General features: G+C 40.0%; 1 protein-coding gene across 1 annotated transcript; it reads right to left on the bottom strand.

Moving 5' to 3' along the window:
* Nucleotides 1-47,283: 47,283 nt before the first annotated feature.
* Nucleotides 47,284-48,610, bottom strand: LOC122813915 (gastrula zinc finger protein XlCGF17.1-like). The gene has a single exon (XM_044086459.1). The coding sequence runs from the start codon at nt 48,558-48,560 to the stop codon at nt 47,559-47,561; it is 1,002 nt and encodes a 333-aa protein (XP_043942394.1). The 5' UTR covers nt 48,561-48,610; the 3' UTR covers nt 47,284-47,558.
* Nucleotides 48,611-72,089: the final 23,479 nt, after the last annotated feature.

Here is a 72,089-nt window from a genome sequence, read left to right as displayed (position 1 = left end):
AGTTAGACAAATTAGTATCTGTGCTTTATATTGCACTTCTTCCTTAATTTGCCTACATATACAAGGGAGCATTAGAGATGTATGGATGAGAAACTGGCAAAAATGCAAGCTGCTGTTTTGAAAAGTGAAAGTGAGGCTATGGCAGCCAGGCAGTCACATTATCCTTTGTTCCTGTGGTTTCATTTAGGATCCTTTTAACTGGGAATTGTGGCAGTCCATGCCATCCATGTTTATTGACTAAACATATTCATTTTCTGATATTTGCTTTATCATGTTAAGGATCAAGAAGGCATTTGATCTTATCCTGACAAGTGGCAAGCATACGGCAGAATCCCATTTCTGAATACATAGGATGCCAGTCTAGTCTATTATAGGACATACACATACTTGAGCTGTTTGGTGATTCACCAATTCAGTATGTATAAATCCATCCAAACAGTAGTATACCATTGGTAGAATTGTACATTTATAGGTTTCTCTGTTGAAACTGCACTGGTATCAATTTCTTGATCCTGCAGTAAAATTTCTGCTGCAGGAAGAAATATAATGCTGCCAAGTATACTTCTATGTACTTGGATAAATTGCCATGTGCCATTTTCTGAGCAGTCATTTGTGTTATTTGCAGTAACTTTATGTCCCTGATATAGGAGTTACTTTTAGCAGTATGCTAGTCTGAATTTACTGTGTCTGCTACTGTTCTGCATGAATGAGATCATGGTAAGGCACTTCTTCAGCTGGATATGCATGCATTAGCAGAGTCTTTGTAGGCAAGATGTAGCAGCTTTTGTTTTCTTTTCTGTTTCTCAAGCTCTTTTTCTCTAGCTAGACAACATGCGCACACAGTGACTGCAATTACCTGTGGCACCATTAGTACTTTAAATTGATAAGAATACAATAGTTACCACCTTTTTTCTCCTTGCTCAGATCTTAACCAAGGCTGCTTATATGACATGCAGTATCTTAGGCCACAGAAAAAACTCTGTTGGCTTACGGCCAGGCAGTAATAGCATACTTATACGTTGACACTGGTGACTCTTCAGTAATAACAGTGTGTGTGTGTGTGTGTGTGTGTGGGGGGGGTGTTAAGGGACATGATGGCCATTGGTTAGTAATGAGATGGATACGTTTTCTAGCATAAAATTGCTTTAATAGTAGGACAGAATCTTGCTGTACTGTAATGTATTAACTTGAAACATTGTTAGAACTGAGTTGCAATACAAGGGTTTGACAAATGCTGCAAAGAAAGTCCAGTTCTCTATGATAAAGAATTGTGAACGTTGGCTACTATTGTTGATAAAACCATGAAGATAAAACTGTTTGGTCAGCATAGTTCAGTGATTAACATTTCTGTCTCCCAGCACTTAATTTTTCTTGTTTGGTTCTTAGGCTGAGGTGACTTCTGTGCAGAGTTTGCAAATACTCACTGCGTCCATGTGGTTTTTCAGTGGGTGCTCTGGTTTGTTTTATAACTCAATGACATGTCATGCATGAATTGGTATTTCTCTGAATAGCCCATAGATGCATGGGCTCTGTAGTAGGTTGGGTCTCCATTCAGGATTAGTTCCGTTGCCTTGTGCCCAGTAAGTGCTAGGATAGATTCTGGCTTGTCATCTCCCCTGCCTTGGGTTAAGTAGGTAATTTGTGAATAAATGAATGAATAAGTAAAACTGACTGTGACTTGCAGATACAGTAATAGATGGCTTTTTCTTGGGCAGAAAGTAATGTATTCCAACAGAATAGCATAGGTTCAGAGGAGATTACTAGGCTAACAGCTTAGAGACCCTTATAAGCCTAGCCAATATAACCTGATTTTACCCAATATATGGCCTCTAGGGGCAAGAAGATGGCATGGATTTGTGCCTATGCCTTGAATATCTTACAGATTACCCCTGTCCATAACGAATATAGGCAGCTTTGCTCTGTGGTCAGCTTTGGGATTATGCTGAGATGTTAGGAGGTTGATAAAGGTTGTAAGAATGTTGCACAATGCCTAGATGTTTGGTAGTTTTGGTCTGTTCATCATAAATGTGGGGGTCACACAATGCATGCTACAACATAATCTTATTCTAGCATCATTATTAGTTCACAGGCCCAATATTTTAAATAGAAACACCAGACAGTGGTACTGATGGTCAATAAAGACTGGAAAGCAAGTAGCTTAGCATATAAAAACTTTATTCCATGCTTTCGTCTCAACAGGACTTCTTCAGAGCAAACAATAAAAACCAAGTCAAAGCAACCAAAATAATATACCTAGTTTAAAATGGTATGAACCAAATTAATCAATTAAAAACACACTTACATTTTTAAAGCAACCTGCACTGGGAAGTAGAACTGTCAGGGAACCACAGAACACGAGTTAAAACTTCCTAATGATAAGTTTCCTATATTTAAGAAAACATTTGATGTTAATTGCATCATTTGCCAATATTTTAAATCCCTAATGCAATTCCTTTGTCTTGTGGTGTTTTTGCTTCATTCAGATTTATTATAACAATGTTTAAAACTATGCCTCAGTAGCAGTAATCCCCATGGCTTTCTCATGTATGTCTTGTGTGTCTGTAACCTTTTCTAGGTCTGTCCCAAGGCTGTCTTGTGTACCTCTGCAATGTGATTGTTCTGCATGTCAGTAACTGCCCGTCTCTTGTGTGATGGGTCAGTTTATCAAAAGCTTGTGCATTTCAGTCTTGCTATAGTGCTACCTTCATCTTGTGGGGGTCTGTGTGGGTGTCTCAGTTCTGTCCTGCAGTAGTGCTGCCTTCATCTTGTGGGGGTCTGTGTGGGTGTCTCAGTTCTGTCCTGCAGTAGTACTGCCTTCATCTTGTGGGGGTCTGTGTGGGTGTCTCAGTTCTGTCCTGCAGTAGTGCTGCCTTCATCTTGTAGGGGTCTGTGTGGGTGTCTCAGTTCTGTCCTGCAGTAGTGCTGCCTTCATCTTGTGGGGGTCTGTGTGGGTGTCTCAGTTCTGTCCTGCAGTAGTGCTGCCTTCATCTTGTGGGGGTCTGTGTGGGTGTCTCAGTTCTGTCCTGCAGTAGTGCTGCCTTCATCTTGTGGGGGGTCTGTGTGGGTGTCTCAGTTCTGTCCTGCAGTAGTGCTGCCTTCATCTTGTGGGGGTCTGTGTGGGTGTCTCAGTTCTGTCCTGCAGTAGTGCTGCCTTCATCTTGTGGGAGTCTGTGTGGGTGTCTCAGTTCTGTCCTGCAGTAGTGCTGCCTTCATCTTGTGGGGGTCTGTGTGGGTGTCTCAGTTCTGTCCTGCAGTAGTGCTGCCTTTATCTTGTGGGGGTCTGTGTGGGTGTCTCAGTTCTGTCCTGCAGTAGTGCTGCCTTCATCTTGTGGGGGTCTGTGTGGGTGTCTCAATTCTGTCCTGCAGTAGTGCTGCCTTCATCTTGTGGGGGGTCTGGGTGGGTGTCTCAGTTCTGTCCTGCAGTAGTGCTGCCTTCATCTTGTGGGGGTCTGTGTGGGTGTCTCAGTTCTGTCCTGCAGTAGTGCTGCCTTCATCGTGTGGGGGTCTGTGTGGGTGTCTCAGTTCTGTCCTGCAGTAGTGCTGCCTTCATCTTGTTTGGGAGTCTGTGTGGGTGTCTCAGTTCTGTCCTGCAGTAGTGCTGCCTTCATCTTGTGGGGGTCTGTGTGGGTGTCTCAGTTCTGTCCTGCAGTAGTGCTGCCTTCATCTTGTTTGAGAGTCTGTGTGGGTGTCTCAGTTCTGTCCTGCAGTAGTGCTGCCTTCATCTTGTTTGGGAGTCTGTGTGGGTGTCTCAGTTCTGTCCTGCAGTAGTGCTGCCTTCATCTTGTGGGGGTCACTGTTCAGTCTCACTGTAGTACTGTGCTGGTCTTGTGTGTCTCTATGTAAGGGAGTCTGTTCAGTCTTGCTATAATGCTGTCTTTATCTTGTGTAGGTATCTGTCCTGTATGTGGGAGTCTGTGTGGGTGTTAATGTTTGGTCTTCCTGTAGTGCTGTCTACATGTCCTTTCAACTGTCCAGATTTTCACAGAATGTCCAGATTTTTGCCTCAAACATTTTTTTCCTCATAAGATTTTTGGTTTTCTGGCAAATCACTGGGATGATCTGAGAAATTAAATTAGTAAATAATGTCATATATTTGAGTTGCAGACTTCATATCCTTTACAAAGCTGCAATTTAATACAGACCCTGTTATTCTAGCAACTTTCTAAGTTTGTAAGAGCAATATTTAAAATCTGTCCCTAGTTTTGGGCCTTTGTACATGCATTATGTTGTCTTTGTCCTGATTTCTTGAGCTAAGAGGTTGAGAGGTATGTGTGTGGGTGTCTATGTCCTATGTGCGAGCATCAGTGTTTCTTTGACAACTTAGCTTACTTTTATGCCAAAAGTGGTATCTAAATTTACTTAAAGCCAAACTATCCTTTTCCCTGTTTTCTTTTCCTGAACCCCAAAATGAGGTTGAAAGCTGTCTGTCTTGTTTGTCTCTGTACTGTGTGAGGGAGTCTGTGTGGATGTCTGTTCAGTCTTGCTATAATGCTATCTTTATCTTGTGTGGGTGTCTGTCCTGTATGTGGGAGTCTGTGTGAGAGTTGATGTTCAGTCTTGCTATAATGCTGTCTTCATCATGTGTGAGTGTCTATGCCTTGTGTGTGAGAATCCGTGTAGCTGTCTGTCTTGTGTGTCTCTGTCCTGTGTGAGGGACTTTGTGTGGGTGTCTCTATTCACTCTTGCTGTAGTGCTGTCTTTGTCTTGTGTGTCTATGTTCTGTGTGTGGAAGTCAGTGTGGGTGTCTTTGTGTACCTCTGTGGGACTGGTTACCTTAATGCAGTACAGAGGTTTGTTGTAATGTAACAACATTGCTACTAAATCCCAGTCAGTGTGTGCGTGTACCTCTGTGAGTGGTTACCTTACTGTGGTACAGGGGCTTCTTATAATGTAACACTGGTACTAAATGCCAGTTAGTGTGTACACCTTGGTATTTCCCAGTCTTTTTAATGATCTGAATGTGGTTAAATTGTGCTGGATGAGCTTGACAGTGAAGGGAGCATGACAGTAATGTGACCACACTTTATATTCTCCTGGGTAAGACCCCCAACTTGAAACATGCTGGGGGGCCCCCAGAACTATAGCACCTGTCCTGACTGATGTGAAGGGGCTTGCTACCCTGGAATCAAGGTGCACTAAGTAATTTTAAAAATGGCACCTTGTACGCCTTACTACTATATGTAAGCTTTGCTATAGGGGAGGAGATAACATGCTAATCTTTCTCCTTTGATTGGTTGAGCTGGGAACAATGTGAAATAGGGGTTTTGTGAGCAGAGAAAAAATATGTTTTGTTTTCATTCATATAAATGTATGACTGCTTATGTCAAAAGGGATAATTTAATAAAGATGTTTCTTGTTTAAAAAAAAAAAAAAAAAAAAAAAAAACAAAGAGCAGGGACATTTTATACATCCCAACCCCTAAACAACTTTAACTGACTACCTGTATATTGGGGTCTTCATACCTTTTAGCACCTGTTTACTGAGGATGTGCAGGAGGTACTAATGGGGTCAAGAAAGCCTTCTACTAGAAAATCATATATTAGCAAATGGAAAATGTTTTCTACTTGATGTCAAAAACATAACCAGAACCCATTCAGAGTAGTGTTTCTCTTGTTTTATTTACAATAGTTGTGAGTTATTTCCCTATTGTCTGTCTTACCCCTTATCAAGGTTCAGTTGTTTGCCATTTCAACATGTCTGCTCATGGATCCCCCTCTTTCAAGGCATTCCAATGTCAAAATGTTTTTGAAAGGAGTTTTATGTAAGACACCTCCAAGAAAAACAGTGGTTCCTCCTTGGGATATTAATTTCACTGGTTCCATTTGAGCTAGATCATCTGGCTGACGAGGTTATTAACATGCAAAACTGATTTGCTGCTCATTCTGACCTTTGCAAGAAGAGCATTTGAATTGTAAGCTCTTATAGTGAATCAACCTTATTGTATTTTTCACAGGACAGTGTTTTCTTGAGAGCATAGCCTTCTTTATGCTTAAAGTGGTATCAAAATTTACTTAATGATGCCAAACTATCCTTCATCCTGTATTTCTTCCCTGAACCCCAAAATGAGGTAGAAAGGATACTTCATACCTTGGATGTCTGCAGACAATCGAGATACAATCTTGACATTACAAAATCTTTCAGAACTTTCAATCAATTGTTTATTTCTTGTGAAGGTAAGGAGGAGGGACAACCTGTGTCAAAACAGACTATTTCCAAATGGATATCTCAGGTTATTACCATGCAACAAAACTATTCCAGGTAGGGTCACACCATATTGTAGCAGGGCCTTGGTTTCATCAATGGCTTTTGCAAAGGGTTGAATTCTAGCAGTATTCTAAAGGCAGCAACTTGGTCCTCTGTACATATGTTTACAAGGCACTGCAAACAGATTCCTTCCAAGATCTAGGTAAAGTTTTGCTAGGACCATTCTTCAGGGGCTCTTGGTCCCTTATTCTTCCACTTCCCAGTTGTTCTAAGCTATGGTGATCTACCCATATAGCTCAGGTTAAAGAACATAGTACAGTTGTGTAAATAAATTTACCATAGCAATAGATGTTAAAATTATCACTGCTGCAGTAGCAGCTACCTCCCTCCACCTGCTTGGTTTTTGGTGTGCTTTTCATGCCATTGTGTAGGCATTTTTTTGTTATTCCTAGTAATGTCTTCTCATGGATCAGCCTCCCTCTCTCAGTTGGCATGAAAGTTCTGAAGGTTTTGGCTCCTAAACCTGTCTTTTTATTTAGTTCAGCTCAATGTAATACTTGGGAGCATGGAAGATGCCCTGAAGCTTTGCAGGATATATAGCTTAGACTACTCCACCGGGATATAAACATCTACTGTAGATAGTAAGTTTATCTACACAACTGTACTTTTCTAAAACCTGACTGAGTGGAAGGTGTTGTAACCCAGTATAGCCAGGGTGCTTTCTGCAGCCTTAAAGCAGGTTTCTGTGACAACACAGACATCAGCATCCTCCAAATTGAGGGCAGCTTCCTACAAGTGAAGTTTTAGGTTTATGCTTATTGTGTTTAGCAGCATGACCCTGATGTTGGTGTTTGAGGAACAATTTATGTTGGGAATTTTGTACTTGTGACATTGCTTAAAAAAGGCACTATGGGGGGGGGGGGCAAAAAAACTTTGCCAGAGGCCAAAATCCTAGGGGTGACAGGTGAAGACAGTCTCTGTCAAAGCATCAAGGTCTATCAACCATTTCATCCCAGGCTGACAGAAATGGATCCCCATAGAAAAACACCAGAAACTAAGCCAATTGTTAAAGGTAATCATCCTTTGCTTGTACTACATCATCATCCTAGGTTAGGGTAGTATGCTGCTTAAGGCTAGGGACATACCTGCCTGGGACATATAGTCAGAGAGCTCAATCATATCTCTCTTCACATAGTCCAGGGAGCTATTTCTCAAGTCATTCATACCATCATATACTATGACAGAGTCATAACAGTACTTGCTGTTGAGAAACTTGAGTGTATGTGTGTGATGTTCCATATCCTGGTACCAGACAGAGAAGTAGCTGTGACCTTCTCCTTATCCAATCTGGTGAGTAGCACATCAGTGCTTCTCATGACAGAATCACCTTTGAGTAGTATATTTGGTTTTGTGTTACACTTTAATGGCTTACTTGGTGAGACACTGCCATGTGAGTTTTTATATGTCTTGTGCTTATCTGCAAGTGAGCTATGTGTGGTGTGCTTGTGTTTGGGAGATCTCTGTGCTTTGGGCAGGTTTTTAGAGAGGACCTCCGCATATTTGGGGTTATGTGTTGATTGCTTGAAAGGTAAGGGTGGTGAGATGTGAGTGCTGACAATCTTCTTAGTGGCATGAATACTGGATGGTGAGTGAGGGAGCTTTGATTCTATGTCTTTTAAGTAGATGCACCTCTCGCATGTTGAGTTTGATTATCATAAGAGAATTGGGTGATCAGTGTACATGAAACAATTGCTATATTACCTCAGGATGCCTAATTCAGTCAGGTAGGCAGGAGAAATGGTGGGGTATTGCCTTCCCATACTGCTATGCAAAAAGGTGTGGTTGGTGCAGGGATTAACTATTAATAACCTATTGAGGATCCTGTGAGGGGGAAGACTAGGATAGATGAGAAGAACTAGAGAGGGTAGCTCAAAGGCTGTACTGATCCATAGACTGATAGGGAAGCACAGTGGTAAAAATGTCCCACTAGAGAACAGACCACAGCTAAGGAAAATGTAATGCACTGAAGTTCTCCTATAGCCTCCAACAATAAGCTCAGCTACACAGTAGGGCAGTTAGGTAGGGGTTGCCTAACTCAGTGGAGCTTGGTTTAAACAAGCACAAACCCATACAAACATGGAGCTTTTACAATAAATGTGAAAAACCTTACTGGTGGGCAAAATAGCCAATCTAAAGCTCAAAACACAGCCCAAGACCTACGAGCTTCAATGGATGGGTCTCTAGCCACATACCTCCTGCCACAAAGGTGCAGAGAGCCCTCTCTAGAAAAAAAGTTTGCTGGGGTTTAGTGTTCAATTCAAATACAAGCAGAACTAGACACAGAAGAATAGGGGGCTAGTCTATGCTACACAGTACAAGTGCCGAGAACACAGAGATTGAAAAAACAGGCAAATTCAGTAAAATATGCAGAAATAATCAGCAAACAGTGATAACAGTCAGCAATCCCCACATGTTGTTCTTTTTAATCTCATGTGTTGCCATGGCTGTGGCAGCAATCATTGGTGTGTGTTGATACTGTCTGTATTATACCAATATCACAGCTGGAGTCAAAGATTATCCATAATCTGTAGTCCTCCAGACAGCTGTTGACACACAGGATTTGTATGTAATTCCTGACATCTATGAGTAAATCATGGACAGGAAAGGCCCTAGCAGACAGCCTTGATATACAGACTTGATTACTGGACCCAAGATATAGGTCACTTTACACATTTCTACATATTTCAGTGCCACGTAGGTGAGCCACTGTTCAACCCACCTGGTGATATAGGTGTTGATGGCCACTTCTGACAGTATGGAATGAATACCTCAGTGTGGTCTCATGTCGACTGGCTTGGCCTGGTCAACTTTTATAGGATGATAGTGTTGCCATCCTGCATGCAGTACATGATCTCTTGGAGGATATCTGACAAATGTAACAGAGAGAGATGTAGCACTTACAGCACACAGGTGTCTGTTGCACACAGCCAGGATATTAATAGTGTCCATGCAGAAAAGGTCGATGATGTCATGTTGGTCTACTTCACACACAGAAGAGTCAGGATGTGCCTATATGTGCATGCATCAGGTGCTGTCGCCACCCCACTTGGATATATGTTGATGTACACTCTTCTACGGGAACATAGCAACCCATCTGGAGGGTGTGTTGAAGTGTGCATCAAACTGTGTCAGGTAGATGTATGTTCTGAGTCACACTATAGGTGATCTGTGATGTTGTCACAGTCCACTGATTCTGTATGATAGGAGTGCATGAAGGCAAGACAGTGCATACTGCCTATCTTGATTTGTCCTAGGGTTTTAACACAATCCTCGGTCAGGTATCTTTGACACACTCTACCAGCTAAAGTTTCACAGTTACATTACTAGATGGTTAACCAATGTCTATATTAACAGACCACACACTGTGAAAGATGGTGAATTAACTTGTACCATTAGAGCTGTCACCATTGGTGTACCCTAAGGATCTGTGCTGGGCCATATACTATTCGGAATCTATTTCTTGATGGTCCAGGCTACATAATATGACCTGTGGCCTACTAAGTTTGATGATTCATGCATTATGGTTGCAATCAGCAAGTCCACCAATGATGTTAACATACTACAAGAGGGGCTAACACTCACAAATGATTGGTACCAAAACCACATAGTCTACTAATAAATATAGAATGTGTGAGGATTTGGGCCTTATGTGAAGTGGAATTTCCCGTTAAGTATACCATTGACAACACTCCTCACTATGCTGAAACCAGTGGTGAAAGATCTGGGAACAAATGTAGATAGCAATCTGAACTTCAAACAAAGGTATGTGGTGGTATGGAAAGGCTATGTTGTGCAACTCATAAATCAGGCTATTGTATCCAGATCTGAATATGATATAACAGCACTAAACTCAAATCTTACCAGAACACTAACAACCTCATCTGACACCTTCAGCAGCTGGACAGACCACGGGGTTTCACACCACGAAAATACAGGTTCTACAATCTAAGCCATGATGTACATGGATAGACTGAAAAGTCCTGTTCCTGAAATCTGTATTGGAAAGGATGAGGTGACTTCTGCCTGGACTATAGGCCATCTCTGACCCTGCCCTGATGGGTGTACTGCACATTCGCAAATCAGCAGAGTCTGATGAGAGGAAGATGGTAAGAGCAATGTCTCACATGCTGTTGTAAAATGTTTTCTGTAATGTCAAGCAAGTGCACACACACACACCAGTTCACTGCAGTGAGAATCACACCCCTACTTATCTAATTACACAAACTGCAAAACTCTGGATTTAAGCCGAATGCCACAGCTGAAGTCTGACTTGCAACGTCTCGGACACTTTATAGCAGATGACATCACCAATGTCTGATGAGGAGAATATGGCAATAACAGTGTCTTGCAGGTTTGTGTAAAGGGCTCTCTGTAATGTCAAGCAAGTGCACACGCACACACACACACACACACATGCCAGTTAACTGCAGTGAGAATAGAATCCCTACCTAAGTACACAGACTATAGAACTCAGTACTTTATGTAAGCACCACAGCACAAGTCTGACATTTACAAGGCTGCAGGACAACTTATAGTGGATGACATCACTAGAGCATGTTGGAGAGAAGATACTCTGAGGCCTACATAGGTTCTTAGCTTTATAGGTCCATAGGAGGTTAGTAGGCTAATGGGTTTTTACAAGCTTGATTGAGATCCCTAGAACAAGTTATTCTTATACCATTTGATTTGCCAATGCCTAGCATTTCCTGTTGGCCAGGGTCTGAGACTGCTGTGTAGACCAGGCATAGGTCACCTCTCAGCAGCCTGCATGATACTAAGTACAGTGACAGGTCTTTCAGTCTTGCTATGTATGTCATGTTTTGGAAGCCTTGGATATCCTGGACACAAACCTCTGAGTTTCTCCAGTTGCTTCATGTGTCTGGTGGGATGCAGACAGAAGACAGCATTGTAGTTAATTACTGTCTGACAAGAGTTGAGTACAGTGGGCTTATGACCTCCCTGGTCTTGGATGTGATGCCCTTAGTTATGATTTGTTCAATGAAGAATGTGTATCTCACCACTATAGACACATACCGATTGAAATGTAGATTGCTATCAACATATATTCCCAAGTCTTGCAACACTGTGTTTGAGCTTGCAGGAATGCTATATATATCATAATTAGCAGGAGTACTTCATTACCAAAGGGAATAATGAGGCATTTGTTTTTGCTTTAAGGTTCAGTCCATGAATTTGGCAGCAATCATTTGTCTGTCATCACTTTCTGTAATATGTTAACATCATTCGGGGACTCAATATGAGTGCATCCAGTTGAGAGTCATCTGCAAACTTGGTAAGCCACAGGCCATCTGCCTTTGCTTGGACTTCAGAGAATTCGTTTCTAAACAGTTGAGGACTGGTGGAGGTCTACTGCCCAACTTTGACAGTGTGCAATCTGTTGGTGAGTCAGTTGGCTATTCATCTAGTAAAATGTGGGTTAGTCCCTAGATGGGATAGTTTCTCTGTGATACCTGAATGTGGGATAGTGTCATAGGGCATAATAAATCAACACAGACAGTATATACTGTTATCCCTCATCCAGGTGTTTTGGGTCATTATCAAAGAAGTCCACTAGGTTTAATAAGCAAGATCTACCCTTGACAGAAACAAAATGGGTTGAGTCAAGTGTATGGAAGGTCACCTATGTTACTGTGGTTAAGGTCTGTGATGATTCCTTCCATAGCCTTGCAGATCAGGCTGTTTAGGCTAATGGGTCAATAGCTCTAGTTATGCATGTTACCCGACTGATGAGCATTGCATATCACACAACATATTAATGTATATAGTGTAGGTGATATATATGGGGAAAAAAGTAATGAGCACCAGGTTTGCAGTGCTTGGGGGAGGTAACACCTGGTTGTATTATAAATAAGTGACATATTAGATAGGGCCTTCAAGCAGAGGGGAAAACAAAGGAAAGCAATATACGAATGTGCAGGAGTGAGGTAGAAAAGAACCACAGCTATCCATTTCTTCAACTGTAAAAAGTAATAAGCAGAATATTAGCTGAATTTGGACTGTTATTTCCAGAGAGAGGGGTGACAACAATGCAATCATGTTGCATTGCCAACTGGACCAAATCAAGTGCGTCTAGAAGAAGTGTGTGCAAAATGGAGAGCTATGTATGGGACAAGTTTTTTGGGGGGGGGATAGGTTACCCATTTATTTTTTGAGAGAGAGAGAGGAATGTTGGGGAAGAGACTTAGGTATGTGTGCATCAGCTGTTGGGTAGGTGAGGAAGCAACTGCAGACAGACAAGGTGAACCAGACAAGAGACAGAGACAGTGATGGACAAAAAAAGGTTGGGGGATGCCATGATTGGGGAGAAGGTGGGGACTTCCCGGGCCCACAGATGTCAAGCTTAAAGACAATGAGAATCAAGTCTTCATCCACTGGACTGTCATCAATGTCACCTCTATTCTGAAGGTGGCTGTAGTGCTTGACATGCCTCCTACTCCTACTCTGTAACATGAGGGAGAGCAGCCTCTTTATCAGGCATAGGTGTGCATCACTGGTGTGGTGTACCACTCCTCACACCATCCCTGGCAACTTGCTGCAGTTGATGACCTGCACCTGGAGAGTACCACTGGACCAGCCTCTGGGGCAGGACTACCTGAGGCTGCAGGTAGTGCAGGTGCAGCAGAGAGGCAGTGCTGCCAGATTGGCTCCCGGATGTGCTGGGCATCTGTGCTGGAGCTGATAGAGCTGGGTTAGGCTGATCCACTGGGGCTGGCCTACCTTGCTGTGCTGTGGAGCATTTAATGATGTGGTACACATGGGTGACATGGACACATTTTGATGACAAATAATACAAATAAAAAAGAAGATAAACAAAATAAAAAAAAAATATTAAAAAAATAAAACTAATGAAAATAAAAGAAGAGACATAAGGGCTGGGGAGAAAGAAAAAAAAGAGATAAGATTAGTACCATCATATGTGACATACAATGCATTAATACAATTATACAGCTCTATTTTCTTAAGTTTTATATTTAAGTGTACATATGCACACTATACTTAAGATTGCTGCAAGTAATCCTTGAAATGTCCATATATTGCACATATGGGTGTTCCAAGTATACAGATTACAGTTTACAGTAGGGCATTTTTGTCACTTCTATACAGGTTTTAAATTAATGTAAATATTATAGAAGAAATAACAGTATGATATAGTTGTGAATTGTGGTAGTTGAACCCACAACCTCTGACTACAGTCTAATACTGGACTCTTACAATTGGTTTGTGCTACAGACTAATGCATGCATACTTGTTTTTACAGTTGTGATATGCATGCTGAATATGATATAACTCTAGTGCACTACTCTTTACTCTCTTACACTATATTTCTCTTTTCCTCCCCCATCCTTACACCCACCATTGTTCACTTCTCCATATGCATAATATTTTTATGTACAACAAATTGCTGACAACTGTTGTAATAAATTAGGTGTGACAGAACTGTATTATACATGACTTTGTACTTTGCTTACATTTATATACATGGGCCCCATTATTACTAGCCCATACATACTCTGAAGGTTTTATTTATTATTATGTGCCAAATAGATCAATGTTATGCTGTTAGGCAGTTTGTTATGCTTCTTTTATAAATTGCATTTATTGTCACTTGTTTTATTGTACTTAGAGCTTTTCTCTCTGGGCCACCACTGAAAATGGACTTCTAGTCCAGTTGAACTTCCCCGGTAAACAAATGCCAAATAAAAATAAATAAAAAACAAAATATTTAAAAGCTATATTTGACATTCAAGGCTACAATAACACTTCTTTTCTGCTGCATACACACTACTAGCTTCCCTCTGTCTTTTCAATCTCCCCCTGTGGGCATGGACATTGAACTCTTGATCTCTGGCAGCTGGGGGTAAAAAAAAACAGAACAGTTGACCGTTATGCATACCAGTCTTGTCTATATTCAGCTTTCTAAGTTTTGCAAGTACTCTCTTTAGTTGATACTTACACAGCTGTGGAATGTCCACAGTCCTACACTCCTCCAGCCAACTGTTGAGAGTTTCTCTCTTCCTCATCTGTAGGTCATTAAAATGATGCCTGCATTGTTCTACAGTGCACAGAACAACAGTGGCACTGGATACAGCCTGAGCTAAACTATTCCAAGCTTCACAAGTGTACTGGGAGCAGTATAGTCCCCCTGCAGAAGCCTTTGGCTATGGTGCTTTTCTAGCAGTCCAGTAAATATCCTGGACACTCCACCTATGTGCCCTAAACCTGGCACCTTCCTCACTAACTCCAGCCATGTCTACCAGCAGGCTTAGAACAATGAAGACTGATGCTTTTCCACCAATTCCAGTTATTGCATTTACTGAAGTACAGACACCAGATTTTGCACAACGATAAGTGGACAGCAGCAGTGCCAAGCAGTGAGGAATGCAATAACTGCAATTGAAAGGTTAATCTGACACAATAATAGTGCCTCCTCCATCATATGTATAATTAATATCAGCTCTACTATCTAATAAGTGAGAGTGAATATAATGGGAAGTGAAACAACAGTAAAGTGTATGGAATATCCTGGATTAGAACCCAGGTCCATATGTATGGCATTCCTACTCTTACACCTGTTGCCATAAGAAAGTTGAAATAACAGTTGTCTATTTCCAGTTCATTGCTATTAAGTGTAATGTCACAACAGTAAAAAAAAAAAAAATGTTGCACACCCTGTACTAGAACCCAGGACCATCTGTATGCCAGCTCTACACTTAAAACTGTTGCCACAGGACTAGCTACCTGACTTTCCCTAATTTACTACTTATTAAGGTCTCTCGGTTAACCGCCATGCAAAGCCACTTAGTGGGTTTCTGCAGTGCTCAATAGATTTAATGGAATGTATCCAGTTTCTATTTTTGGCTATCTGGGTCTTTCTGTTCCTGGGTGGTCCATTTGTCCACTGCTGCACTTTGTGCAAATGAGGTAAGCACAGCCAAACCCAACATTCATTTCTCTGTTTACAATGTTTTCTCTAAGCACCACATCATGAAAACAATGGCCCACAAAAAAAAAAAAGAAAAAAATTAAAAAAAGGACAGAACAGGGAAAAAAGACACAGAAAGGGATGAAGAGTTGAAATGAAGAAAATCAGTTTATGACATACACACTAGAGAATGATGGTTCACATGAGATATGTCTACAGAGATCTGGATTTGAACTCTCACGCCAATAAAACTTCAGAACACAGGAAGGGTGCCTTAACTGTCTTTGCAGCAAACACAGCTTTGCAGCAAGGAATTAAAATCATTCTGCACACAACCAATTACAATATCATCTACAGTAATATGAAACCATGCAACTGTTATTTGTACATTTATTATATTTGGATTTAGTGCACTTAGTGCCACACAACCTGGTATGATTATTGCTTGCAAAGATACAGCTGTGTGTTACCTCTCTGTGTTTGTTGGTCATTCTTCAGTTATCTGACCAGCAATTTGAGGCATGCAGTATGTAAACCATTTTATATCATTGGGCTTAAAATGTGTGAGGATATTAACTGGAAATAATATCATATGCAGCTGACAACAAATGAAGGGCAGGTTTGATGATACTGAGCAGAACCTGTGAATTGTGTGCTGCTTACTTACATTTCCAACCTTACATCTAGCACTTTGTAGATCTAACCTGACACACTCACTGGATGTAAGGCAGCCTGCAGTGCTGTTGTGTTTTCCTTCTCCTAACCAGTAATCATTCACAGTTGCAATCCATTAAAAACAAACAGGGAGTGCCTGTGCTATGTTTGCATCTCCTACACAGATCCAAGTATTTGCATCTTCACAGTGCTGATTTCCCCTGAAGCTACACCATATAAAAAAGCAAGTGTGTAGCTAGGCAAACTGAGGGCGAGGAGACTTCTTTAGGAGAAAACTGAACATAAGCTACTTCTTTGGATATTTCTGCACAGCGGATTACTGAACTTCAAAGGTATCTTTGCATTTTTTTCAGTTACATACTACATATGCTGGAATGTAATTAAGATAAATCTGAAGCAACGGCTTTTACACTTTTATCTGTATGTATTAGTCAGAAGTGCACTGACACCATAGGCATGTTTGTCAAGGAATTTCACAGGTATACATGATTGCCAATACATGAAAATGGAATGATGTGAGATAAATATGTACAAATATTTCAGGGACGTTTCCTTTAATAACACTGTTAGCGGCATATATCATTTGCCTGTTCTTTTGGGGAAGGAGCAAAGTTGAGTTACTGTTATGGCACAAACAAGGATATGTTGCTATTGTTACTCTCTTCTTTGCATCCAGCCTGTTGTTCATATTTCACATCTCTAGTCTGTTCTATGTTTCTCCAGTGGGTAATAATGAGAGGCTACCTTTTCTGTTTTATCTGTAAACAGTTATTTTGTAGTTATGTAATACTTATGAGTATTAGCCTTTGTTATCTTTTAGGACACCTAGGAGTAGGCCATCCAGGCATATCAAACCTTGAAGATCACTCTTTACTGATGCTGAAAATCAGGTGATAGTTTATGCCTTTAGGTGACATGGTGCCTTCCTGCTTGAAAGAGCATGAGGAGATGTGGCATGCAGAATGCAAATTTGGCACCAGACTGAGGAGGATGTGAATGCTATGGGTGGCCATGGCAGGATATATGAGCAGGTGCACCATAGGGCCACTGGCATGATTATATCTGCACAGAGGACAGCAGCTGCAGTGGGTTGTGACCAGATGGTTATCAGGGGAGGGCTTGCTATGAAGCCACCACTAACACCGACTGAAGAGTTCCTGGCAACTGTCAGGGATCCAGGCAGTTCCCAGGAGAGTGCAGAACAGCATGTACTGGACATCAGTGTAACAGCATCAGGGACTGCCAGCAAGTCTCAGGAAGCCTTCCAGGTAGGCTTTGTTGTCTCAACAGTTGAATACTGCTGTACAGTAAAACAACCAAAATCAATACGTTACTACTGCGTCACAAGATTTTTTTTGGGGGAGGCAGATTGAAGATTGCTACCGCAGAATCCTTTATAAATGCATTCTATGAACACCTTCAGGAATGCATGGATCATGTAATCCCAAATAAAACCAAGACCCAATCCTCCAAAGGCAGATGTCCTGTCTGGTGGACCTCAGCCATAAACAAACTATACAATAGAAGGAGGAAGCTACTACATGATAGAGCAAAATCCCAAAAAGGGAAGGCATCTCTGATCAGTATTAGCAAACAAACTACGGGCACTCATAAAATCGTCTATGGCCAGCTTCGAGAGAAAAATTGCACAGGACACTAAGGATAATCACAAGGCTTTCTTTAGTTATGTTAGGAACCTGGGTGGGAATTTCCAGATATGCTCAGAATTAGTCCAAAATAACAAAAAATACACCAAACCCACAGACATTGTCAACATCCTAGCTGACAGGTTCAGCGCAAATTTCTCCCCTCCCACCAAAAGGGCAAATATCTATCCCAGCAGAGTGCTGCCCCCCTGACATCTCAGATGCTCAGGTAAGAACCGCCCTCTCCAAAGCAAAAATCACAGCATCAATGGGACCAGACGGTGTCCTGGGCTGCATCCTACATGAACTCCAAGAAGAGCTAAACACAAACATAAAACTACTGTTCAATCTCAGCCTTACTACAGGATATGTACCCAAACAGTGGCGTACAGCAACAATGGTCCCTCTCCACAAAGGTGGTGCCTCAACGGATCCTGGAAACTATCGCCCCATAAGCCTGACTAGCTTGGTCTGCAAAGCTATGGGAAGGATCATCATGGACCTCATAAATAAAGATATTGGGGATCTACAGCCACTGGATCCTACCCAGTTCGGCTTTGTTAAGGGCAGATCCTGCCTCTTAAACCTGGTCGATTTCTTTGAAACAGTCACCAAGGCCATTGACAAGGGGAAAGTGGTCCACACAGCCTATCTGGACCTCGCAAAAGCCTTTGATACAATGCTCCACTCGGGCATTATAGATAAGCTCACCAGCTTAAATATAAACCCCCTATGTCACTAGATGGGTTGCAAACTGACTCAAGGACAGAACCCACATGGTTAGAATTACTGGAGCCATGTCAGACTCCAAACCAGTTACAAGTGGCATCCCACAAGGCTCAGTCCTGGGACCTCTCTTGTTCTGTATATATTTCTCAGAGGTACAGGCCAACATGGAAGGACTGTGGCTGACCAAGTTTGCAGATGACTGCAAACTGGGCGCCATAATCGACTCTCCAGCCGACACAAGCATCCTTCAAAAGGGCCTCATAGAAACAGACAACTGGTGCCAGAGCCATGGCCTCAGGCTAAATGCCAAAAAGTGTATAGTCATCCCCTTTGGCAAAAACAAAGTGCCCACAAATTACCACATAGGTGGTAATCCATTAAGTACAGAAGACGCAATTAGGGACCTGGGGACCCAAGTTGATAGCAATCTCTCATTTGACAACCACGTGGCCAAAGTGGTTAGAAAAACATTTTATATAGCCCACCTAATCAGGAAGGGATTCACATCTAGATCAGGGGAGGTCATCGTGCCTCTTTACTCATCCCTCATCAGGCCCATAATTGAGTACAATGCCCCTTTTGGAATGTACCTTACCAGACACCTGCAGCAACTGGAAAGACCCCAAAAGTACCTCACCAAGAGGATCAAAGGGCTCAAACAGATGCCATATGCTGCCCAGTTAAAGAAACTCCAGCTCTACTCAGTGGCATACCGCCTGCTCAGAGGCGATCTGTGCCTGACGTATAAAGCCATGTCTTACCCAGAATTAGTGGACAGGCTGTACCTCAGAAAATCCAAATCCCATCGAGCTACGCACTTGAGAGACTTGAACCTCAGCACTGAAATAAATAGGACATGCTGGAGGGACAGATTCATAGCCCAGAGGCTCCCTTCACTCTGGAATAAAATCCCAGTCCATGTTAGGCAGAGTCCCTCATTGACACTCTTCAAGAGGAATCTTGATGAGTGGATGGGAGATTGTAGGTTTACCCTGGGTATCACTTCTGTGTCACTGTTAGACAGAGGCACAGTATACTAACCTCGAAAAAGGGCATAGCGAAATTAATTTAAAATGGGTGGTGAATGCCAAACACACTCTGGCTAGGCTTATAAATGCCCTAGGGAAGATAGTCTAGTATGAACCTATGAACAACACATTTTGATTAGCTTAGGATGGAGTTGTCAGCCAAGTTCTTGTTGAAAGTACAGTTAATGGACATATAAAGGGGTAACAGTATTACCCCTTGTGTAACTGTGATGATGTTACCCTTACCTTTTGCTTAACTTCTTCCAGGACCATCTGGCTTGCAGAGGAGAATCTCATCTGCAGATGGCAAGCCAAACATTTTTATATCAGTACTGCTGAGCAATTTAAAGAACTATTATAGTGTGTGATGTTAATGTCAGGCCTGTTGTGTATATTGCTGTACTGTCTGTAATAGCGGAACCACTGTTAGTTTTTTAGCATATATTGGACTATAGTAGTGTAGGTATTAATTTTTTATGTGTTTCTTGCTTTTCCTCACAGGTGATCATGACAGTGGTAGTGAGAGACCTCTGCCACCCAATGTCAGTTAATCAGCAGACTCCAATGATGATGATGGTGGCCAAAAAGAGGCACAGTTGAGGGGTACAGAGGTTAAATCTGACACCGAGGTTGACATACAGCCATCTCCTGCAATTCCATCGGACACAGTCAGTAGGCCTACACTTACCCATTCCAATGATATCACAGATATTGGACAGGTGGAGGACATGACAACTGATCAGGGAAGTGTGACTATTGTGGCTTCAGTGCCTGTTGATTCTGTCCATAGCCAGAGTGGGCAAGGTGCCACACAGGAGGGTTGTTGGTGGTGCTCAGGGGAGGCCTGCTGTACCTCCTCCACTTGATCCAGTTGTCTCTTACAGTGCTACTCAACATATGTTTAGGGCTGCCATGGAGGCATAGGTATGTCCCCATAGGTGCTCCAGACAAATGCTCAGGGTTGTAGATGTGGCACAGGCTGACATGCATGACTACGTACACTGTGTTGCCAATTCAATGATCAGATGAATGACATGTCGAAACATGGCATGTCTGTGATGGAACGAGGAATGTTTGTCATGGAACAAGCATCATCTGTGAGGGAAGGTCTGCTAGAAAGGGAATAGCATCTTTGTGAGTGTAGGTCAGCCATATCATCTGCTGTTAGCCAACATGGCCATGCCCAATCATTCTGACATAGTGGCAGTCCTTCCACTGTTCCATCAGTAGGTAAGCTGTCCACACCCAGATGGTGCAAGCCATGGGGTCATGGATGTGGTCATCCCCACAAAGGGATTTCATCCACCAGACATCAGTTATGTTCAGGTAGCAGCAGTAATTTTGATCATTCACATGGATATGCCAGTGCAATTCCTGGCAGAGATAGTTCTCAGGTTCAGGGAAGACAGTGATGAACTGCCACCTCTACCATACATGGCTCATACCTGTCTGACATACCAAGATATAGAGTTGTCACAGATCTTGGCTATGTTCATGCAGACACTCACACACCAACTTCACCTGAAGGTCCCTTACAGAGACACACACACACACACACACACACACACACACACACACACACACACACACACACACACACACACACACACACAGCAGTTACATGTTCAGCCATGCAGTCTAAAACTCAATTTGTCTCACTGGATATTTGTTGGTTTATCCAAAGGTCTACCTGCTTCTCTTTCTTACTCACACACACTCACTGACCTTTTGTTTCAGCCTAGGCTTCCTGCCCCCCAGACAACACCTTGTGCAAATGCCATATCCATGTTTTCTATCGTTTGGATTCAGGGATACATAAGCTTTGTATATGATGATCAGGGTCCATAGCTGACTTAGTGCTTGGTATATCTGCATTTCTGCTGTTGAACTGGTAATTGTACCTTTGACTTATATTGGCCTTGGAAAATTAAGACAGTTGATAGCATCAAATTTTCCCAACTTTATTGTGAATGATCTTGTGAAGGTTGTGAAGTCAGAAACTGCAATGCATATCATTACTTTCTAACTTCTCTCTTAAATGATCTTCTAGTACAATCATATGGTGCTAAACTCAGGGCAAGCAGTAATCATCATTACTTTTGAGAGGTATGACTGTATAAATCTTTGATGCCTGAGGCCTACTACTTAATAATGGACACATTTAAGAAAAATGAGTCTCTGCTGTCATGTGTTTGGTAATTTCTGTACAAATCTCCCAAATTTTACTTGCTGGCAGTACCAAGTAATGAAATATAAGGATATTCCAGTCATTAATATTACTACACATTACATTCCAGGTTCAAGACTTACTTTGTAAATGCAACAGTTGCCAAAGTTTTAGTTCAGGGCAGACTCTGTCTGATGCAAGCAGTACACAGCCTATGTATGGGTAAGTAAAGGTTGTGACAGTTGCCTGGCATCAATGTTACAATATGTACGTATGTAGGAGGAAGGATTTAGGCTCCTAGGTGGTGAGTGTGCTATGTGTTGTCTCTTAGCCAATGCAAGGGCATATTGAGCAGGCCTATATCTGCCTACACCCACAGCAGCTGCTGGTTCACCCTATGACACCTCATCTGCCTGTGACTGTGGCATTGGTGGTGGAATGTGTGTCCCTTCCCCTTGCTGATCCTGCTGGAGCTGTTTTCTCAGGATTATGTTGTATAGTGTGGCATATACTGTGAATATTTCAGTACATATCTATGTGGATTTTACTGCAGAGTTCCTCCAGATGCATCTAGGTACTGGAACCGTGATTTCAGCAGCCCAAACCCATGCTCTATGATATTTCTGGCTTGAGCGTGTGCCTCATTATGGCATTCTTCAGTGGGTGTCTGTGCATTTCTGCTGGTTGTCCAGTTCATAACCTGCATCCCTCAGTAAATGACCCTGTAGGATATCTCCCCCTAGAGCACATCTGGTATATTTGGGAAGTGTGCCAGAAATGTGAGTCGTGGTAACTGCCAGGGGTTGCCAGCACACGTTTAAAATGAGTCCCTTGGCATTACTCAAGACTTGTCAGTTAATAGAGTGGTAGCCCTTACTATTTATGTAGAGCCTACCCTGTTCCACTGGTGGTGCCCAGGGCCAGCCTTAGCTGAACTGGTGCCCTAGGCAAAGTAGTACTCCAGCACCCCTTAAGCCCCACCCATACCGTTCTCATGAAACACCCCTATAAGCCACACCCACAGGTCGGTCACTCCCCAGGAAAGCCACTCCAGCCATTTCCTTCATTTAAATGCATATGAAGAAAAGATACCTTGTGATGCAGTTAAACTGAAAGTGAAGGATAGTGGAATTTTCCTTTAATAAACCTGCTTTATCAGTTGCCCCTTCACATATATTTTAGTATAAAAGTCACGTCCTCAGAAAATTGAAGCTCACATGCCTTATTTCAAAGAGTTGCTTAAATTAATCTAAACATTTTAATTTACTTTGGGGTAGGCGAGTGAACCTTACAGCTCAGTGAAAGTAGAATAGCAACCTCCCTCCTCCATATGTACAGTAGATTAAGCTTGAATAGCACAAACACAGATAGACATTTGCTGAACAATACAGTCTCACAATGAAAACAGACTTAGCATGAGCAATAAACTTCTCTGCCATTGAAACGGCATGAAAATCTACATTCATAAAAAATGCATCTGGCCAGTGGAGGCTTAAGTTTACCTTTGGGCTATTTTCAAAACGGCCTCTTTGCACACATTTTTAGGGCCATGCATACATGTATGTGTTCTTTGAGTCACCTTCCTGATTGTATTAAATTACATTCCTTGTATAATAAAGCACCACTTGTTAGTGTGTTTTTTAAATTTGTAGTTTTGAACATTTTTCCAGTAAGCAATAAAACAAAATGCATAACCCAGTAATGACAAACCTGCCCATTTCAAAACATTTTAACCATAAAGAGGGGATGGGAGTGTGGCTACATAGTTATGGTGTTTGCCTTACAAACACAAGGTGCAGGGTTTGAGTCTTACAAGGGATAATTGGCTAGGCTTAAAATGGCTCACAAGGGCAGTTAGCTTAGTACTAATCTATGAACCTATAAAAGGCCACTCAAAGTTCTGTCATTACAATCCACAAGTCAATAAGCACAATCTCTGCAGAAGTAAAGTTCATCCGAATAATTCTACATTAAAGAGATTTTTAATAATGAACAGTCTGTTACTGGAAAATAATTTTACATTTCAGTGTTTAATCTACCAATTCACTGCCTGCCGCCCTTGAAGAATTACTTTCCTACGTTACACAAAAAAAAAATGGTAAGCTGGTAAAATTGTAATAGGGAATAACTGAGAAACTGACAAGTTCATAGTTACTAGGCATCTTATACAAAAGAGGACACACTCAGGAATGCAAAACCCCTATCCCCCCTTAAAATGCACCAAATAATCAGCAAGCAGTGCATTACATACATGCCTCCATACCTCTCAATCTCTTAGTACAAGAACTCTGGAAAAAGCCTGAAACAGTGGGGAGGGTGGCAAAACAGGGACAGATTATAAATATTGCTCTTGTAGACTTAGAACGTTGCTAAAATAACATCATTTTCTTAGCAGGTTTTTTCTGAAGGGCATGAAGAAACTCAAATGTATGACATTTAGTTAATTCAATCCTCAATGATTTGCCAGAAAACCACAAATTGTATGAAAAATAGGTCAAAAATATGAGGCAAAAATCTGGACAGTTGAAATGTATGCTCATTACCATATGGGCATTTGCTAAAATTATCATAGATCTCCCAGGAGGCAATGTTGTGAATGGGACCCAACAAAAATACAATCAGAGTAGAAGTCTTTGTGGGATATGTGCCTTCTACAAAAATATTGTAGAATGTTTTGCAGAGTGACCATACCCTAAATACATGCAAGGCATCTGACCCTAACCCACAACTAAAACAGGACAAGTATCACAATAAAGAAAGGAAAAAAAAAACAATTTTCAAAATGGGGCACTTACTTGTCAGCCCTAGGAAAACAAGTCAAACTGCTGGACTGATGATGCTTTACATGCAAGACACAAACTACACTGCGGCAAGAAAAGTACAGTTTTGTACCTACCATAAATGTAGATGTCCGATAGATATGCAACTGCAGTCATAACATATGGGTTGTCCTGCCTCAGGCAGCCCTCGGTCGGCCGGATTCCAAAGTCTGGGTCCGACGTCGGCTGATGTCGCATTTCTCTCTGACGTCAGAGCGGCTGGAGTACATAAGCATCAGCCAACGCCATTTTCTTCAGTGTTTCTTGCCCCAGATGCCAGGTGCCCTCCAAGGAAGGCTGTAATCAATTTGGAAGACAAAAACAGGATTCCAGACAAATAAGTAAGCAATAAACAGATACACCATAACAGATATCCCCAGCTAAGAGAAACAAGGATAGGAGTGGACCCTAGGCATAGAGGGGTATGGAGGGAGGGAAAATCCGACTGCAGTTACATATCTATCGGACATCTACATTTATGGTAGGTACAAAACTGTACTATGTCCTTCAAGAATGCAACTGCAGTCATAACATATGGGTAGAATACCATAGCTTAGCTGGGGGAGGAGGAATGCTCTAGGAAAAAGATGGTGTGGCAATCAAATCCTGCAGGACTGCCGAAGCAAAGCCTGCTCTGGATCTGGAGTATAGAGGGAGATTGTAGTATTTGGAGAATGTATGCACGGAGCTCCATGTAGCAGCTTCTAGAATGTCCTTTGTAGGCACCCCTCTTAAGAATGCTGTAGAGGTGGCTGTAGCTCTGGTGGAATGTGGTCTGACATTGGCTGGAACAGTCTTCCCATGAAAGGAATAACAAAATCTGATGCAATGTCCAATCCATTTTGAAATAGTCTGTTTTGAAATGGCTTTTCCTTGTACTGCAGGGGCGTAAGCTACAAAAAGTTGTTCAGACTTCCTACTGGTCTTGGTTCTGTCCAGGTAGTATCGAAGTTGTCTGTGAATGTCCAAGGTATGTAACAGTCTTTCCCCTTTGTTCTCAGGATTGGGAAAGAAAGCAGGCAGATGAATAGCTTGATTTAAAGAAACCCTAGATACCGCCTTTGGCATAAAAGTAGGGTTGGTCCTTAAGGAGACTCTGTCTCTGTGAAAGATTATGAATGGTGGTATTGCCATTAGGGCCTGTAGTTCCGAAACCCTTCTTGCTGAGGTAATTGTCAACAGGAAAGCTGTCTTCCATGAGAGAAATTGTAAGTCGACTGAAGCTGCTGGCTCAAATGGAGGTAGAGTCAGTTTTTCTAGGACAAAGTTGAGGTCCCAGGCTGGCACTGGAGCCTTTCTTGGTGGCTTAATGTTCTTGATTCCCCTGAGGAATTGCCTTAGCAAAGGATGTGAAAAGACAGGTGGATCAGTGTTATATCTAGCTGAAATAGCTGAAGCATATATCTTTATGGAAGAATATGAGAGTCCATTCTGTAGCATATCTGCCAAATATTCCAGGATGAGTGGGATGTTCAATAATGATGCATCATGTCCCTTTGCTGGTATTCCAAATGCTGAATCTCTTCCATTTTGCCAAGTAAACCTTTCTGGTGGATGGTCTTAGAGCCTCTGTTAATATCCACTGAACTTCCTTGGAGAGAGATAGATTGAGGTTATTCATGGGATCTCCCAGGCTGTTAGCTGCAGTGTCTGAAGGTTTGGATGCACTGTTTTGAAGTTGTGTTGAGTCAAAAGTAGGGGCCATTGTGGAAGGGCCCACTTCTTGGTGTGACATATGCTCCGTAGTAGTGGACACCAGTGTTGTCTTGGCCAGTCTGGAGCTATTAGGATCCCCTTGGGTCTCTCTGCTTTGATCTTTAGTAATACTGTGGTCATCAGTGGCAGAGGTGGGAATGCATATATTTTTAGGAAGTTCCAGTTGAATGAAAGAGCATCTATTTTCCAAGCTTGTGGATGGTATGTCCTTGAGCAGAATTTTTGTAGATGATGGTTGAGGTGAGAGGCAAATAGGTCTACTTCTGGCCTGCCCCATGTCGAAGTGAGTTGTGTGAAGATCTTCGGATGTAACCTCCACTCGTGTGGATCTGTGAAATTCCTGCTTAGTCTGTCCACCAGCACATTGTCTTTGCCTGGAACAAACTGGGATTGTAACTCTATGTTTAGGCTTAGTGATTTTTCCCAAAGATTCATTGTCAGTCTGCAAAGGGGGTAAGAATGGGTGCCCCCTTGCTTGTTTATATACCACATCACAGTGGTGTTGTCTGTCCGTATCAGTAAATGGCCTTGCTGAAGTTGTTGCCAAAAGGCCTCGATGGCATGCATTACTGCCAGCATTTCCTTTTGGTTTATATGCAGATGTGTTTCCTTTGGAGACCATTGTCCTTGTATACATCTGCCTTCCATGTGCACCCCCCATCCAAGGTCTGAGGCGTCTGTGGTCATGGTCTGTGTTATCTGTGTTTTTTTGAATGACATACCTGTGTTTGCCTGGCTTACCGAGGCCCACCATAGGAATTCCTTTTGTAGGCATGGAATGAGCGGTATGGTTGTCTCTAAGTTGTTGCTGTGCTGAGACCATAGGCTTTTTAGGTACCATTGAAGCTTTCTCATGTGTAGTCTTGCTAATGGAACCAGGAGAATGCAGGATGCCATGTAACCCAGGGCCTGTAGGAATCTCCTTGCAGTCATCTGGGTGAGTTTTGCCAAACCTTTGAAATAATGAGTTAACTTCTCTTGCTTGTCTTCTGTCAGGTAAGCCATTTGAGAGGCTGTGTCTAGTTTGGCTCCTAAGAAGGTTATTTGCTGGGATGGTTGAAGTCTTGACTTTTGGAAGTTGACTGTGTATCCCAGAGCCTGAAGTAATCGTATGACATAGTTCAAGTTTTTTGTCAACATCAATTTGTCGTCCGCTTGTATGAGGCAGTCATCCAGGTACGGGTAAATTTGGATCCCCTGGAGCCTGCAATGAGCAATTACTGAAGCCAGGCATTTTGTGAATACTCTGGGCGCAGTAGATAAGCCAAATGGCAATGCTGAGAATTGATAGTGCTCTGGCCCTGCAAGAAATCTGAGGTATCTTCTGCAACTGTGTCTGATAAGGACATGCAGGTATGCCTCCTTGAGGTCCAGAGTAATCAGCCAAGACTCCTTGCCCAGCATGGGAAGGAGTTGCTGTAGAGTCAGCATTTTGAACTTTGGTACTATGAGAAAGGTGTTTAATGCGGACAAATCCAGTATTGGTCTCCATTGAGTTTCTTTTCTTGGAACTAGGAACAGTCTTGAGTAAAACCCCTGGCCTTGTTCTTGTTGTGGAACTCTTTCTATTGCTTTTATCCGAGCCAGCAGAGAAATTTGCTTGATAGCCTCTGCCCTCTGGTTTTGTGGTAGGTTTGGCATGCCTTGTTTTCTTGGTAAGGTATGAAAATGTAACCTGTAACCTTGGTCTATAATGTCCAAAATCCATTTGTCCTTTGTCAATCTGTGCCAATTGTCTGAAAACAGAGATAATTTTCCACCCAAGGGAGCTTCTATTTGTTCCTTGGTAGGTGGAAGTAGAGGAAAGTCATTGAGATTGTGGCTGTGGGGCAGGGGAAACCCCTGTGTCACTTCTTTGGTTTGCTGGCTGCCATTGTCGTCCCCTGTAAGGACCTCTGTATTGTCCTCTTCCTCGGCCACGTCTGTTTTTACCCCTTTGAAATTTTTCAGGATTAGGAAAGGACCAGTTTTCTGAAGGCCAATTCCTACTGAATCTGGGGGGCTGAACCTGGAGGAAATCTTTAACCGTCTGCACTGATTTTGCTTTTTCCTCATTGGACTTTAACACATCTTTAGCATTAGCACCAAAAAGCTTGTTCTTTTCCAAGGGTGCATCCAGAAGTTTTGCCTTAACATGATCTGGTAGAGGTTGTTCTTTTAACCATGCATGTCTACGAATGACTGCCCCTGTCATAGCTGCCCTACATGAAGCTTCCAGTGCATCATATCCACACTGCAGGAAGTGATTGCTGACTTGCTGAGAATTATGTACAGCTTCCTGCAAAGACTTCCTGTCTAAAGGATCAGGAGAGGCCAATGTTTTCTGTAAATCATCTAACAGGAAATCCTGATATTGTAACATATGAAAAAGGCAAATCAAAGCTCTCATAGATAAAGTAGTGGAGGTGTAGACCTTTTTCCATCTCTCTAATGACCTAGCTTCCCTGTTGGAAGGCAAGGGATTTTTAGAGGTGGAAGCTGAAACACCTTTAGGTCCCTGAGAAATAGTTTCTAAATCAACAGTATGGGCCCTGAATAAATGGGAATGTGTTTCTGGGACCCTGTAATACCTGTCTGGCTTGGCTGGAGCAGGAGGAAGAGAATCAGGGGTAACACTGGAGTCAGAATATAAATCATCCAAAACATCAAGCACAGGAGGAATAGCTAAGGGCCTGTGCTGGGGCTTTTTAAGGAAAGTTCGAAGGCGCTTTCTGGAATAAGAATATTCCTGGCCTCGCCACTTGAAATGTTCCCTCATGGTATGCAGAACTTCCCCAAAAGAAATATCCTCAGGAGGGGAGGCCGAGGGGATGGAATCCTCTGCATCCGAGTCCTCATAGGTCTGGAATAGCTCTTCCTGGCCATCGGAGTGGACAGAGTCCTCAGAATCTTCATCTGAAGGGATAGGGTCAGAGGGTTCAACCCGGGGCCTCTTATCAGGAGGAGGCTGGGATCCTCTCTCAGGATGGGCCTGTGAACCTCTAATCATAGAAATTAAGTCTGCGGCCATAGTCATGATTTGTGACTCTGGAGTAGGCTGAGGTAAGGCTTTAGCAGTAAGGTGCTTGGTCTTGCTGGCTGCCTTAGCCCGAGTGTAGGCCTTAATAGACATGGCCATAGGAGGCCTGGCAGCTCCACGTGCAGGAGTGACCTTATCTACAGCAATGGTCTCGGGCATTTCCTCGGTTTCAGTATCCGGAGGAAAATCTATAACTGGCGTCGGAGTGGTATCCGGTATCGGAGTCGTCGGTAATGCGGTGTCTTCGGTTCGGAGCGGTGGAATAACCGTCTCAGGGGGAACCGGAGCACTCGCGGTAGGTTTTGGCATGGAGTCAGTGGTAGACGCGGGCCGAGGATGTCGGTCCCGGTCTTTTCGTTTCTTGGGAGTTTGCGATGTTGGAAGTTCCGACGGCATTGTATAATCAAATTTTTCGCCGAAAATATCTTCAGCGAACTCCGCCCGGCGCCTGAGAGTGTGCTTATTGAAGCGAGCACAGGCGACACAGGCCGAGACGTCGTGGTCTGGGCCAAGGCAAGGAAGACAGTAAGAGTGGAAATCCTTATGAGGTATTTGTTTACCACAAGAAAGACAATTGTTAACTTTTTCAGTAATTTCTGACATCGGCTGAGGCAAGAAAAGGTCCCCAACGGGGTACTTAGCTTTTTTGATGACTTCGGATCGAAGAATACAGGAGCTGACCGACCGGCACTTGCGAACTGCTTCTGCTTCGGGCACCGCGCGGCAAGAAAGACTGAAGAAAATGGCATCGGCTGATGCTTATGTACTCCAGCCGCTCTGACGTCGGAGAGAAATGCGACATCAGCCAACGTCGGACCCAGACTTTGGAATCCGGCTGACCGAGGGCTGCCTGAGGCAGGACAACCCATATGTTATGACTGCAGTTGCATTCTTGAAGGACATCAGTGTTGGCATCTGAAGGTGGAAGGGTGCAAAGCTCTGTAGGTTTATGACTACTAGGTTTATGACTACTGCACAAGTGATCCCTATGATGAACATCACACAGCTACTAGGTTGTGCTCAGATTGCAGTTCTTAATAATGTTCCTGTCTAGAGATGGCAACAATAGTGTGTAATCATGTGCCTGTTACATAAATACTACTATTTCAGTGGGAGTAGAACTAAAGGAATAAGCACACCCTTTAATAGGAACAGATAAATACACCAATAAAGTAGCTGGGACCTACAGGTAGTCTGCAATTACCTTGCAAAGAAAGGCCTCCATAAGACAGAAGGTGGGAGGAGAAAGTAGACTTGATTAAAAAAAAAGAAGGGACATTGCAAGTCTCATCTTAGAGTGTCCTAAATCAGTTGGCTAATAAAAAAACATAAGTCCAAATCAGAATTTTAAGTGCTGCAGAGAGTTCTTTGTTCTAAAACATATTAAGCTGCATTAGAGGTAAACAAAGAAAAGAAGCAACAAATAAATTTAATACACACATGTCCTGAGGGCCACATGTGGAAGAGTTGTAACAGAAGGCTGCTATCTCTTCAGATCTCATATCTAGGTTATAATAAACCCTGACCACTAAAGAGGTGGTCCTACAAAGCTTTGCACCCTTCCACCTTGTGATCCATCTGCTAGGTGGTGTAGATAGCAGGGTATGAACCATACTGTACATCACCTGAACCTGTTGAAGCTTTACATTATTCGATGCACTCTAAGGGGGTTGCTGCTGTTCCATATAAACTTATTTAATCAGCAAACAGAACTGCATAACACAAACCTAGTTTCACAAGCATATTGCTGATTGTAAAGGTATGAAGAAATGTTGCTTCATACTGGTATGAATCTTAATTCTGTCTCATCTCTCATGTTTAAACTCATTCATCTTTGCTAATAATTGCTGTTCATAAACAAAGCATGTGCTTATCAAAGCAGTACTGTCAAGACTTACATTAAAAGCAAAACATAAAGAAGATGGCCTAATATTGTTCAGCTCCAGCAATACAGAATAACTGGGTTCCCTTATACACTTAGCAATTATATATAATCAGAAAAAAGGCAGAGAGCACAGCTACATGTAAAAAAAACACCAGTTTAAAAATTCCACTTTTTGCAGTTACAGGCATTCTAGATGCTGGTCTTGGCAAATTCAGCAGGAAACCATTTTTCTTGGATCCCCAGATTATATTCCATTTTCCAGCATTAAGGATAAAAGAAGATTTAATGAGATCAGCTACTTCTAAACTGAGTAAACTTGGTTCTGGTTCATCTGAGCTTGGTTTCTTGGACCTTGCCAATAGTTTTGTAAATTATCTTTCTGAAATCTGTCAAATGTGAAAACCACAAATGACAAACCAGCAGTCAAAATATTGCATTCTGAGTTGCATGGGAGAATGACCACTATTTTGTGCAGGATTCAATGCATCATTGAACCATATTTTGAAAATGTTGTCTCAAATGGCTGGGTGAAGGGCTTTACTTCACATTTTATCTTGGTATCTTTCACCCAGGACAGGTTTAGATTTTTATAACATTTTTTTGTTGCAGGGTTAAGTCTCTGCAGACTGATCTTAAAAGAAAATGTTTTCATTGCTATGCCCTTAGTCCACTTGTCCCTAGAAAGTACAGTACCTTGCACACAGACAGCACTGATATCCTTATGTATTTTCATTTTGTATGCATATATTTTCTTTACTTTGGCAAGACCTATCAAATCCTTATTGTTAAAGGCCTACAAACAGCCCTGCAGGTCTCCATTAGAATGTGCTTTTATTATACTTTTGTGACCCCCTCAAACCCAGAAATTGCAGTGATGTGCTGCTCTTCCCTCCCATCACAGACAAGTCTGTCATTACAGACAGTTACTTGAATCCAGCTCACCATAACATGCCTGCCCTTTTGTCACAGAATTTATTTCTGAAGGAAAAAAAGTTCTTCTTCACCTGAAGAGTAGGAATACTGTTTTGACTTCTCTAGCTTTGCCTTTAGCCAGTAACATCATCTTAATCCATATGTCAGCCAATTGTAAGACTGTAGTCTTACTCTGTCTGAATTTAAGGGGCACAGTTTATCTTGGTCTGAAAGAACAATACTAGATAGTTTATCAGCTATACTGAGGTAATCAGCTGTGTATAAACCACAGAAACAGTTCCTTTTAACTTTAATGCAAATAAATAAATAAATGCACTTATACAAAGTAACACAATGCTTTTCTGTTTGTTAAACTTGCAAGTGGACTGTTTCAAAGATCTTGTCAATTGATTACCCAACACCACAAATGCAACATAAACAATATATTGCAGTGCTGATGGTTACAAAAAATAAAAGACTTGATAATATGCATAAGCAAAGGGTGGATATCACTTTAAATAGGCGCATGGTGAAATAAAAAAAAAAAAACTTCCTTGTGCATTATACAGTACTGAGGACGTGGTTAACTTAGCAAAACATAAGGAAAAGTGCTAGCTCAATGTTGAGAAAACGAAGAAATAGTTGATGAATTTACTGTAGCAACATCTATATGCAATGCAGATGCATAAAGAAACAGTGCCATTTTTAAAGATGTGAATTCATTACACACACACACGCTTTCTCTCTCATACACAAACAATTTAAATTACACACACACACATTCTCTCTCATACACAAACAAACGATTTAAGTTACATACACACACACACACACACACACACACACACACACTTACTTACTTTCTTTCTAAACCAAACGGCCACATGCAAACACATGGACTTAACTCATCACTTAAAATAACTGCTGGCTTAAATTCCACGCGGAACTTCAGAATGTATTTAAATCCACGTTAGCTTCATGATGCACACATAAAGGAGAAGACTCTTATATCACGCATGCTGTGATGTTAAAGCCTCCTGGCCAATCCGCAACTGTAAGTGGGAGGGCACTCGGCCTCCCCCTCTCCCAATGGTTCAGGCGCCCTTGAACAGGGTGCTGAGAAGAAATCAAAAGTTATGCTAACTAAAATAAATAAATAAATAGATAAATAAAAATTGCGCCCTTTTCAAAGCCGGCCTGTACAGCGCACTAGGCGGTCGCCTAGTTCGCCTATGCCTAAGGCCGGCCGTGGTGGTGCCTTAAGTTCTATATGTGGGCAATCTATGGCACCCAGTACTTTAGGGTAGTGTGTTACACAGTAGAACTCCTGCATATTTCTGGCCCTCCCCTCAGGAGTACAAGGAAAGTATATGTAGTTACTGGCATGTTGGAGCATAGCATTCAGGAATTGTTGGAGAATCCTGGATGCTGATGCCTGTGACACCCCCAGCATGTCCCCCGTTGGTCTCTGAAAGGTACCTGTAAGTAAAATGCTACACATACCTTTATCTCCATGGCCCTGGCTCTAAGCTGAAGATGACAGAGGTCACAGATTTCCTGTAGTATGTCCCTAGCTGCCCTATAGAGCTCTGCAATTTCAACATAATGCAGATTGTGAAAAGTTAAATGGGGCCTAAAATCTCTCCTCATTCTTGACCTAGCCCTATTGGTATAGGCTTCAGCATATTGCACATACAAATGATTCAAAGCAGCAGCAGCCCCTAACTTCTTTCTATGTAGACCCTTATCTGCGGCTGTATTCCAAAAGGTTTTGGAATTCACAGGGAAAACCAGCACCGAGTCTATACATTTGCTTTATAGCTTGTTGAATAGCTGCACTTTGTTGAATAGGTTGATTAGCATGCAGTTTAGCTGCTTATGTTGTAATTAGTTTGCCACAGTGTTTACCTTGTTTGTGCAGCTCTACACAATGTGTATCATTACTTACAGAGTCCAAAACAGTGCGCTACCATGCCTCGCACATGGTGGAAATGAACCATGTAGGCTTTATTGAATCCGGCTGATGATTTTTTCCAGTAGTTCTCTATACTTGTCGCAACAAGTCTGTGCTTTCCAGTTTTCTTTCTTTTTTCTAGCCATCCTCTTTGTAGGGGGAATTCAATAAAGCTTACATGATCTTTTTACCCAAGAGCAGGAGATTTTAAATTCAGTAAGTCACTTGAAGAGGTGTGCACCCTGTAGAAACCATGAGTAACCCTTCAGACACCATGTAAACATCATGGCATGCTAAATGGAAGCAGGGAAAGAGACTGGAGTGATTCAACACGGCAGGAGGCAATCGTGTAGGCTCCATGTTACTGTTCAGCTGTATTCAAAAACTTTTCAAATACAACCACAGAACCAAGCTTCTCAAACCTGTTATAGCTGAAATTCCTAAACACAGCCTGACAAAATGGGGGGGGGGGGGTGAATGGTGCAAAAATAGGGACAAATTTTAAATATTGCTCATATAAACTTTGAAAGCTGCTAGAACAGAGTTTTTGTTAACATGCAGTTTTCGAAGAATTGTGAAGTCTGAAACTCAAACATATGTCATTATTTGGTGACTTCAAGCCTCAGATTATCCCACTGATTTGTCAGAAAAACAAAAAGTTTATGAGGAACATACCAAAAATATGAGGCAAAAATCTGTCTGAACATTTGATAGGTAGGCATGGAACTGCACTACAGGGGCATTCCTCTCAACCTCTTAGACCAATGATGGTGAATGTATGACATGTGTCAAAGGCAACATGCCATGCTGCTTTCGGTGACACACCAGCATTCAGCAATGCCCAAGTTACCAAAGAAACTGAATGAACAAAAATATAAGAAATATGTAACCTTGCACTTATCTATTAAAACTCATCAACAAAAAAAGTCATTAATTGATGTTAATCAAAGCAGATGCAATGTGTTCCATATTTTTTTCATTTCAATTCAAAATTGCTATTAAGAGTAGGGCAATTTTTTTCTGCATTGTTTTAAGCACAATTATCAGTGCACATATTTTCTCTATTGTAAGTCACTGATTTTTCTTTTACTTTTATAATATATAGCAGCACACATGATTGGACTATATTTTTTGAATACATAAATATGTAAAAAATTGTTTCTGTTTTGTTTGGGAGGTGATGACACACCACCAGCAGAGTCAAGACAGGCATTGTCCAAATTTTTGGCACGCCGAGCCCAAAAGGTTCACCATCACTGTCTAAGACCATGAAAACTGGAGGAAAAACATCAATAATGGGGTAGGAAAGGGGCCCAGAACTAGGGATACTTTTTAAATATTGCACCTACAAACTTAGAAATTCGAGAGGACACCTGCTTTACAGAAAGCAGCTTAGCTGCCACACCCCCAAAGCATAGTACACATCATAAGTCTAGCAGATATCTCAACATCTGAGAGCAGGTAATCTGGACAAAGCCATGAATAATGGAGTGAGGAAAGTGGCCAGAACTAGGGACACTTTATAAATATTGCTCTTACAAACATACAAAATTGAGAGGATACTGGCTTTGCAGAAAACAGCTATACTGTCACGCCCCCAAAGGAATGGTAAATATCCTAAGTCTAGCAGACCTCTCAACCTCTTACAGCAGGAAATCTGGACAAAGCCATCTATAATGAGGTGGGGAAAGGGGCCAGAACTAGGGATACTTTTTAAATATTGCACCTACACACTTAGAAAATTGAAAGGACACTGGCTTGCAGAAAGCAGCTTAGCTGACATGCCTACCAAGGAACAGCACACATAGTAAGTGTAGCAGACATCTCAACCTCTTAGGGCAAGAAGGCAAAGGCATAAAAAAATGGGGAAAAGGCCCATAATTAGTGTAACAGTTGAAATCACTACTCTGAGAAACTTAGAAAATTAATAGAACCAGAGGTTTGCAGCAACTACCTTTATCTAATGGCATTATTTATAAAAGGTAAGACATGTTTTCTTAATGTCATTGTACAACAGCAATAATCCACAACTGAACATGGGTAATGCTGGATGTACCCATCTCTATCATAGCTTAATCAGAGAAAGCAGACTGGTTAAAACTCACAGTCTTAATACTCTGCATTAACTGTCAGATGTTAGCAGACATTAAATAATAAGTTGAATCTAAACATCCAATTTAGAGCTCAGACCAAATTTTCCTACATGAATAAAATGATAGTTACTCCGAATACTTATATTTGGTTTATTAGTATGCATAACGTCATGGAGAACATGTTTTACAATTGTTGGTTTAGTCAAAAATTTGAATTTTGAAGAAATACTGTTAGACTTAATACGTCATATCTTCTATAATGCCTGCCAACTCATACTTAAGTGGCACTGTCATTCCAATTATGTGTTTGCATAAAAAACTAAGAAAGAAAAAACTCTCTTCATATTCTTATTCAGATTACCATTAGCTTTTCATAGTCTTACCTTCAGTATTTCACATTTGTACACTTCCTCCTATTATCCTCAAAAAGTATCAATATTAGTAGAAAACAAATTCATAAAAAATTATTAATAATGAGTTTCTTACTGTTGGGATTGTATTCAAGATTAATCTTCTCTTCTGTGGCATTTTTATCCTCCATGTGATCTTTTGTTAGTTCATCACAATCTGTTTTTAAGTACTAGTAATAATTTCTCTGGAGAAATTTTGTATCCTTCATATACATACATATATATATATATATATATATATATATATATATATACATACATATATATATATATATATATATATATATATATATATATGGGTCTACTACTGTAGATCAAAATTACACTATTTTGAAATACGACAGTAGTGTCCCACTAACACGAAAGTGCACTTCTACGAAAGTCACTAAGTCGAATGGGACATTTCCTGCACTGTGGTGCAGTAGTGACGGACCTTAGGGTTAGGGCTTCGGTTAAGGATAGTGGATAGCTAGTAGGGCTATCCACTATCCTTAACCCATGCCCTAACCCTAAGGTCTGTGACTACTGCACCACAGTACAGGAAATAGGTCCATAACTACTGCTCAGTGGAGGAAATACAATTTCCTGCACTGTGGTGCGTTAGTCATGAACCTTAGGGTTAGGGCTTGGGTTAAGGATAGTGGATAGCCCTACTAGGTATCCACTATCCATAACCCAAGCCCTAACCCTTTGTTCATTCTAGTGACTTTTGCGAAAGTGCACTTTTGTTGAAGTGCACTTTTGCATTAGTGGGACACTACTATCGTATTTTGAAATAGTGTAATTTCAATTAGGGTAGTAAACCCATATATACGCACACTAAAATAACTATAAATGTTACTCATAAAAAAAAATACAAAACCATAACAATAAATGTTATTCATTCAAAACCACTGAAAAATAATCTACAATTTTTACATACATCCAATTTAACAAAATTAAAAAATGTCTAAATTACCAAATCAGAAAATAGATTAGATGACATTAGTATTTAATAATTTAACACTGAGATATAAAGTAAATCGTAAAGATTTTGTTGCAAATACTTTACAGTGATTGATTTTTGCTAGTTAATTATTTTAAATATTGTTTGCCAATTAAGTAATACTTAATACTAAGTTAAAACTCTGGTAAAGTCTAAGAGCCCCAAAGTGTTTATTAGCTATACAATTTTTTTTCCAATTGATAGTTTTAATATTTAGCCAAGTGCGATTTATATATATATATATATATATATATATATATATATATATATATATATATATATATATAATATATATATATATGTTTCCTCTCTCTTTAATAGTAATTGAAGAGAAATGCAAAATATATAACTTCCAATTAACCTTTTTTGTTCCTGGGTTTGATGATTCAATTTTATCATAATTTCCATAATCTTTGCACACACTTACATGACAAAATTCTGAATAAGGTCTGCATTAATTTCTCCATAAGCTTCACAATTATTTCACAATTTGGGGTAGTAAGTAGTTTAACCAGTGTAAAATAAGCATTATTAATTATCTTTGAGTACAATATAATTTTTAAGGGGGGAAACTTTTGACTTAGTTTGATGAATATTTTTATGATCAACCACAATTAAGTATAAGTATTTATTATTATAGCAATAACTGACAATGTCAGTGTGGTATATTGAATATTTACCCATGGTTGGAGTGGTTTAATCATGAGGGTGATGCCCAAGTGATAAATAAAAACAGCCATGGTAAATCTTCGATATACCACACCATGGTGTCATTTACTGCTATTATATAATGACATTATTTAAGAATAAAAATACTTACTTTTTTTAAATAATGTCTTTGTATAATGGCACCATGGTGCTCTTCCACATTTTCTCCGGTATCGTGGGGCTTTCCTGACATACTGCACATGCGTATGGGGACAAGCGTTCCCATACTTACCCAGTACACGAGTGCTGTGTAAATGAAACAATGGAGAAATGAAGATCTCCACTGCTTTTTTTTTTAATAATTAAGAAAAAAAGAAACTGGGAGCCTTTTAATGTTTGGGAGAGATGGGGCAGAGAAAATGAAAGGATAATCAGGGATGTTTCTTTAGTTTTGAATAATGTACCTGATTATCCTTTTATTTTTCTCTGTCATTTCCCTCATTCATTTGAGGTATTTGGGTTTTGTAAATTTACTTAAAAAAAAAAGAAAGAAAAGTAAACATTTTATTGGATATATTTATGGAAAAAAGTCCGAGTGACTGGACCTTCTTCCATTGGTGCATTCTTGGATTTACAAGAGGCATGCTCGTTGGACTGACCAATCATTGTGCTCCTTTCTGAATATTAATGGACAGTTATTGTATAATAAATTTGTTATTACATACTAGTTTATTTTCAGTTAAAATTTGCAATAATTTTAATATAAATTTTATGGGTTAATTTGTAATTGAATAGAAATTTAGTATTTATAAGACAAATCTGCTTAATTACAGGAACTGTGAAACATGATGTTTTTAATAGTAAGAGAAATCCACTAGATCTCTGAAGTTGGTCTAGTTTACTAAGTCATTCTGTGCAAAGTTAGTAGTTAGTTATGTATACTTTGCATGGTTGCTGGGGATGAGGAGAAGGGGGTAGGGTTTCTTTTTCTCATTCTTTCTTTGGGTTGTTATGTTAATTATTACATTATAATGTACTGTTGTTTCACAAAATTTGCTATTCAAATATACTATGTTATGAAACTTTCACTACAGATTCTTTAAAAAAAATGGCTAACATGGTTTGCGGCCAGCATTTAATAAGTTAACAGGGCACTACAAAGCCACACTCTTCATCTATAGTTACTCTGATAAATGTGATCAAACAGGTACCATGTACAGGGGTCTATGTAGAGCCTTTGACTGAGAGGATTATGACTTCTTCTACAAGCTTTGAAACCACAGCTGTAACATGGTTTGGAAGCTATGTACCTAACAGACAATAACAATATACTTAATGATGCACATTTGTAACCCAAAGGGCTCCACTTGGGGCACCATTCTGTTGTATTTGCTCATAAACTCTATTTATACTGGTCTACAACAACTTAAGATGATCATGTATGCAAATTATCTTCTTTTACTCACTGAATCAGAAAATATATCTTAATCTCCAAAAGCTTCTACGAATCCAGATTTCTCCTCTGTTCTTGGTTTTATACCTACAAATATACAGTTAACCCTAAAAAAAGACCAATACTATAATATTTGGATCACTGCATTGCCTTTCCAACAGTAAACCATCAAATCTTAGAGAACCACGGAATATTAAAATTAACTCTGTACAAACATATAAAAAGCTAGGCATGCAACTCAATGAAAAACTCTCTTTCACCCATCATATAGAAACAATTATCACAAAAGGTCCTTAAAGTAAATGCTCAACCTCTCCAACAGTTAACTTAACCATTTGGATGTTTTCACCCTACAATATTGTTCCAGTGTTGTTTAGGTATCGGAAACCTACTTCTACTTTATAAAACTTTCATTTCCTTGCCCTGGAATCAAATGGAGGGAGAGCCTACCCACTGTTTTAAGCTTAACTTCTCATATACTCCCACTGTTTTAAGCTTAACTACTCACATACTTTGGCATATGAATTTGTTTCTGCATGGCATAGCAAATCATCATCATCATCACCCCCCCTTTTTCCCATTTTCTACGTGGGGTCTGGGTGTCTTGTCAAAATTCACCATCTATCTCTCTATTCAGTGCCAATCTCCTGCCTTCTTTGACACTCATGCCTGACTGTTGCAGGTCTTCTCTCACACAGTCTATCCACCTCTTTGCTAGATAACCTTGTTTCATCTCGCCTCCTTCCTGTCTGTCCAAAATCTTCTTCACCAGATTGTCTTCTGCTCTTGGTATATATGCCAGAACCACCATAATATGATTTTACCTTTTTTGCAACTGGAGCTTTGACTTCTGCTCTTATGGCCTCATTTCTTTGTCTCCCAGTGTGCATCCTACCACCCTTCTCATGCACTTTATCTCCATCACCTCAACCTTCCTCAACTGCTCTGATGCACAGGTACCATACAGTAGTACTGGTCAAGCCACTGGTTTTGTACACCTTACTTTTTACCTTCTTTGGCATTCTTCTCTCGTATACTACACTTGCCATTCTGCGTCAGTTGGCTGTAAGTCCTCTGATTTCTAGCTTTGACCTTCTCATACAAACTTCCCTTATCTTCCTCCACCCTCCCAGATACTGCAAACTATTAACCTGCTCCACTATCTTTCCTTCTATCTCAATTTTCAACTTCTTCTGATCTGAACTATTTGCCACCAGTACAACTGTCTTATCTATGCTCAGTTTCATCCCACGTGCCTTCAGTTTTACATTCCATTCTCCTTTCCTTTTCTGGAGTTCTTACTCAAGAGTTTGTCTGCAATGATGCATCATCTGCATACAGCAACTTAATCTCTCTCCTCAGACCTGTTTGCTAATGTAGTCCATCATCAGTATGACCAGCAGTGGGCTCGGAGCTGAACCCTGGTGCTCATCCACTCCCACTGGGAACGCCCCCTGTGAGACCAAACACTTTTTGTATTAGAGTCATTGGGTCCTTATACATGGCCTGCACTAATTCTACTAATGTTTCTGAGACTTCAGACCACCGCAATACTGCCTACATTATTTTTCTTTTGACCCTGTCATTGGACTCTTTCCTCATCTCTAGCCTCGTCAACTATCTGTCTCACTAACCAAATCACCAGAGTAGAAACACGGCTGCAAAATAACGGCACTTTAAACTTCTATGTTAAAAAGGGAGAACTTTTTAATAACTGGATAAGCACTTTCACAATGACAATTACTTCATCAGATCACATTGAAATGAAGAATGCACAGCGAATACATACTATGATTGGCCAATGGCTATAAAGGCATTTCATTTTTGCACCAAGTAGTTAATTGCCAGGGACTTCAGATACTCTTGTGGATATATACATTTGCATAAAGTATCCCTGTTGAGCATGGCTGAGAGTTTAATACCTGAGGTGGAGTTGTCTTACAATCCGCAGTCAAATGACAAGGACTACAGAGGTGAATGTTTAGCTAATTTTTTGAAGTAGACTCAAACCCGGTACTTTTGGTCCAAAAGCCACCAGCAGGAGATGTCAGATGAAGAAATAGACATTACATCAATCTCCAATAAGGTACAGTCCACGTTTCTACTCTGGTAATTTGGGTGATGATACTGTCTAAATAAAAGGAGCAAGTGTCTCACGTCTTACTAATCAGGATGAAGAATTTGATCATACTTTACAAAATTTGAAATTGGACTTTGAGAACAGGGGTTACAGTTACCAATAGATAGAAGCAGCTTATGCCCAAGATAAAGCAGAGAGACAAGATAGAGATAAGCCATATTATTCTAACAGAGCAAGGACAAGGGTTAATGAAATAAAGGAAGATAATAGGGTTCCAGTAGTTATCTCCTATACACAGGATGTCAAACAGGTAAAGGATGTGTTCAAAAAAAAATTGGCATATTTTGCTACTGAGTGAGGAGACTAAAAATATAATGGGAGAATATCCCGAGTTTACTCATAAGAAAATGATGAGTCTTAAAACAACAATTATGTTACCCTAAGATATTTAGATGATTAGAGACCATACATAGGGGAACAAAAAAGTGTGGCAATTGTAATTACTGCCAGTATATAGATACGTCTAGATTTTATAGGCACCCAGGAACAGTTTTTTTGTGGGAGATCAGAGCACATGCGAGCAGTAACAGTAAGAACCTGATATACCTGGCTTACTGTACAGTCTGCTTTAGATTTTATGTGGGTAAGATGAATCGTCAACTGAAAGAGCGTATAAGAGACTACCTCTACTGTACTAGGAACGGGGATGACCATAGTGCCCTGGCCAAACACACTTTGCTCATGGGGGAGGACCACATTTTATGTTCCAAGTCCTGTAGGTACAACATATGAGCAGTTACATTAGCAAATGAACAGCAATGCTCCATACAATCCAATAAAACACATCTACTGCACCCAATTCCATCATCATTAAATCAAAACAACCAAGAAACTATGTGGCAGAAAATATTTTAAAAAAGTCCATGGCTGTGTCTGCCTGGGAAAAAAGGTAGTGCATACAAGCAATACTTCATTACATTTCAAAGACTGCTAAAGCTTTCCTGTCAACATGGGTCTGCAGATAAAAGGAGCACACAGAGGAAACGGTTAGCATTTCCTGAAATATTAGCTACCCTTCCCCCAAAGTAATGAAACCTGAACTCATAGACTAAAAGTTGCCCGAATGTAAACAAAAAGATCACACAACATACCATCCTAATCAAAACAGCACACAAGCAGATAATTTTGACACTCTCCCTTTAATGAGCACAAATTTTTATTTGAAGCTTTTGACAATTTTTCTTGTGGAAGCATTTTTCTTTCCTCTGATTTATCTCAATCATTTTATAAATCTTGTGTCTGGAAATTCTAGACTTTTTGCCTAGTAGTAAAAATACATAATTCTTTATTATCCTCAATAGTCCACTTCATTGTCTTTATGACTCTTCTGTGGCCTATCAGGTTTTGCAGTTTTTGTGGACTACTACTACCTTCCACAACGGGGGGGGGGGGGGGGATTCTCTCTAATTTCTCCAAGTTTTCTGGGTTTTGAATACCATGACAGGAATGGACCCCATTCCCAAGTCAAAGTATGATTAAAGTTCATGACATTATTATTGTTTCAATCTTTGATGTCAGCCAAAAGTGCTCTTCACAGCACCTGCAATGTACCCAGTAATGACTCCTCCTGAAATTCATGCAGGGTTACATCATGGATTGGTAACATGTCTAAATATGATTGTAGAATCTTTCTTATGAGACCCCTTGCTTCTACTACTATTGAAACTGTCTGGGTATCTTTCTTCCACATTGCTCTCGTTTCTGCCTGCAAATCCTGATATTTTATGACTTTGTGTCTCCTTGGTACAAAATACACTGTAGTCACTGGGTGTGGCAATTTCAACGAGCAATGCTACTTTTGTCTTTTCATGGACAACTATATCCGGTTTTCCAGCATCTATCTTTTGAACGGTTGGTAATGGGTGATCCCATGTGATGTAGACTATCATTTTCTATGATGCTTTGTGGCTCATGTTTCCAATGTTTTTCCGCCACTTCAGTACTACAATGTTTGCACAATCCCCAGTGCGATAACCTTGTCACGTTATTACGCCTTTCGGTGTACAGTCCCTTCTGCCATTAGTATGTCACAGCCAGCAATGAGGCGTGCAACAGTTTCCAATTCAGTTTTACAAAACCTACATTTGTCTGTTTATCCCACATATTCAATGGACCTTGTAAACCAGCGTGTACGTGGCCCACTATCTTGGGCTGCCAATATTAACCTTTTATCTTTTGGTTTGAATTCACCTCTCCTTAACCATTCTTGATTCCTTCCTGATCAACATAAGGTTCTTCCAGAAGTTTTCTATACTTGCAACTATATTTATCCATTTCCTGCCTTCTTATCTGGTCCTTCACCTTACATTCTTTCTTTTGTTTTTTTGGCAACTCAGTTGCTGCCTGATTTTTGTCTACTTCTGGTTTGATTTCCATTCCTGCTTGATGCCAATATGCTTCTGCTGGATTAAGCACAGAAGTAGTCTTAGATTTACACTCCTCATCTTTCAAAACTTTCACTACATTTGGGTCTTGTGAGGTCAGCAGATATGTGTGCAGTCCCACAGTTGCAGATTTATACATGTAATCAATTACATGGAGGCCCATACCTCCTTTGGAATGAGGAATATATAATTTTGGTATGCAATGATTTTATAAATCATTTGGTGAGCATGAAGCATCCTTCCCGTTTTCCTATCTAATCTGTGCAACACATTTTGGGGCCAGTCAATCACTACAAAACTGAAGTTAGGACAGGGACAGCAAACTGGTTTATAGCTTGGACTTTGTTCCTAGATGTCAATGTTGTTTTCAGGATTAATTTAAATCTTCTAAAGTATTCCTTACTAAGTGTTATTTGCATTTATTCATGTTTTATTGTTGATCCTTCATCAATTTCCAAACATTTATACATCATGTTTATTGCTGTTATATCGCATGGATCTCTAGGGACAGTCCTAATTACTATGTTCATTTGTTTTATCAAACTTCTGACTTTTTGGGTTTTATTGACCTTCTGCAGTCTATTTCTTTCATTGATCTTAATATATCTAAGTCTATTAAAGAAGCTCTTCTATTAGCTCATTTTCTTCCAAACTGAGGGCACATCCCTTGTTTCCCATTTCCTGTAGGCATTCTATAGAATTGATTTCAAGGATCAATGCTACTTTTGTCTTCCTTTCTTGGGAGTACTATATCCAGTTTTCTAGCATCTATATTTTGAATGGTTGGTAATGGATGAACCCATGTGATGTAGACCATTTTCTACGATGCTTTGTGGCTCATGTTTCCAGTGTTTTTCAGCCACTTCAGTACCATAATGTTTGCATAATCCCCAGTGCAGCAGTCTTGCCACATTATTATGCCTTTTAGTATACAATCCTTCTGCCATCAGTAGGTCACAACCAGCATTGAAGTGTGTGACTGTTTCCAGTTCGATTTTACAAAACCTACATTTGTCTGTTTCTCCCACATTATCAGTGGACTTTGTAAACCAGAGTGTACATAGCCCACTGTCTTCAGCCAGCAATATTAACCTTTTATCTCTTGGTTTGAATTCACCTCTCCTTAACCATTCTTGACTTCATTCCTGATCAACAGGAGGTTCTTCAGAAGTTTCTATACTTGCAACTATATTTATGCATTTTCCACATTTCTTGCCTTTTGATCTGGTCCTTCACCTTTTATTCTATCTTTTGTTTTTTTGGCACATTCAGTTTCTACCGGATTTTTATCAACTTCTGGTTTGATTTTCATTCCTGTTTGACTTTGATATGTTTCTGCTAAGTTAAGCAGAAAAGTCATCTTAGATTTATTCTCCTCATGTTTCACAACTTTCACTACATTTGGGTCTTGTGAGGTCAGCAGATATGTGTGGAGTTCCACGGTTACAGATCTTTACATATAATCAGTTTCAAGGAGGCCTATCCCTCCTTTGGAACGGGGGATATATAATCTTGATATACACTGATTTTTATAAATCATTTGGTGAGCATGACGCATCCTTCTTGTTTTAATATCTAATCTAGCCAACACGGTTTGGGGCCAATCACGCCAAAACTGTAAGTTGGGCCAGGAAGAGCAACTTGGTTTACAGCTTGGATTTTGTTCCTAGATGTCAATGCTGTTTTCAGGATTAGTTTATGTCTTCTGAAATATTCATAAGTTTTATTTGCATTTGTTCATGTTTTACTGCTGATCCTTCATCAATTCCCAAGTATTTATACACTCACTCTTGTTCAAGTTCTTTTATATCACATTCTTGTCGCAAACTCAAACTGATGTTTTCCTGGTGCTGCAGTTTTCCTTCTTTAAAGGTTGCTTTTGCACATTTATCAAGACCAAATGACATTCTAATATCATCTGAAAAGGTTTTAACAACCTGCAGCTGTGCTTTCAGTTCCTTATGTGATGAACTATACAGTTTTAAATCATTGTCAAAGAGAAGATGAGAAGTCTTTAGACTTTGTTGTTTTCTAGGAGCCAAATTACAGCCATGGCCTAAGCTGTTAAGTAGACAGCTTAATGGGTTAAGGAGAAGGCAGAATAGCAAAGGTAACAGAGTCACCCTGGAATATCCCCCTTTGAATTTTTATCCCTGGGATAGTAATTTGTCCTTTATCATGATTTTAATTGCAAAGTAGTCTGCCATTGTTTCATGGTCACTGTAACATAGTCGATCAGTGTAGGATGTATCTTATACATTTTTAAGCACTCTTATCCATGAATGTGGGATACTATCGAATGCCTTTTTGCTGTCAATCCATGCCATACGTAAGATTCATCCCCTTTTTACAGTTCTCCACTATGACTTTAACATCAGATGATCCTTTGTTCCATATGACTTTCTTTTATTGCCATTTTGTTCTACTGCCATAATTGAATTTTCTTCTAAATGACTGTAAACTGTGTCGGCATCAATTCCCGTGTATAGTTTATACATCGTCGGTAGGCAAGTAATTAGTCTATAGTTTTTGGGGTAGCTTGCAGGTTCATTCTTAAGTAGGAGCATTGGTTTACCTGTTGTTAACCAGGTTGGTTTTAGTTTGGTATGTGCATATAAATAGTTCTTACTCATGGCTAAGTTTTCATGCAAAGATGTTAATACTTTTAACCAAAAGGTAGGTACTGCATCTAGGCCTGTGGTTTTACAATTAGAGGCTTTTCTAACTTTGTTTCAATCCCTCTGGCTGTTACTTCATCCCATTCCATCTCTTGAATCTTTAAACTTCTTATTCTTTTTTTTTTTTACTTCTTTTTATCCATTTACCACCTTTTTGTGTTCCACAGGATCTTCATAGGTACTTCTCCAAAATGCATCTATTTCTTCTTTTTTTTGGTGGTCTTAAAATTCCTTTTACCTTGTTTCCCAATTCCTTATAAAACTTTTTGGGGTCATCATTAAATTGCTTATTTTGTACTTTTTCTTTATATTTATCTGTGTATCGCCTAGGTTTTTCCGCCTGTGCTGAAATTTTTAGTTTGTTATTTACGATAGATCATGGTCTGTTCTGATACTGTGCATTGCTTTGATTACATCTTTCTTAGTATTTTGTTGAGCTATTCCCTCATTTATAGTCTTCTAATAGTGACACTTCTTGTCTTAATTGCTTTATATTTTTCTCTATTCGACACTTACATGATGTATTCAATTACTTCCCTTCCTTTGCCTCACTACCCTGTGTTCTTGCAGTAGGACATTACCAGTTATTAATTTAGCTGCACAGTAACATATCCTGTTTACTGATGTTATATCGCATGGATCTCTATGGAAAGTCCTAATTACTGTCTTTATTTGTTTTATCAGACTTCTGACTTTTGGGGTTTTATTGACCTTCTGCAGTCTATTTCTTTCATTGATTTTAATATATCTATCTTTGTCCATTAAATCAAGCAACTCTTCCCTTAGTTCATTTTCTTCCAAACTAGGGGCACATGCTTTGTTTTCCACTTCCTGCGAGTATTCCACAGAAAAAGTTCCATACCATCTTCCTGTGGCACCCTATCTTTAATTTCATCCTGTGCATCCATTGCTTTGTCATATGGGAACTCACTGGCCTATCACTCCTCCCTCCCCCATGTGAATCCTTTCATGTGTTATTAGACCCCCCCCTTTGTCTGAAACACTTATTTCATTCAGGGCATTTATATGGTTTCTTTTCTTTGTGAATTAACAGATGAACTCTGAGGTTACTAGTTGTTTTGAAATCCTTGCTGCATTCAGGACATTTATATGGTCTTTCCCCCGTGTGAGTCCTTTTATGATTTGCTAGAACACTGCTTTCTCTGAAACACTTATTGCATTCAGGACATTTATATGGTCTCTCCCCTGTGTGAGTCCTTTCATGTCTTACTTGAGTTCCCCTTCGTCTGAAACACTTATTGCATTCAAGACATTTATATGGTCTTTCTCCTGTGTGAGTCCTTTCATGAATTACGAGAGAACTTTTTTCTCTGAAACACTTATTGCATTCAGGACATTTATATGGTCTCTCCCCTGTGTGAGTCCTTTTATGATTTGCTAGACCACTTCTTTCTGTGAAACACTTATTGCATTCAGGACATTTATACGGTTTCTCCCCAGTGTGAGTCCTTTCATGACCAACTAGAGCACCTCTTTCTCTGAAACACTTATTGCATTCAGGACATTTATATGGTCTCTCCCCCATGTGAGTCCTTTTATGGCATATTAGATGACTCCCTTGTTTGAAACACTTGCTGCATTCAGGACACTTATATGGTCTCACCCCAGTGTGAATCCTTTCATGTGTTACTAGATAGATCCTTTGTTTGAAACACTTATTACATTCAGAACATTTATATGGTTTCTCCCCCATGTGAGTCCTTTCATGACTTACTAGAGCACCTCTTTTTCTGAAACACTTATTACATTCAGGACATTTATATGGTTTCTTTTCTTTGTGAGCTCGCTGATGTACTAATGGACTCTGCTGTACTGTAGAACTTTGCTCACATTCAGAGTTCATATTGCAGGTGTATCCTGGATGAAGCTGTGCTACAGGTTTAACAGGGTGCTTGTTGGAGCCCTTCAGAGTTTGAACAGAGTGCTGCAGGTTGTCTGTAGGATAACATACTAGAGATACTCCAAGTGATGACTGCTGACTCGTGCACATGATCCATTCGCTGCTCCCATTGCCTACAAACAAATTAAATTATTAGTACTGTATCACAATGCTGAAATGCATGTGTTTCATTTTATTCAACAGCACACATGCAGCTTTATTCATTTTAAATATTAGGAATTTATTTTCCATTTTTGAAATTATCATTTTCTGCTGCTATTAACATGATAAAAAGAGCAAAAACAATTCAGACTGTTCATTTATGAGAAGTTAGTCTTCTGCTAACAACCTTGAGATACACAAACAGCACAGAACAAAATAATTTACAAAAATCAACAGTTTTGAATATAAAACTTACCATCAAGCAATCATAACTACAGGCAAACCTCTCCACTTTTCCTTACTATTTGTTAAAGTCATACTGTAGCTGTACTGTAACTTTGCATGAAAACATGAAACAATGTTATGGGAGTCGAACATATTTATAGTATGGCATTTAAATGCACCATTCTGCACTTCCCTGGGTGGCTAAAATTGGTCCCTTTGCATTAGCAATAGTTGCCAAATTTAAATAAATAAAAAAATAAATAAACATACCTGCAAAATGTGAAACACATGATCTAATAACAATAGAAGAGCAGAGCACATTGAAATAGTAACAACTGGTCACAATGAAGTGCAACAATGTATTTAATATATGCAGATTACAGAGCATTACTTAATAAAAGTTTATACTGCTAAACGTTATTCAGCAACACATGAAACTGCCATGTCCTTTTTGGAAAAGGATTTTTGAGTGCGGAAATTAGCAACATATCTTATGGGGTGTGACACTTCAGTGGAATATCCAGAGAAAGTACCATTGCATACATTAACTACCTTAAAGGGACAATCCCAGGGATTTTTTGTTTTGATTCAGCCTTTGTTTACATTTCAGGTTTGCCTTTCTGAGCGTGCTCACCTTTGGCTGAGGGGGGAGGGGGAAAGGTCTCTGCAGGAAGTTTCAAAGGTGACAGCAAAATTCCATCTGAAATTGCAGTTGTACTGACAACAGCTTTCCCTGTGAGCCATTCATTACTTTAATCTGTCCATTTCACACATTCAGAAAAGCAGCCTTTCAGGTTTTTTACGACTTGACTGCTGCTGCTTCTCTACAAAGCACATCAGTAATGCAAGGTTTTTAAAACATTAGCAAACAGAGTTTTTTGCTTCTTTCATTTCATATTTTATTCTGTGGTGACTGTGAAAATTGGCCATCTACAATTTTATGACATGGCTTCTACCGATAGAAAGCATCGGAGTGAGGCAAACAATAGTGGAAACCATGTTACTCTTTCTTTCATTTCATGTTTTACTGTGTTCTGATTTTTGAATACTAGCCTGGTGCAGTAACTTTCTGACCTGCTAATAATTCCATAGAAAGCAAGTGTGTGACAGAAGGTTGGAGCATTAGTAGTCACACTCTTCTGTTCTTTTTTCAGCTTCTTGTTTGATATGTGCTCATTTCTGAATACTAATAGACAAATGGACCGTTTTTGTGAGCGAGCTGCTTCTACATCTCTAGAAGCATGACTGATGCAAAGTTTAAAATTTACTATACATGCATCTTTTCCTTTCACTTCATATTTTATTTTTGCTGATTTCCAGCTACTAGCCAAATGCACTTCCTAGTGTACATGCTACATCTTAGTCAGTTACTGGATTGTATTATGTTTTCAGCACTTGTTTTTCTTTTAAGCTTATATTTGTATGAATCTGTTTCTAATTCCACTGTTATTAAGATATAAACAAATAACTGAAATGACACTGTACAGCTTTTGCCATCATTGTAACAGTTTGCAGTACCTAACGAGTGTCTGATTCCTGGTCTGACAATGATTAGTCCTACATTGTAACTTTTAAACTGTTTCTGTTCCAACTTAATCACATAAGAGCATACTTCTCAATCTCTTAACACAAAAATCTAGACAAAGCCTAAAATAATAAGGAACAAATGCCCCAAAATAAAGACAAATTTTAAATACTGCTCTTATACACTTAGAAAGTTGCTAGAATAACAACACTTCTTACTGTGCATTTTCTGAAGGATATGAAGTCTGAAACTCAAATGTGTGTCATTATTTAGTAACTTCAATCCTCAGTGATTTCCCAGAAAATCAAAATGATATGGGGAATAGACCATAAATATGAGACAAAAATGTGGACATTCAGGTAAAATCTGGACAGTTGAGAGGTATGCAGGGTAGTTATGACAGAGCAAAGAGACAGAAAGTACAGTTGTGTAAAATCTTACCATAATAGTTGATGTCCTTCTCTTCTCTGGTGCAGTATACAGTACAGAAGGGATGTATCTTTGTGGACAGACCGTCGCTTGGCCATGTACAATAAGTTTAAAACAGACCTTGGTTGTGCCGTACGTCACATTTATGTTCTGCACACAGAACATGGTGCAAAAAAGGGACTTACGAATGCTAAATCTCAAAATGCACACGCTCAAAGCACTCCTCAGTATGGAGAACGATGACATCTGTGCAGTAACTGAAACCTGGTTCAAGACTCCAGAGAGCACCCCAGCACTACTGGGCTACAACTCATACCACACATTTCGGCCACAGAACACAGACCTAAACACAAAAGGTGGGGGTGTATCCATATTCATCAAGGATATCTACACCTACAGGTTAGTGGCACAGCATGATACCTCTGAGATCATCCATGTGCAACTAACATTGGGCAAATCTGCAATGCAGGTTGTGGCCTGCTACAGATCACCCTCCATGGCCCAGGACCACCACTCCACCTTTCTGGAGACACTGGAAAACATGAAGGTCCTACCAAACACCCTGATATTGGGCGATTTCAATTACCTACCATTCACTGGGAAAACTACTCGAGTACAAATTCCCAGGCCCAGCACTTCCTGGAATTCATTAACTCAAAAGCCCTGGATCAGCTGGTAAACTCCCCTACCATAGGTGAAAATATAGTGGACCTGGTCATCACCAACATGGGTGACAGGTGTTCCACACTGGAGGTCAACCCGTCACTGGTTAGATCAGACCATAAATCACTTTGGATGTCCACACCCCACCACCAACCCCAACTAAGGAAACCACAGTAAAAAAAATTTCTAAAGCAAACTTCACCTTACTTAAGACAGAGGTGGTAAGTTTCACAGCCCCCACGCTAAAGGATATCGCTGCCCAAGATGCAGTAACCTTCACAAATGTACTCTATGAGCACCTACAAGGATGCATGGATCGTGCCATCCCTAGTAAAACCAAGACTCACTCCTCTAAGAGAAGGAAACCAGTTTGGTGGACCCCTGCAATAAACAGGCTATACAATAGAAGGAGGAAACTAGTTCAGAAAAAAAGCAAATCCCAAAAAGGAAAGACATCCCTGATCAGTATAAGTAAGAAATTAAGGTCCCTCATGAAATCATCCAAGGCTAACTTCGAAAGAAAAAATAGCCAAGGATTCAAAAGGTAACCACAAAGCCTTGTTTAGCTATGTTAAGAATCTATGCGGCAACTCGCAGATATTCACTGGACTAGTACAAAATAGCACAAAATATACTGAACCTATATCACCTCCATATCACCTCCAAAAGGACCCACAACAATACCGGAAAAGTGTAGTGTCCCAAAAATCACAGACGCACAGGTGAAAACAGCCTTTTCAAAAGCCAAAAACACAGTGTCAATGGGACCAGATGGTGTCCCAGGCTGAGTTTTGCATGAACTACAGAACAAAATAACCCCCCACCTAAACACGCTGTTCAACTTCAGCCTCTCCACAGGCTACGTGCCCATAGAATGGTGCACAGCAACAGTTATTCCTCTCCACAAAGGAGGGGCCACAACTGACCCTGGTAACTATCACCCCATAAGCCTGACTAGCCTGGTCTGCAAGGCTATGGAGTGCATCATCATGGAACTCATTAACAAAGACATTGGGAACCTCAAAACACTTGACCCGACCCAGTTCAGCTTTGTTAAGGGCAGATCATGCCTACTAAACTGGGTTGACTTCTTCGAGACAGTCACCAAGGCCATAGATGAGGGAAAGGTGGTTCACACAGCCTACCTTGACCTCGCCAAGGCTTTCGACACCAATCCCCACTCGGGTATTACAGAAAAACTCACCAGCCTGAACATAAACCCCTACGTCACAAGATGGGTTGCCAACTGGCTTACAGACAGAACTCACACGGTAAGAATAGTGGGCTCACTCCAGGTCCGACTCGAAACCAGTCACAAGTGGTGTCCTGCAAGTCTTGGTCCTGGGACCCCTACTGTTCAGCATATATTTCTCAAAAGTACAGGCAAACACAGGAGGACTATGGCTAACCAAGTTTGCAGATGACTGCAAACTGGGAGCCATAATTGACTCTCTGGCTGACACGGACATCCTGCAAAAGGGCCTTACTGAGACGGACACCTGATGTCAAAGTCATGGCCTCAAGCTAAATGCCAAAAAATGCATAGTCATCCCATTTGGGGAAAAAAAAAACACCCATGAATTACCACATAGGTGGCAGCCGCCTTAATACAGAAGAGGTAATAAGAGATCTGGGGACCCAGGTAGATAGTAATCTCTCCTTTGACAATCATATACTGCCAAAGTAGTTAGGAAATCCTTCTATGTGGCCCATCTAATTACTAAAGGGTTCGCATCTAGAAATAAAGAGGTTATAGTGCGCCTTTACTCGTCACTCATTAGACCCATCATTGAGTACAATGCCCCATTTGGGATGTACCTCACAAGACACTTCCTCTTGGTGAGGTACTTTTGTGGTCTTTCCAACTGTTGGATTAATGGCCTCAAACATATGTCCTATGCAGCCCGACTGAAAAACTCCGGCTGTACTTAGTGGCATATCACTTACTCAGAGGTGATCTCTGCCTGACTTACAAAGCCATGTCCAACTCAGAATTGATTGACATGCTCCACCTAAAGAAATCCAAATCACTGCGAGCCATGCACTCTAGTGAGCTAAACCTAGCCACAAGCTGGAGGGATAGATTCCTGTCACAGAGACCACCCCCATGCTTTGGAACAAAATTCCAAATTACATCAGGCAGAGCCCCTCACTAACACTCTTCAAGAGAAACCTTGACGAGTGGATGGGTAACAGAAAATACACCCCTGGGTTCACTTCATTGGCTCTGCTTGACAGAGGATCAGTTAATTAATCAATGGGGTGGCAAAAGCTGACACACTCTGGCTAGGCTTATAAATGCCCTTGGCCAGATAGCCTATTACCTACCTATGAACTACCTAGAACTGAGTTGCTCTAGAAGAGAACAGGCATCATAGGGACAAAGGAGTCCATACGCATCCAGAAGGAAAAAATGCAGAACAAACAACAGGGGTTTGGAGGGAAGGAGCAAACACTGCCACAATGAAAAATAACACATCTACTGTTTTTGTAAGATTTTAGACAACTGTACTATGTCATTCTATATCACTGTTGCAGTATTCTACATAGAAGGGAGAGTAAAAAAGCTCAAGAAACAGAATGGGAAGTGGAAGGCTGAGAAGAACCCTCAACAAACCCACATAAAATGGTTTCAGTAAAACCTGCTCTGGCCCTAGAAACCATATCCGGCTTACAATGCTTATTAAAGGTATGCAATGAAGACCACGTAGCAGCTTCAGTGATGGAATTGGTGTCCAACTCCTTGAAGAAGGCACCACAAAGAGGCAACAGCCTTAGTGAAATGAGCTCTAACAAAAGCAGACAGAGATTTGTCATGAAAAGAATAACAAAAGGAAATGGCCTCCAATATCCTGGAGGAGATGGTTTGTTTAGAAACAGACAAAATCAAAGACCTGGAATGAAAGGAAACAAAAGGCTGATCACACTTATGAATAATCCTACTTTTATACAAATAGTGCCTGAGCTGTCTGTGCAAATCCAAGGTATGCAGGACCCTGTCAGTAGCAGACTGAGGACAAAGGATAAAGGAAGGTAGTTGTACTGATTGATTTAAGGACAACTCATTGACTACATTGGGAGTAAGAGAAGGGTTAGTATGAAGGGACACCCTGTCACTGTGAAAAACCAAAAAAGCAGGGAATGGCCATAAGGGCCTGGAGCTCAGAAACCCTCCAAGCAAAAGCAAGAGCCAGTAACAAAACAGTCTTCCAGGTACAATAATGCAAAGAAACAGAATCTGCAGGTTCAGAAGGAGCCTGAGTCAGTTTTTCCAAAACAAAATGAAGGTCCCAAGGAGGAGGAATAAGCTTTCTTGGAGGCCTAATATGCAGGACGCCTTTAAGAAATTGTTTGATCTCAAACTGAGAGGTCACAGGAGGATTTGAGGGCAGACAAGCAGAAATGGCTGAAAAATGGGTCTTCACAGAAGAATAGGCCAAGTATGACTGCAGCAACTCATAAAAATGATTGGACCCCCACTGAAAGAGGAACCTGGTTATGACCATGGCACTAGACCAAAAATCTCTTCACTTTGGGCATATAACATTTTCTGGTTGAGGGTTTTCTTTCCTCCTGTTAAACAATGAACACGTCCTCAGAAAAGATGTACCTGAAAGGGATCAAAACCCTATTACCCACAATGTCAGTTGCAGAACGGACAAGTTTGGATGACCTCTTATCCTGTGAGAAGATCGAACCAGCGAAGTAACTTGGGATGGCTACCCATGGCCAGATGCATTATTTCTGACAGAGTAGTCCACAATTAATTTTTTAAGTCTGAGAACTCATTCTAGTCCCAAAAAAAATGTTCCCAATTAATTCTTTCTTCCCCATCAAACCTTCAACATTTGCAATCTACTTGAGTAAACATTATTCGTGTCTTTTTGAGGTATTAAAATACCTATGCAAATACTTCCAAGCAAGAATCCTAAATCTTCTACACTTTGTTGTATATTTGAGAGCCTTATCTCCTCCCCCTGTTTCTTTGTGAACTTTCCAACCTCCCATGATTCATATACTTATCATGCAGTACTTTATATGCCCTACTAATTATCCCCCCACACCCCCGGCTAATTATAAATGCTAACTCCCCATGGAAAGGAAATATTTCCCTATTCATGGATTGCTGATCTTGCACACCTGTCAATTACCTGTCTGTCGACCAAACAATGTCGCTCGTCTGCACATTGCAGCACTTACCATTCACTCCAGTGTTTGTCACCCATATATATCAATGTCCTTCACACAAACACACACACACACACACACACACACACACACACACACACACACACACACCAAAACAATTAAGTCCAGCACTAACAAGGAAAATGAAACCCATTTATTCACAAAAAAGTTACAATGGTCAGAAGAGAAAAATTCATCAGCAAACTGCAGTGTCTCCACTTATGGAGCATCTTCAGTGCATGATATAAATAAAACACCAACAAATATGTATTTAAATAGTAAATTCACACAGTGTGACTCAAATTGATTAAACGTTTAAAGATATGGTTGTCTATTAAAAAACAGGCAAAAGACACATCTAACTGTGATACATACTATCAATATTAATAATAAAATATTGCTGTTTTTTTATATTCTTAACCATTCATACTAACAATTTAATAAAGAACTAGATAAATTTTTCCAAAAAATAAGTGAATACACGAGTAAAAAATACATAAAAAATAATAAAGCCATTTTGAAACATATTATATAAATTCATTGAGTCCTGGGCTATATGTTGCTCCTTCTCTAGTAATCCGGCTTGCTTCTTTTTTATTAAGCATTATTTGGCAACAAGAAAGAGAGATATTAAAATAGGAGCGGGCATGACAAGGAACCTTGGGACCCACTACTGCTCACTAGTCTCTTGGTGGAGGTAGTGTCACTGATCCTGATTTCATGGATCCTATCTGTGAGCCAGCATGCTATCTAGTGAGTTATGTTGGGATTTATGCCTAGTTCTGACAGTTTGACAACAATACATGAGTGGGGTATTGTATCGAACACCTTGGTCAAGTCAAAGTAAGTGGTATGCACTATTTTCTCCTCATCTGTAGCCATGGTGACCCTCTCAAAGATGTCAACAAGTTAAGTAGGCAAGACCTTCCCTTAATGAAGCCAAATTGGAATGGGTCCAGTGTCTGTTGTTTGCAATTGTCCTTGTTAATCATTTCCATGATAATTTGGTCCATGCCTTTGTATACAAGACTTGTCAAGACTGATGCGTCTGTAGTTCCTGGGGTCAGCTGATGGTCCACCCTTATGAAGAAGGGTGAGGGTTGTGGCCCTCCATTCACCTGGCATGTAACCTGTTTTGAGGCTGTAGTTGACGAGTGCTTCAAGTGGTGATGTTAGGTCATGTTTTATGCTGGGAATATTGTCAGGGCCACTGAGGCACTGTTTTTCCCTTTAGTGAGCATCTCCAGGACCTGCTCCCTGTTGATATCTGGGGGATATGCAAGAAGGGATTTCACAGGGGATACTGGAGGTCATCTCAACTCTTCCTGGCTTTGTACCTGCTCTATAACCTAACCTCTTCCTTCTCCTCATATTATAATTAAATTCCTATCCTTTTTACTACTAGTGACTGATGATACTGTCTCCATATTTATTATTGTTTATTCTTTCATTACTTGTTGATACTGATACAATAATGCTGATTAATTTATCTCCATTTTTACCACTCTGAATTCATCTGGCAACCAACTAAATTCCTGAGTTATGTGTATATTCTGTATATATTACTGCAACCACTATGTGTAACACTGTTTCTACTTCTGTACCAATTAATGTTTAATTTTTTTCTGCATCTATGTTCTTGTCGGAGCTTTTCTCCCCAGGCCTCCACCGAAAATGTGCTCTTTTAGGTCCAGTGGATTTTCCTGGTAAACAAATGCAGTAAATAAATAAACAAACATTAGAGCTAGATTTATCGGCCAGTAGATTTGCTATGCCACCCAGGTCAGTGACGGTTGTTTAAGTTACCACCACTTCCGAGCACTGCTGAGTATAATCCTTAAGGTTACTGACATAGCTGAAGAAGGCTTTGTGATTGTCCTTAGCCAGGGAGGCTATCTTGACCTTAAAAGATCTGGGGATACCTCTGGCAGCCTCAATGCAGCCATTTACATGTCTGTTGCAAGGTCCTGTCAGAGAGCCTTCTCACTTGCCTGGGCTGTCCTAAATGAAAAGGAATTGTCTTGGGGCCGCATATAAAATATATAACATAGTTAACAGTTTTGCTGTCATTAGTAACCAAAGTCAACCTCCTGGCCCCACTCTAGGTGCATTCAGGCAATAAATGTAATAATGAATACCCAATAGTTACCTTACAATTCTACTTCTAGAACATCTTCGTTACTATTTTTATTTTCAGATAAACAGATATGGAACCCTTAGAGAATAATTTGCATAGCTGTGCACATGCGTATATTAATTTTAAAACAGTCAAGTGTTTTGCAAAAAAATACAATGCTTCCCCACATTTTTAGAACTTCATTAGGCAGCAAACATCAGTGTAGAAATGTAAACTTGGGATGCATGTTTACAGCGCGAGTATGAATTCTCAAGACAAACCTTGGGCAGCCTACGTACTATCTCTGCATTTCAAAGGGACTTACTGTGTGTTCCAAAGTGAAGATAAAAATGAAATTTTTTTTTGCCACTTTTTGTTGTAATACCGTTGTTCAGCTTCAGATTTTAGCTATTCTCAGTCCTCTCCCCACCCAGAGAGAGGATTGCCCTCCAAAGTATACAGAAGCCCTTAAATAAATGACTCCTACAGTAGTCTGGCCATGTATGCACAAGCAGTTATGATGACACCAAAATGAAACATTTCCCCCAAAGGCCCCACCAGTAGATTGCCCATCTATGCAAAGGGACGTTGACATCAAAATGAAACCTTTCCCACAGAATCCCTCTAGCATTATGACTACACAGGCAGAATCACTGAAAGTACACCAAAATGAAACATTAACACGCAGATGCTTCTACTATTATCTGCTCTGGTAACTCTGAAAATGAACTTCTGACAATCACCCAGAATGCTTTCTCCATTACCAAAACCTGGATGAAAAATAATCACCTTGCCCTCAACCCAAATAAAACCAAACTCCTGCCCTTTACACCCACAAAAATTACCACTGTTAATAAATCTGAATTCATCATTTTCTCCTCCAACAAGACTGCCTTAGAGGTAGTTTCCCATACCAAGTTACTTGGCGTAACCTTAGATGACAACTTAGCCTTTGACCAACACATCCACAACACCATCAAAAAACACACCAAAAACTTTGTACCCTCTACCAACATAAACACTGTTTAAACTACTCTACTAGCAAAACACTCGCCCAAACTTTTTTCATACCTTCCCTCCTCTATGGTGCCCTCATTCTAACAAACATCCAATCCTCATTAAAACTAAAATGGATAGCTGCTATAACAAAATTGTTAAATTTGTGAAAAGGGCAAAACATTCTTCCCATCACTGTCACTCATTACAATCCCTGAACTGGCTACAACACCTCACATACATACAACTATCTACAGCACACAGATTCTTCTATAATTCCTCCAAATGCCCAGCCCTTGCTTCACTTCTGACTCTTTATAAACCAGACTGACCTCTAAGATCTGAAAATCAATCACTTATCCAAGTTAAGAGACCTAAACTCCCTGCAGGCCAATACCTTTACTCTTTCACTGTAGCTAAACTCTGGAATGCCCTTCCACCTTCTCTTGGGACTATAAATAATGCCCCCTCATTCAAAAAAATCACTTTACCAACATCTTTCCTCTCAGTGGCTATCCCCATTTCCTCACTAACCTGATTCCTGACGACTCATCTCTCAGATACCCATACTCTTCTCCACTCACCCTTAATTACAACACAGTGTGCCTCATCCTGCCTCACATTGTGTGTAAAAATTGTGTCTGTGTAGATTATCATAATCTGTCTGTTATACTGAATACCTTGCCAAGCATCCAAGTCTTCCATAAAATATAGCCATACATTGCCTATGTTACTGTGTTACTTCTGACTCTTATATTGTTACTCTTGTATATTGTTAAATGCTGTTATTAGCTTTCTAAACAAATACTTTATTATGTACATTGTTTTTGGAGCTTTTCTCCCCGGGCCTCCACTGAAAATGGGCTCACACCAGCCCAGTAGACTTTCCTGGTTAACAAAAGCAAATAAATAAATAAGTACATAAATTAGCCCAAGCAACCAATCCAGTAGTTTTCCCTTGTATGCACAAGCAGTTCAATGCCATCAAAATAAAACATTTCCCCCAAAGGCCCCACCAGTAGACTGCCCATGTATGCACAAGGACTTTAACATCAAAATGAAACCTTTCCCATAGGATCTCTCTAGCAGTGTGACTACGCATGCAGAAGCACTGAAATTACACCAGAATGAAACATTAGCCCAAACAACCACTCCAGTAGTTTTCCCTTGTATGCACAAGCAGTTACATGACATCAAAATAAAACTTTCCCCCCAACGTCCCCTCCCATACTTTGCCCATGTATACACAAGCACTGAAATGACACCAAAATTAAACCTTTTCTCCAGTGAACTCCTCCAGTAGTTTGACCATGTAGGTACAAGCATTTAAATAATATGAAAATGAAATATTTCACTCACAACACAACCAAGTTTTCATAATGCCGATCTGAAAAATATTCAAATCCACAGTAGCGAATGGTACTGTGCATTTGCTAATGTGGAATCAAAGTTCTCATAACTGATCATACTACAGTGGGGATCGGGACATGTACCCTTTTTTCACTGTAGTGTCATCTCGAAGTTGAATATAAAATATGTAGGGTGTGTGGGGGGGTGCAGGAGGGCTTGGCTCCCTGCAAAAACTTTACCAGTAACACAGACTTTCAACATTGAAACTTCTGGATGTTCAAATCACAATTCCATGTTAACATCCCGTTAACTTCAGATACTGAAATTTAATTACATTACATTATATTGAAACATAAATATGCACACATTGGATATAAAGAACGGGGATGAAATTGAATTAGTAACAATGACCTGAGAACACTTCAGCATGAACTTACAGAATCATTGTATTTGTTATTCACCAGGTTATTAAAGTATGAGGAGATTCCTCAGGACTGGAGGCGTGTAATTGTTCCACCCATGTTTAAGGGAAAGGGGAACAGGACAACCCCAGAGACACATAGACCCATAACTTTACTTTGTTTCTATGGAAAATAAATGGAGAAGGTTATTTTACATAATGAATCATTGGCTTTGAAAATACTAGGGCTTGAAACTCTATATAAGCATGCTTGTGCTGAAAATAGATATATAACTACCTGCAACATGATGCTCTGTAATAATGCAATAACAGTTATAAATGGCATGTTGTATTGTGTTGTAACTTATATGGGCTTAATGTCAGACATTGATAAGATCATACACAAAACTATGATCATTACATTAGAACAACTATTTACTGATGTAATTTTGATAAGATGGGTAGCTGCATGGCTTACAAATAGGACATGGCAAAGGCACATTAACTGGACAGGTGAATATCTAGGTTACAGTCAGTGTGTCCTATCACTTGGGCTCATACCTCTTTGCCTTATGTCATTCTGATCTCTCTTTTTAATTTCTAGTGCTCTATTGTTTGCATGCAGTTAACTAAATAGGTAAACAGTATAACAAAAATAGTAAAGTGCCAGAGCAAACAAAGGCTGCAGATACGCAACAACATCCAATATTAAGTCAGAACAATATCATCCACAGCAAATAAGTTTATTCAAGAGCAGGAAGAGTAGTAAGCACTTTCACCCTGACAGGGCTTCCTCAGACCATATACAAATATTTACAGCTGTTCATCATTATAAAAGAAAAAAGGCGCCAAAGTAAAAACAAATGATACATTCTAACTATTAAAGTAACAGCTTCCTTTAAAAACGAAATATAAAATACAAATGCATGAATATAAAACAATATATAAACATGACTACATATGTATAACAATAGGGAAACTGGAACATATCTAGAAGGGACGTGCTGAAAACTAGTATCTACATCTAGTCCACAAAACAGTCCACAGGACCCAAGTATACCATTATAGATGTATAAAAATGACCTACAGAACTACTATCTGAGTCCTCTAGACTTGAAGAAGGGCTTCAGTGGTGTCTTGTCATTTAAACCTGGGAGGGCATCCCCCTCAACCTAATGATCCCCTTCGCTTCTTGTGTCTCAGTCCGATTCCTTATATTTCCACCTCTAGAATGGATGGGTACCACTTCAATAACCCTAAAGCTAAACCCATGTGTATCATCAGTGCAATGGACATGTTCGGATAGGCCATTGACCATGGATCCAATCCTAATCTGATAAAGATGTTCCCTTATTCTGTCCCTAAACTTCCTATCCGTTTTGCCAACATAGAATGCCCTGCATCCAGAACAGGATGCAAGATAGACTACATGTTCTGACATACAATTGGCAGAGACCTTCAAATCATACCTAATGCTACTAGTGGGGTGTATAAAGGTGGAGGTGGAGTCAATGTATCTACAAAAATTGCATTAGTTACAGGGAAGGGTCCCTGACCTGTCATAATCACCATTTCTGTGCCTAGAATGACACAGTAACTTCTTTAAATCAGGTTTTTTCTTATACACAAAACTGCGGAACATCCCCTATTACTTCTTTAATATCAGGATCTACTGTCAATACCTCCCAATGCAGTCTAATCACATCCTTGATGTTCCCCACATCCTGGGTATAAAATAAGGGTATTCTAATCTTACTAGCTCAATCAGCTGGAGACTCATGATGATCATTTTCAGTCACGGCTCCCACTGAATCTGAAAAGTAAGGGGTAGCTCTGCCAACTCTTAGGGCAGAAAGGTCAACATGCCTTTCTCTATGTCATCATTCTTATAAGCTCTCGCCCTGAATCTGTTGCATAGGTCATTAAGTGCAATGGCAAATCCTTCATCTGAGGGATTATACCGTGAGACCCTCATGACTTGACCCTTCACAATATTCCTAAATGTATACCCTGGATACATGCTGTGCCTATGTAGGAGAGCATTCTGGTGACCAGATTTCCTGTACACCCCTGTATTCAATAAACCATTTGCCAACCTTTCAATATAAACATCAAGGAATGATATCCATTTGTCAGAAAATTCATGACTAAACTTTAAGTATGGAGACAACCCATTGACTTTGTCAATAAATAGAACCAATTCCTCAACAGTACCTCTCCAAATGAGGAAGAGGCCATCCACAAAATGTCTGTAGAAAAGGACATTGAGGGAAAACTCCTCCAGTTTAAACAAATGTTCCAACTCCCATGCAGCCATAAATAGGTTGGCATAGCTATTGGCACATGAAGTGCCCATAGCCATACCATCCCTCTGCAGATAACTCTATGAATCAAAGCAAAAGATGTTGTTTTCTAGCACAACCTCCAAGAACAAAACCAAAAGGTCCATTCTAGAGCTACTAAGCTCAGTATTGCATTTCAAATAGTCATGAACCTTCTGCACCCCTTCCTCATTCAGAATCACACTGAATAACAAATGGACATCCAAAGTGACCATTATGAAGGGAAGGTCAACAGGTACTGCTTTCATACACTCATATAGATCCAACAAAAACTGTTTGGTATCCTTTAATATATGAGGGTTGGCATCTACAACTGGGTGCAAGAACCTCTCAACATATATAGAAAAGGGCTCAATAGACCACCCCCTACCTGCAACTATGGGCCTCATAGGAGGAAAACGGCCGTCCTTATGGATCTTGGGAAGGCCTTGAATTACAGGTATGAGGGGGTCACTGACAAACAGATACTCAAATAGTTCTTCAAGTGATATCATGACTCTTAAAAAGATCATCCAACATGCCACATATCCTATATATATATATATATGTGTCCTAATTATATCTTGCTCTATGGCACAGTAGAATTTCTCATCCCCCAACATCCATTTCATCGTCTGATCATAAAACTCAGAGTCCATCACTACTAGACTCCTTCCTTTATCAGCAGGTCTAATGACGATGCACTGACCATTCTTCAACCCTGCTAAAGCTCTCCTCTGGCCAGAAGTTAAATTTCCTTTGGTCCTATATTGCTTGCCATTAGATTTCATTTTATATAAATCATTCTCAACCAATTTACTAAAGACATCCACTAAGGGTGGAACACCTGGAACACAAACGCTGGGTTTCTTAAACCGTTCATGACTTGAGTACTTCAAACCATTTGGGAACAGGAGAATAATATGCTGATAAATTTATCAACAGCAAAACCTATGAGATTTGAGAAAGCTAGATTAAAGGATGAGTACTTAATACAGCACATGGTGATTGAAAATGTGGATTCATTCAAGAAGCAGGGTACATGGGTAACTCCTTCTTGAGGTTTTTTTTGTCTGATCATATCAACAAATTGGTTAACTGTCATTTTTAAATCTATAGGCTGTAAAGAAAATATTTATATTAAGTCTAGGAAATCAGAAATGATGAAATGATGGATTGTAAGTTACATTATACCCAAAGTAGAGTATGGAATAATAATTTAGAAGTCTTATTATAAAAATTAGCTTAATTACATTGGAAAGAGCACATAGAAAATATACCAAGGGCATTTGTGGATCTGAAAGTTTAAACTATTACAACAGTTTAAAATATTGAACTTTTTACTCCATCTCATTTTGATATTTAAGTAGAATAATTAAAGACAACTACCTCTAGGAATGTTTAGAGTTATCAAGGAGTAATAAAGAATCAGATAATCTGTGTAGGCAATAATGTAGGAATGAGAAATGTAACTGGAACTCTGTAAGAGTAGCTGATACATGGATAACATTTCTAATTATATTAAAGCAAGCACTACTTCACAATTTAAGAATGCGTTTCTTGACTTATATGGAAATGACTGTTTGGGTACATTTACAAGGGCATTATCGCCCATGCCTAAAATATTTGTATGTATGTACATGCATATAAAATGTGAAAATATAAATAAATATAAATAAGGTGTTTAATCAAGTGGCTATGTTACATATCCAAGGATGCCTCCATTTTTATGTATGTTATATTTTTAGGCATAACTGTATTTTTTAAGCTAATGAGTGTATATTACAGATATCTTGAATTTACATGGTTGGTCAGCAAATTGTATGTTTGCAACAAAATATCACATTTGCGCTCCATTGCAATTTACACTGTTTCTCTGTACAACTGTTATATTATATCAAAAAATACCAATGTATGCCTAAATAAGTCATTAACTGCAAAATAGTCAAATAAATAAAACAATGACTTCACATGAGACCTGTGTGTCTGCTTGTTTATTTATTTTTTAAAGAAATAAAATCACAATTCCACATGTAATGTGTGTCCGTTTACTTATTTATGTATGTATGTATGAAATTACTTATTTATGTATTTATGTATGTATGAAAGTAAGTTTAAAAGCTGTTTTAAGTAAATAAATATGTGGAGAATTTATCTGGTTAAAATAAGAGTATCCAAAGGACAAATAGGATCAACCTATGACTGGTCAGGAGGTGAAGAACCAGTGGCTGGCTCCAGCCTCAGGGACCACAGAATGGAATGTAGTACAATGCCTACAACATTACCAAACACTACGCCTACAACATAGAAGCCCACTCACATTGTTTCATCATAAACTAGCACTTAACAAGGAGCAGTTTATTGTCATGAGAAAGGTACCCTGTTTACCCAGCTTCAGGTGAGGGCTGTATTGAAGAAAACAGTGGAGTGATGAAGTTTGGACCCCAAACATATACCCTACACTCAGTTAGATTCCATGCTCATTTAGCATAGTGACAGCTTCTCATGGACAGTGGGCAAGGACACCATGGGAGCCCATCAAGAAATTATGAAGATGGAAGTACAACGCTTATGAAAGATAGCCGAAAAATAACCTCTTATACCACATCTAACATTGTTGTCTCTTATTTGCAGAAAGTGGGTGTTACCTGCAAGACACGCATTGCACATTACAACAAAAGTTTTGTTGACTGGAGTTTTATGCATGTTTGATTGCCTGGTACCTTACTGGTGCTCTTTCATGTGAATGGAAACACCTGTCTTATATATCACCACCTGGAACATGCTGACATTACCTGTAATGTATTGTGGTACCAAAGGTATAACATGTAAAATTTGTGTTAATGCCCAAATGATATTTACACTGAGGCCACAGAGTTTGCTGAGCTGTAGACCCTTCCACTATCCTTACTGTTGCCTATTATTTGTGGTGATACTTATATCTAGGCTTCAAGTGGCATTTTTGATATCTGCAGTTCTTTATCTGTAGGCCATTCTTCATCAGACCAGGTGCTGTCCATCATTAGGGTACATGGCTCTTTTTACCCTGCTTGACCACTTACAACTATGTAAAATGCACACAACCATGAACACCCATGACAAAGACTGTAATTGTTTATAGACACAGAAATAGAACATGGCTGACACAGATTTCTATCCCAAGGAATCCTATACATATCGAATAAACTTCCTATACATGTCAAGCAATACTACCCCTGGTCTGTATTCAGTAATATTCTGAATGAATGGTCTGCAAATCATAAATCCTCTTTGGGGTATATAGTATGGTGCTTCCTGGCCATGGAGCTTAACTCAATCAAAAGTGCTTGGGCTTAGTTGGCTATGCTTATCAATGGGCTTTTGAGCTGCATGCCTAGTATATACCTATGAACTTATCAACCTAATGTACAATTATCAAGTATCTTACAAATGTGCATGCTGCATATAGAATATAAATGCACACAAAAACATCAGTTTATTGATGATTGTATTTCTATAAGCCACCTCATTTGAATGTCATTACATGGTCATTAATATATACTACTGACCACACCAATTTCCATACTACCATGATTGTGCTACAGATATCTCTGAAATGCACGTCATGCATGTAAACACTGGCTGCATAGTTTAGCTTTATAAACTGTGCTATTTCTCCTTTCTGAACACCTCCTACTGTCTTTTATGTCCTGTAACAGTACCAAGTATACACACATAACAAAGTACCTGCAAACAAACAATGAATTGTTTATTTCAATATGTAATGAAACAGCAAACTGATGTTCACTGAACTCTCCAAGGTACCATTAAATTATTCTTAACCTCAGTCTGAAGTCATTTGTTTTCCCCTTATTTCTTTATTCAGCTGTTTGTTTGTTTGTGTACTTACTAATTTCAGCTTGATAACCATGTAAGTGGAAGGCTGACAGACCCTTTTGAGTCACAACCTGAACTCCATGGTGCAACACACAAACAGAAAATTGTAAATAGAATAAGTAATTATATCACTTTCAGTAGGAATGTCAAACGGGCAAAATGCAGAAGTGGAACTCAAGCAAGATGATAGTTGAAAAAATATAAGAAGTGGAAATGAAGTCAAACTATAACTACAGCTTTGCAGTCAAGAATTGCATTATTGCTCATGTCTGAAATAGTTGCATTGACCTGGTAAAGCCATTCAACATACTATCTCACTTAGGTATTAAACACAAACTCAAGAATTTAGACACAACTTCCTATGTAACCCAATGGATAGTCAAATGGCTCATGGATAGGACACATGAAGTTGGGGTGGGGGAATTCATCTCCACAAATAGGCCTGTTACTACTGGTGTTCCACAGGACTCAGCACTTAGAACTATGAACTTTCTCACTACCTCTGTTACCAACTTGTGGATATGGACATCCTAAGGCAAGGTAGAAAGTGCCTCATTTTTAATAACAACCAGTTAATTATTAAACAAACTGATTTGGTATGTGACAGATGTATTTACACAATGTCACTGGAGGCAAAGCTGTCACATAAAAGCACTCCTAATGTCAATGAGGTTGTCAGTAGTATACACACTGCACCGATCACACACAATTAAAAGCAGAAACATAGACCCATATATGACGAGGCATTTAAATGTAACCTATCTAAACCCCAAAGACATCCTGGGTGAAATACACATAACAAACTCCCTCAGCAACCATGAATGCACACTTTCAAAACACCAGCCACATCAACCCACACAGATTGCCTCTACTTCTAAACCCATATGGCAAGCCACCACAGAATCCAACATTCTAGTCACTGCAGTGCCCATAGTGAGATACACTGATGTCCCTCTCACCAGGCTGAGTAAACAGAAAGTCACAATCAGTAGCTTATCAGGGGCCAGACTCCATCACATTATAAATGTACTCAGATCATTGGACCACAATTACTAGTATGACTCAGTCATGTTCCATGTCAGTATAAATGACCTGAGACGTACCTCCATAGACAATATGAATAGGGTCATTGTGGAGCTCTCTGAATGTGTGTCTCAGGTTGGTATGAGTGTAGCATTAAGCAGCATTTTAACTTCTCCAGGGTACAACCTAACACCCTAATAATGGGTGATTTCAACTACCCCGCCATTAAATGGGAAAACTACTCATGTACCAGCTCTTTTGCTCAACGTTGTCTGGTATTCATAAATTTCAATGCTTTGGATCAACTTATACACACCACCACCAGGGTCAGCAATATCCTAGACCTGGTCATTACCAACATGGGTGACTGGTGTTCTACACCAGAGGTCAATTCCTCATTGGTCAGATCCGACCACAAGCTAATCACCCTAGACATCCACATCCCGCCCCCACCCCCCATTAAGGAAACCACTGTAAAAAAATTCTCCAAAGCCTTAACTTCCTTTGTTTTATATATATATTGATATTATTATATTTATATATTTAGACAGTGAGCTGTCTTTGTATCATCATGTTATCACCCTTGTGTGAAAGTTCTTCTTCATTCATGGCTTATTAGTACGGGAATGGCATCCAGTTACATGGATCTGATTATTCCATTGTAATCTGCACTTAGTAGGCCAAGCATTAAGTATAATGTACCTTTTGGTATGTACCTGTCAAACACCTGGCACAACTCAATTGTCCGAAATGGTTTCTCACCAAGAAAATAAAGGACCTAAATCATATAAACTATCATAATGGTCTCAAAGCCAAGCACCTCTTCTTAGTAACACACAGGCTACTGAGGCACAATATGCCATGCTTATGTGTCCAGGGAAGTAAATAGTGTGGGAAGAAATAGGCAGGGAATTGTTATGGCTAGGCTTGTAGGCCGATAGCCTAGTACCAACCTATGAATAGCCTAGTACCAACCTATGAACCTATGGCTTCTTCCAAGTCCATCCCTTCAGACCTACTGCACATTCTCAAGTCCAATAGTGGCATAAACACCTATTGGACAGATTTGAATCTCTTCTGTATAAAACATGCTGGGGGGATACCACTTTGAAATTGTCTACCACTCCATATAATGCAAAGTATCTGTATTACTGTATTCAAATGTAGTCTGGATGAATGGATGGGAAACTACAAGTTCAACCCTGGATTAGCACCACTGTCCCTTTTAGATAGGGATAACAAATAAGTGCCTGCCTGGCTCTGTTTTATTCATACTTAAAATAGAATGGGCCCTGGGTTAAAATACAAAGGCCTCTGGGTTAATCATGCTTTCAATATCAGGAACCATGAACCTCTTGGGAATGCATGGCTAGGCTTCTACAGATCCTCACAGAACAATAACCTAGGAAATACCTATGAACCTAATAAATAATGTAAAATACATAATTACATTTACATGCCTCTTTAAAGTATCTAGCAATCTTTGTTTTAGATCTGCGTGCCATCTGTGTTCCTGAATATCATAAAATTTAATAACATTAACAGTTAAAGCCTTTGCATAAATTCTGTTACTTTGACTCCTTGGGAAGGATTTCATTACAGGCAGTTTCAGATCGGTATAAACTAATACGATTTTAAGTAATCTTGTTCAGTATAACACATATCTTTATTTTTTTGAATTTGCAAAACACTTTTTAACAATATTTATAAGAAAAACTGTGCCCACTCATTTTGATTTCTGCAGCCATGTTTTTACACACATAATTGTATCATTTACAATGGAAAATCATATTATATTGCATGTGCCTAGAAGGTGCAGATTAACATGGGGCAGGATTCACAAAGGCTCTGTGTAAGAATTATAACTCATACACGGAGGCTGCAGTTAAACGGAGTGATGTCAGCATGCTCTGCATATTCATGAGAGCATGCTGAATCACACTTAAGGCCAACACGGTCCATGTAAGACAGTAGGGGGCGTGTCCGTAGGCCGAGCCCTGTAAGCGGACACGCCCCCAGAAGAGGAAAAGTACCCAAAGTAAATACCCACGACAGAGTCCACGGAAATGTGAATAAACAGAACACAACACATGCCCCCACAGACTATGAACAGAAAACATATAAATAAACACGTTTTATATATTTTTTAATTGTAAAAATGTTTAACCATGAGTGCGCTTATTTGGCTGGCGTGCCCGTAGTGCAGCTACAGTTAGCAGTCAGTGGGAAAGCATATAAGAACTAAATATGCAAAATAAGCCAGGAAGCAATAGCGTAGCGGTAGAGATGTTGGCTGAAGAGCAGGCATTCATGGTTCGAGCCCCCACAACACCAATTTTTTTTTTTAGCAAAATAAGCAGGAAACAAGTCCCTGACAAATATGTACACATAAAACCACAATTTATGTAAAATGTAATGAAATAGCCCATTTATATTGAAGAAATGTGAGGTAACAAAAGAATAAAAAATGCCAGATGTGCTCATAGCTGAGCTACAGTTTAACAGAGTGAGTGCATCTGCCCGTAGATGAGCAGTGGTTTAACTGGTGCAAAATGAGTGCCCGTAGCTGAGCAGTGGTCTAACACACTAAATCTATGTGCCCCTAACTGAGCTGAGCGTAATATGCGTGCCGATAGCCAAATGAGGCTTAAAGCAGCGTACCCCATTTGCGCGGAGCTGCGCACCACGCAAACAAGCTAACCAACGGGCAACGTTGAGCAAGCTGTATCAAAACTGCCTTTACACAGACACACCCCTCAGCATGTCTAGACAGTCATGAAAAATAAAAAAGCAGTGGCCAGGTTCGAACCCAGGACACTATACACCATAGTCAAGGTACAGAACCACTAAGCCATGAGAGCAGTACCTAGAAATGCAATAATAGCTAATATATAGGAATGAATACAAACTAGAGCATGACAATGCAGGTTTACTGAAGTTGATACAATTCCAAAATGGCCAATCACAGATATGTGTGGGAAAAATGGACTATAGAAGCCCCATAGGTGGGAATACACAACATAAACGATTGTAGAACTGACGTGCAGGCAGAATGACAGGAGTAGGAGAAGGTAGTTGCGTTCGAGCACAGAGGTGGGTTGTTGAGGAGTCCAGGTACATGGTCTGGCAACTAGTCCATAATCATGAGGCCCAACTCATGCAGGGCCAGGTCCTCTGAGGAGCATACAGGGCCAAGGCGTGGGACCGGTTGGCTCATGATCTCACCAGTGCCACAGGGATTCCAAGGACTGGTAAGCAGGTCCGTCACCACCATGCACACCTGAAGAGACGCAAGCAGGACCAACTGAACCTTTGGATCCAGGAGGCCCAGCAAACACCCAACGCCCCACTACTGAGTAAGTAACATTTAATTATGTATGTAAGAAATTAAACTAGCTGATATTATGGAGATGTGTATCCCAATATTACTTCATTTATATTACAGCTGCAGGTGTCCATTCTGCGAACCGCAGAGCCTATGGCGATAGGCTGGTGCGGTTGCGCCCCCAGGCAGGTCAGTAATCCACTACCAGTAACTGTAAAGAAATATAAAAGTATGACAGTCAGCAAAAGAGTGCAGTGCAGTCAGTAAGGAATAAAATCTGCAAGTAACAGTGTGAAAGTGTCTGCAAGTATTGCTTGATTACAAAAGTGTGTTTCAGCATGTAAGTTAAACCGAAAAATGAAACTGACATATATTCTGAAATAAAAATGCCCTACCTGTAAGAAAATAGTACACAACCTGCAGCAGGCTTAAAAGTATAGCTGCAGAAGATGATGAAATCACATGTGTGAAATATATCCATGTGGAAATACTGAAACATGACAGAAGTGAGACTGCTGGAAAGGATTGTAATAACTACAGGTAAAACATGTCAATAAAGCCTAGAAGTAAGTACCATCCTGAATAGTAAAATGAAAGCAAGTGAGAGAGTGTGAGAAAGTGTCATGAATCCAGCAATACAGTAGTAATAACCCCTGAATAAAGTATACTGCAGTCAAGACAGAATGAAATGCATGAGATTCAAAACCAAACAGCGAAATCTGTTCAAAGTGTTGCTGCATCTGGAATGTGTATCCCAAAAATCTGGATATGTTGCTCTCAGTCTGCAATATGCAGATAGGATGATTGTCTGATATACCAAACATCCACATTTGTCTACAGCTATATAAAGCAAATGTAGCAGGGTGATGTAGCTGAACAAAGCTAGATATGAATGTGTATGAAGAACAATAAAATGTATATTGATGTTGCAGTAACAGTCCTATCACCAAGTTGAAATAGTTATCATATAGGAAACTGTAGTTAGAACAGTAGTGTGTATATAACTGTAGCTATTAGAAATGTACAGCATATGTATTGTTA

The sequence above is a fragment of the Protopterus annectens genome, chromosome 10.part0, assembly GCF_019279795.1.
Source record: "Protopterus annectens isolate FY-2018-M chromosome 10.part0, PAN1.0, whole genome shotgun sequence".
Lineage (NCBI taxonomy): Eukaryota > Metazoa > Chordata > Ceratodontiformes > Protopteridae > Protopterus > Protopterus annectens.
Note: the sequence above shows the minus strand (reverse complement) of the source record. Positions and strands in the feature narration are given on the sequence as shown.

Bases quoted from the DNA above. Each gene is read 5' to 3' on its own strand.
- LOC122813915 (XM_044086459.1), bottom strand. From the start codon at position 48,560: ATGTGCACGAGTCAGCAGTCATCACTTGGAGTATCTCTAGTATGTTAT.